Source organism: Suricata suricatta, chromosome 5 (assembly GCF_006229205.1).
Source record: "Suricata suricatta isolate VVHF042 chromosome 5, meerkat_22Aug2017_6uvM2_HiC, whole genome shotgun sequence".
NCBI lineage: Eukaryota > Metazoa > Chordata > Mammalia > Carnivora > Herpestidae > Suricata > Suricata suricatta.
In genome coordinates, this window is record NC_043704.1 from 130,395,029 (window position 1) to 130,466,667 (window position 71,639).

Genomic DNA, 71,639 nt, shown 5'->3' on the forward strand with positions numbered 1-71,639 from the left:
TGGGAAGCCTATGACCCAAGGAGGCCTTGTGCTTGGAGAACAGGTGCACTCAGCAGAACCTCTGATAGGGAAGTTTCTAGAGGTTAGTTGTGAACGGGGCCCTTTCAGGGGACTCTGGCCTAGATAAATGACAATGATGAGGACAGGTGTGTTCCCTCTCAATGCCTGGGCCCTGTGTAGCACCCACAACCTAGACCCTGCCCTCGGGAGAGGAAGGGGATGAAAAAACTTGAACTTCCTGAGATGGGTTTATGTGTAAAGGTGGGATGAGCATTTTTGTTTTTGCTCTAAACAAACCCACGAACCCACAAGGAGACTGTGTTCTTGCACATCTGAGTCTGGGACCTGAGATTTGTACACACAAAACTGAGCTCCCTCCCTTCCCCTTCATGCCCAGGAAGTACATGTCCCAGACCAGAGAGAAAGAGAAGCAACCAGAGTTTGGATTTCTTCATCATGTTAAGGGAGATGTATTCTTTATTTTTAAATTTTTTTAAATTTGAACTGAAATAGAGTGACATGTAATATTATATTAGTTGTACAGCATAGTGCATCAACAATTGTTTACATTGAGGGAGATGCATTCTTTTATTTATTTATTTACTTATTTAGAGAGACAGAGAGTGAGCAGGGGAGGGGCAAAGAGAGAGAGGGAGACACAGAATCCAAAGCAGGCTCCGGGCTCTGAGCTGTCAGCACAGAGCCAGACACAGGGCTCAAACCCATGAATCGTGAGATCATGACCTGAGCTGAAGTTGGATGCCCAACCAACTGAGCCACCCAGGTGCCCCTATTTATTATTTTAGTAATCACTACACCCAATCGGGGCGTGAACACATGACTCCAAGATCAAGAGTCACATGCTTTTCCCATTGAGCCAACCAGGCTGACAGGAATAAGGTGGAGACCAAAAGGACTTTACGTTGTGTTTGGGGATCCATGCCTTGCTTGGTTTTGTTTCTGAGCAGAACACACAGAGAAGAAAATTCCAACTGCATGAAGACAGAACCTAAGAGCCAGGGTTGTAGACCTCAGTCTACATTGTTTTGTTGATATCTGGGTGCTAAAGAGGGGATCCCACGGGTACAAGCAGCAAAGTAACACCAGAAGCTGGGATGGGCCTGCTGCTCCCTCTACTTGTGGTGACTGTCCATGGGGAGATGTACATGGGAATTTTATTTCCTTCTGGGCAGACTTCAAGTCTCATCTGTTGATTATGGGCTGTGTGGAACTCTTTTAGAGTTGATCCAGATCCCAGAGTCTCAGAGGACACACAGACCTCACTTGATTTGAATCAGAATAGCTATAGCATTGTCCCTATATTCTTGCAATTAATATTTATTAAGTGCCTACGCTATGCCAGATACAGGTGCAGTCCTGGAGAAACTGCAGTGAACAAACTGATAGAACAACTCTCCTGGTAGAGCTTACCTCTTACGGGGGTGGGATGGGGGCATAGACAACAAAGAGCCGAGTATCTTACTTACCAATTGTTGGAAAGATCTATAGAGACTCTCAAAGAAAGCAAGGCAAGAGGACAGAGAAGGCCACGGGTAAGATGGAGGGCCTTCCGCTATGAAAAGGTGGGGAAAAGACACAAAAGCAAGTAAATGAGCCTGTGGCTGGCTTTCCAGGGGGGAAAAAGCAGTCAAGCAAAGGATGGGCCAGGTAAAGGAGAAGGAGGGATGTGGCTGAAGAGTTTTAAACCAGTGTTGCTGGAAAAGGTAGGGGAGGTGTTCCACCCTGAGGCTGGAGACTGCGCATACCTTGTTCTCTGAAAGTCTCCTAGAATCATTCTTGTTAACCTCACAATGCCCCAGAAATTCTAAATTACATCTCCCAGAGTGCCTGTCTCTTGAACCCGGAAGCCATACAACTCCCACTCCAGTACACCCTGACATGGGCTTCGGAAAACATGGTTCAGGCCAGCAATTCCTGACTGCTGTCTACGGGAACACTATGCTAGGCTACTAAGAACAATCACATATACCCCACTATGTCACCTTGGCCTCTGAGAGGCTTCAAGGGAAACACACACACACACGTGCACGCACGCACGCACATGCACAAACACGCGCTCTAGAAGAAGCAACAGAATCAAAAGGAGAAACACTTTTTTCCATGAGATGTTTAAACTCACATTCTAAGATCAAAATCAAAACAGAAACAATGAGCAATTCTTTTCAGGAATTCCCCAGGGGCAGTATTACCCCACTCCACTCCTGAGTACTGGGAAGGCTGGGCCATAGTGCAGGCAACAGAAGAAATGCAGAGTTAGTCACCTTGGGTAGCTATTTTGACCAGAAGCCCAGGAATTCTGAGCATGCTGGAGTCTGTTCTCTCCCCCATCTATATTCCCCCCTCCGTGACCTTCAGACACCATACCTGTGCTGTTTCACTTCCCGGGCCGGGCCAGACCTCTCCCCTCACCTCCAGGCTATTTCATGCCCACTGCCTACCCTCCATCCCCCCTTGGCCATCTACAAGACATCTCAAACTTCACATGGCCCACACCGCCACTGCCATTCATCCCCTTCTACTCTATTCTTCCAACTACCAGACTTGAAAGCTTGAAAATCATCCTTGACTCCTTTGTTTCTCTTATACTGGGTATCAGTTCATCAGCAAGGGCTATAGGTTCTGCCTTAAAATATGCCCAGAACCTGGGGTACCTGGTGGCCCAGTCAGTTGAACATCTGACTCGATTTCAGTTCAGGTCATGATCTCTTCGTTTGTGTGATCAAGCCCCACATCAGGTGCAGAGCCTGCTTGGGATTCTCTCTCTCTCTCTCTCTCTCTCTCTCTCTCTCTCTCTCCCCCTCTCTCTCTCTCTCTCTCTCTCTCTCTCCCCCTTTCCCCCTTACTTTCTGTCCCTCCCCAACTCTCGCTCTCCCCCCACCTCAAAACAAACAAACAAACAAACAAACAAACAAACATTTTTAAAAATATGCCCAGAGGCTGACTACTCCTCACCACCTTCACTGGTGCCACTTTGGTCCATGCCCTCATCATTTCTTGCTGCAATAATGTTAGCCTGACTTGGTCTCCCTGATTCTGCCCTTTGCTCCCTCAATCTGATCCCAACACAGCAGCCAGAGCGACCCCGTTCAAATCTAAGTTCATTGTGTCTGTCCTCTGCTCACAACTATCCAAGGGCTCCCATCTTACTCAGAGGAAAGAGGAAAAGCCAAAATTCCTGCAATGCCCTCAGAGTTCCTGCAGGACCCCTCGCCTCTCAGCCCTGCCTCACCTCTTTCATCCTGTTTTCCACCACACTCTGCCCTCCTCATTCTGATCCTGCTGCACTGGTTCTCTCTGCTCCTCCAGAGGCCCGGTGCATGCTCCCTGCAGGCCCCTCACATTTGCTCTGGTCCCTGCCCCAAATGCTCATCCCCATGTGGCCGCCTGGCCCTCCTCACGCAGACGCTAACTCTTCTGCGAAGCCTCCCCTCGCCACTCAGTGTCCCTTGCCAGTCCCCAGCCCACGCTCCCCAGCTGCTGTCCCTGCCTCACTGTCCTTCTGCGCCCTTACCACCCCCCAACCCACTGCCTTTTTAAATTAATTCTCTGACTCTCCCACTAGCATGTGAACTCCACGAGGCACACATTTAGGTGCTTTATGCATTGCTGGACTCCCAGTCCCAGAACTGTTTTGGCACATAGTAGGTGCTCATTAACATTTGTTGATTGGATGAAGGAGGTTTTACAACGGAAGGAACATGGCCCTCCTCACCTGATGCCCCTGCTGAGTGGCCAGTGCAGTCAGACGCTCTTGTGACAGCAGAGGCTTACAGAAGGGTCTCCCCCCAGCTTCCCTCATTTTCAGAAGGACAAGGACCGTGGTCCTCAGAAAGGGAGGGAGAGTCCAGCCTAACTTTACAGATGGCCTGTGGGAGGCTGAGGGTGCAAATGGACGGCTAGCTGTTTGCATCTATGCCTGAGGCACGGCCTTTCTGAAATCAGGAGGGAGTACACTTTTCCATCCCCTGTGGGTGGGGAAAGAATCTTCCTATGAACTATGAACGAGATTCAAATCTGCACTGGGATGTTCCTGTTTGGATTCGGTCCTAACAGTGACGGCTCTTATTTTGCCCCGGGAGCTGTGCTCTGTGGGATTGTGCAAAGCCCCGAAATAGTGAGGGCATTAGGACCAGGAGCGAGGCGCACGCTTGGCTGGGCTTGGGTCTGGCAGAGGGCTCTCAGCTGAGCGGAGCTATGTGTGAAAGGAAATCAGGCGCTGCCTGCCGGCTTCGCATCTGTTGATCTGACCTGACTTGAAGCGTCCAAAGGAGGACCGCTGTCAGCGCTGCTGGACTGAGGACCCACCAGCTGCCCCCCAGACATCGCATAGCAACCTGACCATTCATGCAAGGGGGGAGACGAAACACGTGGGACTAGACACCTGAGCAGAATGGAATAATTGTTTTGCCCCCTAGGAGAAAAAGGGAGCAAAGGGGGCCAAACAATTCAATTTGAAGTCCCTGTGAATGGGCTTTCAGAAGGCAATACAGAAATCCACTCAGAGAGGTCCCGTGGCTTTCTGATGATAAGTGGAAGTCAGTCTTACACACGCTGTTGGCAAATGTCAGATGGGGAAAAAAGGAGCAGGTTAAGTGACCAGCAAAAAACTTCCAGGTGGAACTAGGAAGCCAGGTTCTCCTGCAAGCCCGAAGGAACCTGGAACAGGAGGAGGAAGTGAACTTGAATATGACCTGTTGCATTTGGCGAGTTCCAGCAACATGCTCCTAAGGAAGCGATGCAGGCATGGACCGTGCGGACTACAATTCCTGCTGCTCCTGCTGATGCTGGGATGCGTGCTGCTGATGGCGGCCATGCTGCACCCTCCCCCACAGGCCCCGCACTCCGCGGTCACAGTCCTGGCCCCCCGACACGGCCCAGGTGCTGGGTACCGCCTGGACTTCGGGGAATCCCAGGAATGGGTGCTGGAGGCTGAGGATGAGGGCCAAGAGTACAGCCCCCTGGAGGGCCTGCCCCCCTTTATTTCCCTACGGGAGGATCAGCTCCTGGTGGCTGTGGCCTCACCCAGGGCCAGAAGGAACAAGACCCAGGGCAGGAGAGGTGGCAGCTACCGGCTCATCAGACAGCCCAGCAGAAGGCAGGATGAGGAGGCCCCTGAGAGGGACTGGGGGGCCGAGGAGGAAGATGGGGAGGAATCTGAAGATGAGCTGACCCCACTCAGCCTGGAGGAGGCGCTCAGTGCCCGCATCCCCCTGCAGAGGGCGCTGCCCGAGGTACGGCATCCACTGTAAGTAAGGCCCTGGCTGCCCCTTCACCCAGGTACTGACGCGTCTCAGCAGACTCAGGGATGCCAGCTTCCTGCCACCGCTGTCCCTAGGGCAGCAGTTCCCAAGGTGTGGTCCCCGGACCAGCCGCAGCAGCATAACCTGGGGACTTGTTAGAAATGCAGAGTCTCAGACCGCATCCCAGACCCACTGAGTGAGAAACTCTGGGTGCACCCACTGACTTACCCAGGCTTGTGGGTGAGGAAGAGGGGAGCTCTTACTTGTTCTTCTCTTCCCCGTGCTGGTTTTTGTCCTTCTGTCTCAGGGCAAACAGCTTTACCCACGTAACACACCAGGAGCTTGGGGCGGACGCTCTCCAACCTACCTTCCAGGTCAAACACTCTGCCTCCAATACATTTTGATATTATGATTATTGTTAGGGTTTGCTTTCATTTCGGGTCAAAATAACAATTGCAGCTAACATTTATGTGACTCCTTCTGTGTGCCTGATTTTAAACTATTTTATATTTTTATTTTATTTTTGAGAGAGAGAGAGAGAGACAGAGCACAAGTGGGGGAAGGTCAGAGAGGGAGACACAGAATCCAAAGCAGGCTCCAGGCTCTCAGCTGTCAGCACAGAGCCCAATGTGGGGCTCAAACTTACGAGATCATGATCTAAGCCAAAGCTGGATGCTCAACTGACTGAGCCACTCAGGTGCCCCATGCCTAATTTTAATCTAAGAGCTGTTCATATATTAGTCCTTACAAGATGAGTGCTACTATTACCATCAGGCTTGTTTTATAGGCATGAAAACAAGGCACAGAGAGGCTGAGTAACTTGCCCACCATCACACAGCTAGCAGGTGCCAAAGCAGGGATTTGAATCCAGGAAGAAGCTCCAGCCTGCCTGAACTGCCGCTCCATTAGACTTAAGGGGACAGTCCCAGTGTGCAGGAGCCAGAATGCTGTGTTGCTGCAGCCTAACCTGGCGGGGGAGCCCTGCTCGGGAGGCAAGCTGGGAAGAGCATGTAGACTGTACCCAGGGAGATGCTGAGCTCCCCTTGTGCATCCCCTGCCCTCCCCCTGCTTCACCGTGGCTGGCTGTGGAGGAGAGCCCTTGCCGGCATCCAGGAGCAGTATAGCTGGTTAGTTCCAGGAACTCCCTTCCCTATACGCCTCTGCTCTTCCTGGAGCCAGAGAGTTTCCCATGAAGCAGACACACGTTCAGACCTTCCGGGTGAGTGGATCCATGTCGAGAGCAAGCCAACGTCCTCCTCTGCTCCCTGGTGGGCTTCCTGTCGGTCTGACCCCTTGGCACCCACCCTCAGGGTCGTGCAAATGCAGGTCAGCCCCCAAGAATGGCTTCTCAGATGGCGTGCGTGGGCACCTTTCTTCTCTTACCCACCCCAACCCTGCTGCTCCAACTTCAGGTCTTGGCTTAAACAGCTCTTTTCAGGAAATGTCCAGACCCAGCCAGGCCCACCCCGTTGCAATTTTGTGCTCTCAGCAGTTTTACTTCATAACACTCACTGCAACCAAAGCTCCAGGGTCACTGATGTATTAGTCTGATCAATGCCGGGGTCCTTGCCACACACACAGTAGGGAAATGATTGCTGAAGGAGTGAACAGACTGTTTGCAAATTCTTTGGATACATTTTTTTTCTTTGACCCAGGACGAAAATGAGGATCTTCATTTTGCTCATAAGAAACATTGCCTCAAAGGAGAGGGTCTCTGGCTACCTAAAGGTGTGGATATGTGTCTCTGGGTTATGCAAGTATGTTGTGAGTATGCATTTCTGTGGGTGCATTGTGTGTATCTGTGCATGAGTGTGTTGTATATGCACTGAGTCGTGTGTGTGGTACACGGATGGCATGTATATGTATTATGAGTAGTACATGTATGTAGTGAATTATGTGGTGCCTGGTGCCCAGTGCCTGTGTACGTTGCAGTGTGAGTTGTGCGGTGTGTAGTCACACATGCATGTGTGCTGTGGATGTGTTTGTGGTCCTAGCACATGTGCAAATTGAATGTGCAGAGGTGTGTGTGGTACATGTATGATTGTGTATGTTTTGAATGGGTGTGACATGCACATGCATTGTGCACACGTGTGTTGTGATTTGCTTTTGTATGTGTTTTTGTGGTACATGTGTGCATGTACATTGTGTTGTGACTGTGCTTTGTGTGTTTGATGTGCTTGTGTGAGTGTGTGAGTTGCACGTGTGGTATAAATGCTTTGTATGAGTTTTATACCTGTGTGTGTGCTGTGTGTGTGATCTGTGTGTTGTGAAGTGCATGAGTGTTGGTGTGTGTGTGTGGACTGCAAGTGTGGGTGAATTTTGAGGCATGTGCGTCGTGTGCCCGGAGGTAGTACGTAGGTGTGTTGTGTATGCTGTGCATGTGGTGTGATGTGTACGTGTGTGTGTTATGAGATGCTACTTATTTTGCACGTTCATGTGGCACATGTGTGCATGTGTGTTTGGTGTGTGTTGCATGTATGTTAGAAATGTGTTGGGTGAGTTGTGCATGCGTGTGTACAAGTGTGTTGTGTGTTTTATGCTTCTGGTGTGAAGTGCAGGGGTATGTGTTGTGCCCGTGTGCTGTGAGTATGGGCACATTTGTGTCCTGTGTGCGATGTGCACTGACATTGTGTGTGCACCACTTCAGGGATCGCTTCTTCAAGCCAGGGTTACCACCTCCGCTCAGTTTGTCTGGGTCTCCCCTGACTGGGAACCCCCCCACCCCAGTCCCCACAAACCTGGGAGTTGGTGTCCCCGCCCCGCCCCCGCCTTGCCCTGGTTCTCACGGACTGCCATCAGCACTGTCTTGAGGTGTGTGGCGCCCTCTGCTGGCCATCGGCGCCCCTGCAGCCTGTGCGGCCTCGCAAGGCCCCCAGCCTCCCTCCCTCCCCTTGGCAGTTCAAGTGCTGGTGTCTCCCTGTCAGGCCCCTCTCAGGATACACAAGGGATCCTCTGCAAACTAAGGTGACAACCCCCCCCCCCCGGGCTGTCCCTCCAGGGTAACAGGACTCTCCTCTTGTCACTGCTTTAAAACCAGGCCAAAATGCAGCTTATCAAAGAACGACCACATATTCAGCACCTACTCTCTGTACAGTCCTGCGCCGCTTTCTCACCAGGGCTGGGAGAACTCTGGAGATCCCAGTGCCTCTGCCTTCTGCTCGCGTGTACCAAGGACCACCCATTCCAGGGCTTTGCACAGGCCTGTCCCCACCTGGACTAGTCCTGCCAGCCCTCGTGCACCAAAATCTCCAGACCAGCCCTGGCCTTTGCTCATCACCCGCATCCAGGCCACAGGCTTTTTCTGAGTACCTTCAGGGTCACTGCTGGAGGTAATTTTGAAAAGGGGCATGCCAGGAAGTTAGCAATAATGCAGGATCAAAACAGAGAAAAAAATCAGTGTAAAAGGTCAAAAGGCAGGCTCTGGAAAGAAAGGTAAAATTATAGTGAATGTTTATCTGAGCACTTACTATGCGCTAGGGACCCTGCTAAGTAGTTTTCATTCACTTAATCTTCATAATGAACCCATAAGTTGGATACTATGAATATTTCCATTTTACAGATGTGAAAACTGAGGCACAGAAAGGTGAAGGGACTGGGGCCAGGTTATCTGACCAGGTGTATCTGACGCCAAAGTCATGGGTTTAGTTTTGTTTTGTTGTGTTATTCTCAAGTTAGATAACATACAGTGTGGCCTTGGCTTCAGAAGTAGAATCCACTGATTCATCACTTACATACAACATCCAGTGCTCATCCCAACAAGTGCCCTCCTCGATGCCCATCACCCATTTTCCCCACCCCCCGCCCCCATCAACCCTCAGTTTCTTCTCTGTATTAACTTTTTTTTAAATGTTTATTTATACTTGAGGGAGAGAGAGACAGAGTGTGAGTGGGAGAAGGGCAGAGAGAGAGGGAGACACAGAATCTGAAGCAGGCTCCATGCTCTGAGCTGTCAGCACAGAGCGTGACACAGTGTTCAGAGTCACTAGTCTTGAGATCATGACCCACGCCAAAGTCAGACCTTAACCAACTGAGCCACACAGGCGCTCCTGTTCTCTAAGAGTCTCTTATGATTTGCCTCCCCCTCTGTTTTTATCTTATGTTTCCTTCCCCTCCCCTAACCTGCTAAGTTTCTCAAATTCCACATGTGAGTGAAATCATATGATATCTGTCTTTCTCTGACTGCAAAGTCATGTTCTTAGCCACCATGCTGTACTTCCTGGGCAAGTCACTCAGGCTGGAAGTATTTCAAGTTTTTCCACCTATAAATTAGGGAGAGTTGACACTGGTCCTCAGGGAAACCTCAAGGAGGATGTCTGTCACAGCATCCTTGGTGGCACCGAAGAGTTAGAAACCACCTGGGCATGTCATGGGAGGGCGCTGGGGGACCTGGGTGCAGCCCAGAGACACTGCAGAAGATAGAAGCAACAGACTTCGTGCACAATACTGATGGAGGGAGACCTTCAAGTACTATGCTGAGCGAAACAAGACGCAGGAAAGAGGTCCACAGCACGACATCGCTGGGGAAACGGGAGCTCCGGGCAGTGCATTCTTTACAGGAACAGGTGAAGCTCCAGGGAGCTGCGGTGCTGCTGTGTGGAGGGCCGGGCCCTGGGGGCAGGAGCGGGAAGAGAAGTGAATGAATACAGAGAGGAAGTAAAGAGAAGGGCCCACATCCGAGCCCAGACTGAAGACTAGGACTGACTCAGCCCTTCAAAGCTGCCGTCACGGAAGGGGTCAGGGAGGAGCAGGCCTTGCCCCTTCAGCTTCCTGTGGCACGACAACTTTCCAGGCGCTTCCAAGCCCAGCTCTCCTTGATCATCCTGGCATCCAGCGTAGGGCGACGATCCCCTCCCTGGCTTCAAAGAGGCTCCCGATGGAGAAAAGGCTTTGTGATCCAGTCCAGGCCGTGGCTCTCAAACCTGAGTTCACATGGGACTCCCTAGAGGGCTTGCTAAAATGCAGATTCCTGGCCTCCTCTCCTACAGTGCTGACTCAGCAGGTCCCCGGAGATGTTCATGCTGCTGACCTGTGGACCCTCTTTATATCTACCAGGTTAGGCAGAGCCACGCTCCTCAAACTTTCAAGTGTAATCAAACCCCTCGCGCTGGCCAGCTTATGAAGATGCACAGGCTAATGTAGTAGGCTAGGGGTTCTGCTCAAGATGCTCACTGCTGTCAAGCTCCCGGGTGGCACCGGCATTGCTGGTCCACAGACCACATTTCTGAGCAGCAAGGGGCTTTATCACTGGTTCGCCAACTATGTACTTGGGAGATTCCCCCATGTTGCTTGTTAAAAATGTAGATTTTCAGACCCCTTTTCTAGAGACTCTCCATAGTTCTGATTTGAAATGCAGTGATCTGAATTTTTAAAAGCTGATGTTAGTTTGGGGAAGCAGTGATACAAACAGTGAGCAGAAAGGTAGTAGAGTTCTGGAAGATTCCACAGAGCGGGTAGTCATGGGATTAGAAAATAGAAGTGAGAGGCAGTGAGTAACACAGTCCCCTTCATGACCCGGAGTTTTGTACTTAAATATAAATGTCAGTGTATCGATAGCTGGCTGTGTGCTACCACTTGGGTCAGTTTACAACTTGTGTTCATATTTTGGCCCATGTTAGCCTGACTTATATACCCACAACTGTGACTAACTCAGACACCCAAAGCTCAGTAGACCTGGGGCTGAGTCCCAGGTCTTACTGTGTGACCTTGTGTAATCACTCAGCCTCTCTAAGCCTCAGTTTCCTCAACTGTGAAATGTAGATAAAATAACACCCTTGCATGGGGTTGTAGGTTAAATGAGATTAAATAATGATCTTCCCCCGGTATTCAAATCCAACCAGAAGTTGTCCTTATCATATTCTTGAGTATAAGGTCTAGGAGTGAATTGAAAGATGGAGAAAAGTTGGAGCAGACAGCTGTGGACATCATGTCATTGCCTTTTCTCTGATCAAAGAGTGATTTTCTACCCCATGGACTGCTAAATCAGCACAAACTTGGTGGCACATTGGAACGATCTGGTATGTGTTAAAAACTACGCATAGTGGGGTCCCACTGCCGGGGATTCTGATTTAGTTGGTCTGGGGAGGGGTCTGAGCCTCCCCAGGCAGTTCCTGAGAAGCTAAGCTGTGAGGCACCAGGTGGGCAATGGCATGTCACAGACAGCAGGGAGACATGGGAAGGGGCTCCTCTCCTTTGTTCCCCCCCACATCTTGCCCAGAGGCCTCTTTGGCCTCCTTGTTGCCAAGGAGAAGCTGGTGGTGCAGTCTTCCTTCTGGTCAGGTCAGCTGAGTTCTGGGCCTGCAGGGAGCCACTCCAGGATGTCTCCGCCCCCTATGTTGGCCATGACACCTGGGCTACAAAAGAGAGAGAAGACAGCCAGTAGGGCATCAATAAATCTGAGTGAGGAGGCACAGCTCTGTGCTGGGGGCTGCAGGGGAGAGCAGGGAGGAGCAAACACCTGGGCTGGAACCCAGCTTATCCACCCTCCACCCCCCAGGAAGGGAGGGAAGCCACCCCAGTGTGTGGTCAGGAGGAGTGCCGGTTCTGGGGCCCGGCCTGCCAAGTCACAGAGTAACTCAGGAGTACCAAGCTTTCAGCCCTCCAGCCCAGTGTGGCCATGGCTGGGAGCGCTGCACCCCTCCTCAGTGGCCTGTGGTATAGACAAGGCTGAGGATAACCCTTTGATTGAGATCTGATGTGCTCATGGGAGCCCTTGCAGTAGAGTCTTGCTTTGTGCTTCAGGTTAGGCTTGGGGATGAGATCAGGGGATTAGGTCAACCTGCGCCATATCTTTTTTAATCCTTAAGGAAACTGCTATTTCTACTGAAAGTATGGTCCTCAGACCTGCAGCATCAAAAATGCAGACTTTCCAGCCTTACTCAGACCTAGTAGATGAAAATCTCTATTTTTAACAAGATCCCTAGCTGATTTATATTCATGTTAGAGTTTGAAAAATGCTGATGAGGCCAAGGGTTCACAGCCCTGGCTGCGCGTTAGAATCCACTGCCGGGTTTTAGAAATCATCACATCCAGGCTCCACCCCAGACCAACGAATTAAGTACAACTCGCAGGGGCTCTCCTAAGTGATTTTAATGTGCAGCCAGGCTGAGAACTCCTGCCAAGGCCCTTTTAGGTGAAGAGGAGCAGAAACACTGGTGTTGCTACAGGTGGTGGAGTTACTGTGGTCTGCACAGACGTGAGGAACAGGGACAGTCCGGGGAGGACAGCGGGGGAGGGGGCACAAGAGGAGGACAGGAAAGAGACTCACAAGCGATGGCACTTGTATATAGGGCTCGGGCTTCCTGATGTCCTCCAGCAGCTGGTGTCCCTGGAGCCTGCTCAGATCGCCCTCATGGCCACTTACCTGCTAACATCTTGTCCCTGACAACCATGGTCCTTTACTAAATCCCGGGTCTGGAGGCCAGCAGCTTCGGGATCACCTGAGATGCAGAACCTCAGGTCCCACTCAGGCCTCCCGGATCCAAATCTGCATTTATGGAGATGCCCAGTGGTTAGGTGCAGGTTGACATGTGAGGGGCACTGGGCTACCTCGTGGCTTCTGCTGCCTCACCGTCGGCTTACTGCCTGTCCTCTGACCTGCGACCCACTGCTGATCTGCTCTGTACATCTGCATACCAACTCCTTGAGACAGAGGATCTGGAAGTTTCACCTGGCCGTTACTTGGGGGAGGCTATGCCTGTCCGGGGAGACTACTGCGCCCGGATACTTCATAGGTCCTGGTCAGTGTTCAGACCAGTGACTACCTGTCAGTGCCCATTCTTAGTCCAGGGCTGGGGAACCAGGGTCAGAGAAAAGCTAAGGATGCCTGGGGCCCCTAGAAGGAGGCTGTGAGGCTTCAGAGGACCCTATGAAGAAAGGGGACTGTGTGCCCCTTGGGTGACTTCTCTCTAACTCTGGGGAATGATAGGCTGGCAGCATCAGCCTTAACCCTGGGCTCCAGCCAGAACATACTTCCCTCTTATTCATAGGAACGTTGTCCGTCCCTCATAAGATCATCCCCAGACTGTGTCCCAGCCCTTGTATCTCCAGGCCTGGCCTGGAAATTGATGTTCCCAAGATGGGCCCCACTGATTACGGACAAAATGTACTGAACATTGGAATTTTCACAGAATGTAGGGAACTGAGTCTATGGGATTACCTTACTGTTTACATAGACAATCAGTCTATCTCCTCCTTGTGAGCAAACACAGTGTCTACCTTCATTCATTAAACAAGTAATTATTTAGCAACTATTAAAGGTGAGAAGGTGAGCAAGACCCAGCCCCAAATCCAAGGAACTTGGGGTGAGCTGAGGGGTACAGATAAGCGACCAGGTGCTTACATCGCTGGGCTCAGGGCAGCCATGTGGAGCCTCATCTGAGTGGGGGACCTCTGCTGGTAGAAGCTGGAGGTCAGTAATCCCAAGACAGAAAGTCTGGCAGAGACCTTCCTACCCTGGTCAGAAGAGGAAAGGGTGGGGGCGGTGTTCGTGCCACAGCCAGGCCATCTGGCGCCAAGCTGTGACTCGACCTCTTGGAATCATCCAGATGCATTTTCTGAGTTCACAGGGGACCTTGGAGCTGCATGCAGAGAGGGAGTGCATCTGTGTGTAAAGCCAGACCCGGACTCCCCTGATCTTGGAGTGTGGAGATATGAAACTAATATGTATTCAGCAGCTCTCTTGGGCCAGGATGATCCCTTTAATCCAAGCAGCTCCTCTGGGCTATAGAAAAGTATCAGCATCCCTGGGTTGGCTAATCGGGGATGTAAATAGCAGAGCCAGCATTCAAAGCTGAGTTGATTTGATTCCAAGGCCCTTGGTCTTTCCTTCCCCATGGCCATCACTCAGAAGGTGGACGCATGAGGTCAGGGTGAGCTTTTCATGTATACGAACTGAGATAATAAAATGTCTACCAGATAGATGGTTGAAGAACAAAGAATGTAACCCTATTAGCTGATAAGAAGAACATGCATTTCTTCATGAGTCCTCTTCACAACTACCTGTCACGTTTGGACACTGCTTTGCAATGTCCAAAAACTGTTTCTATGCACCGCCTCCCTGAGTCCCCCCAGCAGAGCCGGGGCACAGATAGAGCAGGAAGAATGTGCATCCCCACTCGACAGGAGATGTGGAGGGGTGAAGTGACTTGCCCAGGGCCACTTTCTTGGACCGTTTGCCTTTTGCTCACTTGTTTGTTTGCCTACCTATCTTAATCCCTCAAAGGATTTAAAAATACATCATAAAATAGAAAATCACTATTAATATATTGTTAATCAAGATAAGGGGATATATGCTCTGGAACACCTTTCCTTCATTTGCCGGTATACGCCAAGCTCCTTTTCACCTCTAGGCCTTAGCAGACGCGATGACATCTGTCAGGAACACTGTTCCCCACCTACACACCTTCCTTCAACTGCCTCCTACTTACCCTTCGAGTCTTGCCTTTCATATCACTGAAGGGCTCCTTGGAGCACTTGCTAGAGTTGTTAAATAATTCTTTGGTCATCTGCTTAATAGGATGTAATGACGTCGGGGACTATCTTACCTGGGTCCTTCTGAAACAGATCCGGAGACAAGGATCTGTTTTGCAGATGATGCCAGGGAGCACGGGTAGGGGACTGGGAATGCGGAGCAGCAAATAGGAGAGCACTGAAAGGCGTGTTTTCCAGGCAGTTGCCTGGGGGGTGACTGGAGCCAGAGCTAGGCCTGCTGGGGAATGTGGGAGACGCTGTGGGACACGCAGCTCCGTGTGTTAGACCTCTTGGGGCAGGGCGCTGGTGCTGATATGCCAATCTTTCTAGTCACTGGATGAGGGCACCTCTATGGCAGGGGACAGGGAGGTTAATTCTTCTCCAGCTCTTCAGGCCAGCTTGGGGACAGCATCTCCAACAGTCAGAGAAAGCCCTCAGACGATTGGAAGGCAGGCCATTCTGTGCTGTATTGATAGGGCCAAAGGAGATATGGGTGGGGCTTCACAGATTCTGCTTCAACAACCTTATCTGTTTTAGTCCTTATACCCATCAGGTTGTCAGTAAATACCTGTTAAATGATGGATGGACAGATGGAAGGTCAAGATCAAAGAGAAAATTAGAATGAAGATAGATAATCCATAAAACCATCTCAATGACTCAACATTCTATTTCCCTACTCTGAGCTTCCTGGCAGCCTAAGTGAAAATGGCAACACTTTAGGTATATCGTGATCCTTATTGCTCATGAAGAGAAAACATACCAAGTCCTCAGAGGAAGAAACGTGCCTTTTCCCAGCACTTCTGCCTGACCGGAGATTCCCTCCAAAGCTGCATAGAGGAGAGAGTCAGTGACAGAGGATACAACACCCTCAACAGGTTCCCTCTGTAATGCAAAGCAGGTCTCATAAAACTGATGAAAGCTGAGAGCAGGATGCCAAGCATGACTCCACAGAAGCACGTTTCTAAGTCAGCCAAGACAGTGCTCTCTGAGGACCTTAACGAATCAGTGTAGACAGCCCAGGACATGTGAAGGAATCAATGGATTATGTATTCTTCAAATGACCCTCCATCATTGTCACTTTGATCCAGACCCTGGGACCCAAGCCTCATGACTCTGAATCTAGAACGTTCTGTCAACACTTTAGTCAAAGACAGCAGTGTTTGTGGCAGTTAAGAGGATGAGGTCTGGAGTCAGGCTGGCCATCTGCTATCTGCTCTGTAATGTAGCCTCTCTGGATGCAGTTTCCTCATCTTTAAAATGGGAATATGTATCCATTATTCAGTGCTGCGTACACACCACCTCAAAATTTAGTGGCTTAACAAAAGCAGATAAACTGAGTTTCATGAAAATTAAAAATGTTTTGCTTCAAGAAAGTGAAAATGCAACCCAAAAATGGAAGAAAATATTTGCAAATCTAATAACGGATTCGTATCAGAATACATAAAGAACCCTCACAACTCAGCATAAAGACACCAATTTAAAAATAGGCAAAGATTTCGGTGAGCCTGGGTGGCTCAGTCATTTAAGCATGATCATGATCTCACGACTTGTGAGTCTGAGCCCCACGTCAGGCTCTGTGCTGACACTTGGGAGCCTGGAGCCTGCTTCAGAGAGTCTCAGTCTCTATGCCCCTCCCCCACTCATGCACTGTCAATGTCTCTCTCTCTCAAATATAAATAAATCTTATATTTAAAAAAAAGCAGGCAAAGATATGAATAGATATTACTCCAAAGAATACCGGAAAATGGCCAAAAAACATATGAAAGGATGTTCAAACCATTAGGTCGTAGGGAAACACAAATCAAAACTACAATAGATACAACTTCACCCCCCACTAGAATGGCTAAAATTAAAAAGACAGACAACCACAAGTGCTGACAAGGACGTGAAGAGGTTGAAGCCCTCACACATCGCTGGTGGGGTTGTAAAATGGTGCAGCTGCTTTGGAAAATAGTCTGGCAGCTCTCAAAATGTTCAACAGTTACCACATGACTCAGAAATGCCAGTCCTGGGTATACAACCAAGAGAACTGAAAACATATTTCATATGTTTCTAAAAACATGTTTGATGAGTTCATAAAACCTTGTGCCTGAATGTTCATAGCAGCATTATTCAAAACAACCAAAAATGGAAACAAATGTCCATCAACTGACAATGAGATGAATAAAATGTGGTATATTCAAACAATGAATGTTAATTGACAGTAAAAAAGAGGGAAGTACTAATACACGCTACAACATGATGAACCTTGAGAACATCATGCTAAGTGAAAGAAGCCAGTCACAAAAGGCCATGTACTGTGGGATTCCATTTATGCGTATAAAGCGTCCAGAGAAGGGACATCTGTAGAGACAGAAAGTAGATTAGTGTTTGCCTAGGACTGGCATTGTTGACAGAGGAGTGGGGAGTGACTGCTAATGGATAATGGATTTCTTTTGGGGGCGATGAAAATATTCTGGGGGGCTCCTGGGGGGCTCAGTCGGTTAAGCATTCAACCCCGGCTCAGGTCATGATCTCATGGTTTGTGAGTTTGAGCCCTGCATCTGGCTCTGCTGTCAACACAGAGCCCATTTCAGACCCTCTGTCCCCACCTCTTCCTCTGCCCCGCCCCTGCTCATGTTTTTCTCTCTTTTCTCTCTCTCAAAAATAATAAATATTTTCAAAAATCTGAAAAGAAAATATTCTGAAATTAGATAGTAATAGATGAACAGGTTTGTGAATATACTAGAAACCCCTGAATGACATACTATTATAAGGGTGGATATTATGATATATGAATTATATCTCAATGAAATTATTATTTCAAAGCATCATGCTTAAAACAATAACCATTTATCCATGGCTCTATAACTAGGCTGGACTGAGCTGGGCACTTCTGCCAGCCTCACCCGGGGTCCCTCCTGTGGTTGCTGCCATCTGGGGGCAAACTGGGGTTGAGTGATCCAAGATGGCCTCACTCATGTACCCGGCAGCTGATGCTGGTCCTCTGCCGGGGAACCTCAGCTCTTCTCCAAGGGCCTCTCACCCTCTATTAGAGTTGATGAGCCTCCTGGCATTGCAGTTTATGGCAGCAAGTAGAAGCAGTGGAGCCCCTGGGGACCTAATCGTGGGAGGCCTAGAACTCCCAGTACATTCTATCCATCAGAAAAAGTCACAAGACCAGCCAGGTTCAGGGGGTGTGGAAATAGGTTGCACCTTCCGATGAAAAAAGTGGCAAAGTCACGTTGCAAAGGAACATGCATATGAGGGTGGACAGAATTATGGTGACCATCTCTGCACACGTGAAAATACCCATTTCAAAGTGCACTTGGGAGGATTAGATGTGACAGTGCATGTATTTAGCACAGCACCTGGTACATAGAAAGACTCATGAAGTGGTGGCTATCATGAATATTAATAAGACACTACAACATCACATGATCCACCCTAATTTCCCCAGTCCCTTATGGTGAGAACAGATTGTAAACGGCAGAGCTTGAAGTGTCTTTAGACATTTTTCAGTGAGCAAACCCCTCCTTTATCAAATATGGAAACCGAGGCCGAGAAGCGACAGACCTGCTCCAAGTCCCTGCCTCACAGGGGATTCGGAAGTCTGAGCACAACATAGGTCTTCAGCGCACATGGTCTCTGACACCTCATCTCACACTCTTCCCTCCAGACCAGTATTCTGTCTGGGGCTGTAATCACAGTGCTGACTCTGAGCAGGAGGATCTTGGAGGAAAAGAAACACAGAAGGCACATTCCTGCCTGGGATGAAGGTCAGGGGTCCCAGGAGTTGGGGGTAACTCAGCTATCATGAAAGGACAGCCCACAAGTTGTATCTTGTCACAGACATGTTGTTTGGCCGCAGTTGTTGGTTGTTTTTAAGATTTTGTTTTTAAGTAACTCTATACCCAACATGGGGTTCAAACCCACAACCTTGAGATCAAGAGTCATATACTCTGCTGACTGAGCCAGCAAGGCCATAGATTTTTGTTTTGTGGTTTTTGTTTTTAATATTGGAAGAGTGACCAACATTTAAAAATTGAGAGGTTTGGGGTACCTGGGTGGCTCAGTTGGCTGAGTGTCTGACTCTTGATTTCAGCTCAGGTCAATCCCAGAGGGTTGAGCTCTGTGTTGGGCTCTGTGCTGAGCATGGAGTCTGTTTGGGATTCTCTCTCTCTCCCTCTGCCCCCTCCTCCTCTTGCTCTCTCTCTCTTCCTCTCAAAAGAAATTTTAAAAAATTTTTAACATTTATTTATTTTTGAGACAGAGAGAGACAGAGTATGAGTTGGGGAAGAGCAGGGAGAGAGGAAGACACAGAGCTGTTCGCACAGAGCTGGACGTGGGGCTCGAACTTACAGACTGCGAGATAATGACCTGAGCCGAAGCCGGACACTCAACTGACTGAGTCACACAGGCGCCCCTCAAAAAAAAGTTTTTTAAAAAATCAAGAGATTTCCCATAAATAATTCAGGTTCATGGCTCTTTCTGAAAATCACAAAGATCTAGCAATGCTGGACTGAATTTCCTCCTAGTAACATTGGCTGCTCCTGGGGGGGTGGGGAAGCATGTGGTCGCTAGCTCACTGCAGCGCCCCTGGGGCCATGTGCCGTCCTCTGGGTGTCTGCCAGTCTCTGTAGACATTTGAGGCTGCGCTTCCTCTGTGCCCAGCCTGGGAGCACTTGCAAGGAGGAGGTGGCCTAGATAAACCGTAAGGCCCCCTCTTACCAATCTGTGTTGGCTGGATTGTAGAGGGTTTATTTTGTTTGCTTGCTTGCTTTTTAGAGGCTTCCAGCAGCTTCTCTGAATCACTGCTCAAGCTCTTTCCCTAGTTCTGGTGTGCCACACCCCTTGCTCTCCACCCTCCAGAGCTCTGTAAGATTGGCGGGAGGTGGGAAGGAAGAATGGGCATCTAGTGAAGCAGATGGTAGGCTTTTAGCAACACCTGCCTCCCTCTTCCCCATTTCCCACCTCCCTCCTTCTGCCCTCTCTCTCCTTAGGGACCTAGTGCCCCCATGGTGACATCAGGGATCCGGGGTTCCCAGACACAGGTGATCAGGGTCCCGTGATCTGGACCATTTCGTACTGCTCCGTCAGGTCTCCCAAGCCTGTCATACTCATGTCAGTCAAGGAGTGAGTAGACATTTGCTGTCACAAGCCTTCTTCTCTTGAGGAGAGTTCATCCTGTATTTTAACAAAACAAAATGGAAGCCACCAAAGCCACTTGGATGAACAGGGGATGGGAGGCCTTTGTTCCCGACTGCCTGAGTGATTGTAGGCTGGTGTTCTACAGACAGTGGGCTCAGCGGGGGATCTGTATGATCTCCAGTCACACACATGGCGTCCTTTGCCTGGAGTCCTCTGTGGTAGACGTACTGCCATGCTGTGCAAGTCCAAGGGGTACATCACATGGCATTCTGTGTGTCCACTGGAGTTGGGCAATGCAGATGCCCATGATGGGAATGAGCAGTAAACGATGTGGCAGATGGGAGCATCCTACAAGCATCAGGGATCATTATTTGTAGACCCCCTGACCAGTCTCCTACTGGGATGGAAAACAACACCAGAAACTAGCCAGCACACAACACTAACCTGAGTAAGAGCAACAGCTTCCCTTTATTGAAAGCTTGCTTTGGACAAAGCACACAGCACGTCTCTTTGTTTATACAATCTTTACATTGCCTCTAAAGTAACTCTACGTGTTATCCTCACATTATAGACAAACAAACTGAGGTCTAGAGAGGTATCCTGGCACACGGGAGGCTTGCAACAAATAATAAAAACGAACACTTATTGAACTCTTACTATGAGGACTTTATATGTACTAACTCATTTGATCCTTCCCACAACCCCATTTTACAGATGAGAAAACTGAGGGTAAGCATATTACATGCTCAAAAAAAGACTTATTGGAATCTAAGACTTGTAAAAAAAATAAGAACTGATTATTATAGATACAACCAGGCCTTTGGATCTGGAAATTGTTGAAAGAAAGGGTGGTTTTCAGAGACCATATGTCATTTGTCCAAGCCATAGAAGGACCAATTCAAGGTTAGAACTCAATGCCAAAGCTTGAGCTCTGTCTACATGATCTACAGACTCTTCCCAGGATGCCCTAAACTGACATTGGACAGGTGAATGGGGTTGGAGTTTGGCTGCTCTGATAGGATGGTGTGTCACTCCTCCTGCACCGTGTGCTGCTATGTGGGCCCATGGGGCACAGAGAGGGCTCGTCCACCTGCCATCCCCACAAGACTCAGTGCTATGCATGGGCTGTGGCGCCCATGTGTGGCATGATGACCGTGGACCCCCCACAAGCCCGTGCCTAAAGCAGGTACTGCCTCCTTCCCCTAGTTTCTGGAGGTCACGCAGCCTGCACCGTCCACGGGCCCCTCCTCTGGCCACTCTACTCACCAGAAAGAAAACAGTCAACCCCTGGCTCCTCTGAAACACATCTAATGCGCAGAGACACAAGGCCTTGCCAAACTTCTGTTCCTAGTATTTAAAAAATTTTAACATTTATTTATTTTAAGAGACAGAGAGAGACAGAGCACGAGCCAGGGTGGGGCAGAGAGAGAGGGAGACACAGAATCCAAAGCAGGCTCCAGGCTCTGTGCTGGCAGCTCATAGTTCGCGGGGCTTGAACCCACGAACTATGAGATCATGACCTGAGCCAAAGTCGGACGCTCAACCAACTGAGCCACCCAGGCGCCCCTGTTCCTAATATTCAGAGCTGCACTCCAGAGCCATGCTGCGGGCGCTGGGCCTTCTCGCAAACCACAGGACTCACTCAGAGCCCCGCTCATCCTCCCCTGAAGCACCACAGTATTTCCAGTTATTTTCAGCGGCTGCCCGAAGAGGTGCCCCAGGGCTGTCGGTTAATGTCTAGGAGGCCGTGCGAGCTTCTCTCCGGAGAGCAGGTGACGGGGTCGTTTCTGAGCTGTTGCGGGGACACCCATCTCCACAGCTCCCAGACCCCCATTTGGCCTGGCAAAGTCCTAGTGGCCTAGTCAAGTTTATTCCAATCACACTCCTTGTCCTTTCATCTCTTCTCCATCTTCTCTTCTGTCTATTCACAAAACCTGGAAAATCCAGGAGCAAGATAGCTACCTGGAGGGAGAGGCATCTTAACAGAAATTCTCTTTGAAATCCCTACTCCTCTGGCTTTTCCTCTTGCCTTCCCCTCTCCTACCTGAAGCAGGCCCCAAAGAGCCAAGAACATGGAGTTCCAAGGCTGGAAGAGCCTCAGTGATCATCTCGTTAGGAAAGGTACGTCTCACAAGGGCGGCAAATTCTCACTTAGTGCTTCCTCCGTGCCAGCCTCCGTCCCTGGTGCTTGACGAAGGCCATTCCTCTCCACGGCCGCTCTCTGAAGCGGGTGTGTCGCTGCCGTCCTGAGGAAACCATCAAGCCACTTGCCCGGGGTCATTTGCACAGCCAGGCAGTGGGGGAGTCCCAGCATCCACAGTCCGAATCACCAGCCTAGACTGCTGCTCTGTGGAGAGTGTTCCCTGAAGCCACAGAAAAGAAGCTGGGGAGGGGTGACTCAGTCAGTTAAGCGTCTGACTTGGGCTCAGGTCATGATCTTAGAGTTCATGAGTTCGAGCCCCGTGTCGGGCTCTGTGCTGACAGCTCAGAGCCTGGAGCCTGCTTCATCTTCTGTGTGTCCCTCTCTCTCCACCCCTCCTCTGCTCATGTGCTTGCTCTCTCTCTCTCTCTCTCTCTCTCTCTCTCTCAAAAATAAACATTAAAAATTTTAAAAATAAACAAAAAGCTGCAACCCCAAGAATGCCATATGCAGGTCCCCCTGTTCCCAAGCCTCCCTCCTACCTGAGTTGGAAAACAGCCAGTCCCCTAAGCCATTGCCCTGGTAATGTTTTCAGACTCACTGGATTCACGAAGGAGGCATGATTTCTTTCCACAGCCACCAGAGGCCCCAGTCCTAGAGCTAGGGGTTTGCCTCCACTCTCCACCACAAAGAGAGAGGACACAAAGGAAATTTTGAATCTGCTTGCGAATAGGTCTAGAGCAATTCTGAGGGCAGAGTGGAAATTCTCAAAGTCAGTGGAGTCGGGGAGAGAAGTTCCACCAGGGTTTGGGGAGGGGGCAGTGATGAAGGGGTAAAACAACCTCAGCATAACCCTCAGCATGCTCTGGGGACTCCTTTATCTTCTGAAAACCTTATGGAAATGGGTTCCCCTTTGGAGCTGTTATGTGAACAGCCCTGAAAGCAGCGTATAAAAGTGTGTATAAAATTCATTATTTCATGTCATAGGCATGCCAGTAAGGACACTGTCACCCATTTAAGGACTTCTCTCTAAAATCCATAGGAATTTCCCTTAAAACCTAGTGCCAGATGTAACTGGTAACGTTCAGATAAGGTCTGTATTTGAGCTAATAGTATCTGAACCGAGTGAAACTCCTGATTTTGCTCGTGGTGGCTGGTTATACAACATACCGTCCCTGGGCCAAGCTGGGTGATGATAACACAGGAACGCTCTGTACTATTTTTGCAACTTCTTGCGAGTCTTAAACTCTTTCAAAATAAAAGTTATTTTTAAAAGTATTAGAAAGAACATCACTTTCCCTTAAAAAATCTGGTATGTAACCTCTCTGATAGTGACAACTTTGTTGCAGAATCTCCCATTTTCCTTTGGCTACTAGGAAGCTCAAATTTCAAATTCTTCCTGGAAACACCAAGGCCATTATGGCCTAAGTCTTGATGTTCTTTCTCCAAATATTGGCTTTCTACTCATATTTCCCAACTCCTGGTTTTCCATCCTTACTTTTATATTACCATTATTTTATTGTATGTATTCCTTTTGAGTGACTTCAAATCCTTTATGGAAAGAAATAGCACATACAGATAGAAACTAATAAAGTAATTGACAGCATGAGTTTATGAGATGTTCATTTGTCTTTATTTTAACCTAGGATTTCTGTTTTACTGTTAACCTTAAAGCACTTCCCTAATATCACTTCATTTAACCCCCTGCGATAGGATTTTTGCCCAGAGTCACACGCAGGTGTCCTGCACGTGGAGTCTCCGCTTTGGTTGGCACGGTGGCAGGCAGAGGGATGCTGAACCAATGGGGCGGCCTGGCATTTCCCACAGGCTGGGCCAGACTTTGTCGGTTGTCAGACCAAGAACTGCATGCAGTTTGACCATCACAATTGCCTCTGTGTGTTGGAAGTTTGAGGTCCTGGAGACCACCCCTATTCGAAAGCAAATCCTCCTCCAGGGAGGGACACTGAGAAGCTACCTAGGAAGAAAAGCACCTTTGTGAACAATTGTGAGCCACACGCTGCTCTGTGTGTCCCGTTGTTATAGTTCCTCCCACTGTGGTCTCACTGGGAACTCTCAGCAGGTGCAGTGCAAAGCAGATCCAAAGCATTCTGTTCATCTGCAAAGGAAGGCGGGAACCACAGAGCCTCCTGGAGGAGGTGGCTCCTCACACTCCCACAAACCAGCAGAGGGGACAGGGCGCAACAGTCTGAAGCTCTCTGCCACTGAGTGGTACTGGGTACTGAGTGGTACTGGGAGCTTTGATAAGTCTTGCCCATTCTCTGAGCTTCAGTTTCATCATCCACAAAATGGAGGTAAAAGCCCAAACCAAAGACTGGTTTTAGTGTAAACAAACAGTACATGTAAAAGGTCTGGCGTTTTGTTGGCCCTTGCAAATGTTCAGTCCTTGTCCTTCCTCAAGAATAAGAATAATACTTAACATTTCTTATGTGCCTGATGCTGGGCTAGATTGTATGGAAACAAAAATAAATAGTCGTCTGCCCTTCCATGAATGATCCTTTGTGTTCATAGGACACTCATGTGCCTCGTCCTGTTTAAGCCTTACAACATCTCTTCAAGGTTGGTGATGTCATTCATTCCCTTTTTACAGATTAGGAGAGCCATCTCCTGGGAATGGTGGAAACACCTCTCAAGTGCTATGAGAGAGACATGGATTAAACACTGTAAAGATGCTCTTGGGATATAAGCAGGGTGTGGGGGGTTCTCTTTACATGGAAATTTCAAGCAAACCCAGAGAGAGAGCTACTAAGTTGGGGGAGGGCCTGGGCCATCTGGTTAAAGCAGCCCCACCCAGGGCCTAGGGGGTGAGTTAGAGGCTGTGCGATGCTTAGTTTGTTCTTCTGGTTCCCTTCCCTGCAGGTGTCTGCAGCAGCACCCTGAGGACAGCCTGCCCACAGCCAGCGTCATCCTCTGTTTCCATGACGAGGCCTGGTCCACCCTCCTGAGGACTGTGCACAGTATCCTCGACACGGCGCCCAGGGCCTTCCTGAAAGAGATCATCCTGGTGGACGACCTCAGCCAGCAAGGTGGCTATGGGCTCCTCCCCGCTCTTCGGGTGGGCCTGGACCCTGGCTTCGCATGCAAAGACTGGGCTTTGGGACTTCTCTAGGCTAGGTTCCCAGAAGCATACCTCCAGATGAGGATTCAGGTGCAGGTAACTCACGAGTGAAGAGCCCCAGGGGCAACCAGTAAGGAAATGGGGGGAAAAGACATAGAAAGCAGAGCCGCCAAGCAAGGCCAAGAGGTCCGAATGAGAGGAAGTCTCTCCAGGCTGATCCCAGTGAGATCTCTCCCAGTTCCAACCTCCACCCAGTCCAATATGCTTCTTCCCAGGACCCTCTAGAATCACAGCAGGTGGCCCTTCATAAGTGCTCACTGCCTCCCAGACACTGGGTAAACCAGTTGACGTGGATCAGTCATTAAATCCCTCTCTTTAGCCTCATTCATTCATTTTCCAGATGAGGAAACTGAGGCCTAGAGACAGGAATTGACCAGGACTAAGTCAGTCAGGCCCAGAGCCTAGACTTGCGGTACCTGCTCACATGTTTACACTGACAGGAAATTCACGACTAGGGCTCAGCCCGCCACATGATTGTGTCACTGAAAGATGATGGAGGCAGAAGAAGGTTCTGCGGTTCTCAAACCTGAATGTACAGCAGAATCACCTGGCAGGCTAGTTAAAACACTGATTGCTAGGCTGTCTCCCAGGGAGCCCCCGAATCTGGTATTGGGCCCAAGAATCTGCATTTCTCACAGTATCTCAGGTGATGTGGATGCAGCTGGTCCATGGACTGCACTTTGAGAACCAATGCTCTTGTTTGGGGCTTCAGGCCTTTTTAATCCTGGCTCAACCAAATGGCCTATGGAGCCCCCTCCTGGCCTTGCGGGGGAGAGCAGACCCCTCCAAGGGAAGCTGAACCTTTGCTGAGGTCTGAAAAACACTTTTCTACGGGGAATGACAGAGGACTCGCTTGAGTGGCCACGTGCCTCTGTTAGTTCTTCTGAAGGTCGTCATGTTGGGAATTTGCCCAGCTTGGGCATGATAGCGGGTCAGACTAACCAGAGGCTCCAGGAGTGCGTGAGGTCACTAAGATACATTTGGGTGCATATTAGGCAGGACGGATGAGCAGTTCCTGGGCTGAGCTGGGTTGGCTTGTGAAAGGGTCCATGGACTCTCCGAACTCTTGCCTGCACCAGAGCCCTTCCAAGTGCAATTATGTGGTCCCCTCCTCACCATCAGCTGATGAACCATGTCATGTCAGTGTCTCTTGGTGCCTTCCCCTCTCTGTGTGCATAGAAGCAGAGGAGCTGAGCCCTGGGGAGGTGGGGGCCCTCCCACATCCTCAGCATCTTCTGCTTTCCACTCAGTCCTACTTGAAGTGTGGTTTTGGGCCTCATAATCCAATGAGGCTGCTCTACCTCCAGGCCTCACATCACATTCCAAGTGGGAAAGAGTGAAATGCATATAGGCAAAGGCTGGCGAAGTTTGGCCTGTTAGAAAAAAAAATCAACAAAACAATAGGTTTTCCAGAATCTTCTTATCCAGTATATTTCTGCCAGAGTTGGATCAAGGGAATCTGGGGGTAGGTGACTGCTTTTAGCTGCACTGAACAAAATCAAGCTTCTGCTAGTAGGGTGGAGGGGAGAATGAATGTTGGAGAAGACAACCAGCAGTTGTCAATACAATGGAGTCACCGCAGGGCTGGTTTTCACACATCCAAGTTCAGAAATTTTAATAGCTTTACTAATAGATGTTCTTGTCTAGGGAATGGACTTGGGACTAATAAGCTTACCAGAAAAATAATTATAAAGTAATAAATAGACAAAACATTTTACCACCAAGCAATCCAACAGCCAAGTGACTGGAAATCTTTATGTCCACGGCTCAGGACAGTTTCCTCTGCAGAAAAGTCTGCCTGGGGAGTCATGTGCTGTTTAAAAAGTGGGGCCTCCAAGTAAGGCTGCCTGAGCCTCCCCTAGCTCAATGGAGACCCAACTACCAAAGCAGCAGGGCTGTGTGCATCCCCGTCAAGACCACCTCTGGGCTGGGGAACTGGGGGAATTCTTGCTCTTGGCTTAGTTCTGTTCAACAGACACACATGGAATGCCTACCAAGGGCCAGCCCTGTGCTAGGGCTCAGAGCAGTGGAAACAGATGAGGTACCATCCCTGCCCTTGAGAAAGTCTTAGTTCAGTGATTAGGGGCACCCCATTTCCAAGACTTCATGGAGGACACTACTTCTGTCTGAATACATTATTCCTTCGGTCTCCACTGGCTTGTTCATCTTGGTGTACACACACACACACACACACACACACACACACACACACAGCTTTTCTTATCTTAAATGAAACACGTAAGAAGTCTCTCTCATTCTTTATCCCCTATAGAATCATTGTTCCCTCAAAGAAGGTCTAGATCCTTGGCTCAATTTTTCATGTCTCACTTTCTCTTTGACCCACTGTGTGCCTCATCCACCCCTATCATTACAATGAGACCACTTTGGCCAGCACCACCAACGACTCACCAGCAGCCACATTTAATGGACCCTCTATGTTGAACCACTGTGTTAGGTCAGATTTCTTAGAAGCGGAGCCTGAGATGAGATTCATGTGCTCGTGATTCGGGTTGAGTGCACACTCAGGGGAACTCTGTAGGAGAGTGGAGGAAGTAGGAGAGGCAGAGGAAGGAGCTGAACCAAGAGGAGGTTTCAGATGAACTCCAGCCATGGCCTGATCCTGCGGAGAGCTCTGCAGTGCAAACTGCACCTCCAAATCCGTCCTGCCTTGGGGCACAGGAGTGAGTTTTGGTAACCCTGCACTGGTTGGTCATTGATCCTGGGCACCTGGGGCCAAGGGTGGCGTTCTGCATTACTCTCTGGCACTCACAGGAGAGGCAGGACCATACCCAAGGGCATATCTCCAGAGAAGGATGCAGACTACAGTTAGCAGCAAACCTAGAGCCTTTGCATACATGCAAACCAAACCAAACCAGGAAAAGGGACCCTAGAGCATCTGCGTAGGGTGTCCAACAGTATCTGCATAACCTCACTGCTGCATTTAGAGAAAGTAAGCCATTCCTCTCCTCTCCTGGCTTTATGACACCATCTCTGGTGTTTTCTACTGGAGAGAATACCCACCCACCCGAAACTAACTAAGCAACTTACATCTTAGCGACAGCCCCAGCGGAATGTATCTGAGTCTCAGGACCTTGTGCTCACCCCAGCTCTCAAGAGAATTGCTCATAGTGATCCTAGTGACGGCCACCACAATTTCACTGGCTATGGCATCTGTGACCCCACTGACCTTGACTCTGTTGATTCCAGGACAACTCAAGTCTTCTCTCAGCGAATACGTGGCCAAGCTGGAGGGGGTGAAGTTACTCAGGAGCAACAAGAGGCTGGGTGCCATCAGGGCTCGGATGCTGGGGGCCACCAGGGCCACCGGGGATGTGTTGGTCTTCATGGATTCCCACTGTGAGTGCCACCCGGGCTGGCTGGAGCCCCTCCTCAGCAGAATAGCTGGTGACAGGTAACTTCACCCCTGAGGTCTGGGGAGCAAGAGGTGGGACTGGGAGAAATTATCTACAGCCTCAGCCACTCACAGAACATCTACCCACCACTGAAAAAGTCCCCGAGTCTCCTCTGCTATTAGAGAGCAACATGTGTCTTTGGGTTTTTTTCCCCTATGTTTGAGTTTGAGCCTTTTCAAAAGCACAGGGAGGTAATGTTGATAGGGAAGGTAGAGGTCCTCCAGTCCATCTGCCTTGTTTTCGAGACCAAAAACTGGGGCCTGGAGCAGCTTCTATTAAGTTGCAAATACTCCTGGATAGGGTAACATCCTGCCGCGATTATCACTCTCTTTGGTGAAAAGTGACAATTTTAACCAAAATTGTAACATAGCCTGTGAAAAAGTCTTTATATTTTGCTTTTAGGTACTTACCCCTAAAAAGAAAGCATTAGACTCTGTGATTGCTAAATTTCCATCAAGAACCAGCACTGATTTTCTGGATGAGGGAGGGGTCTCTAATGTTCTAAGCAAGGCCTTAGGAATGTGAGGTCAGAGACCATCACATTAGCCAAACATTTAACATTTCTTCTTTGACCACTTTTCCATTCTTCTTTCCCATCTTACTGTCATTTACTCCCCTACTTCCTGCGCTCCTTATACAGTTTCTAAACATGTCTTGTCAACCATTGTCTTCAACCTGAATATCCCACTAAGGAAAAGCAACACCTGGTGGCTCGCCCTTGGACCAGCCCTTGGGGTTTCCAGAGGCCTATCACACAGTAGGGGTTCAACAAATGATTGCTTCAGACAATGCCCACCAGATAGGGCCGATGCCAGAACCAAGCCTTATAACTTCCATTCTTGCACTCCTTCCCACGGTGAATGTTCAAGGTCTCCTTTGAAGTTGGGGACGACCACCTATAAGAAAAGACATTACTGGGCCACAAGGTAGAGGAATTAGCATATTCCATTAGATGGAGGAGGTTTCAAGCAACACAATGCAAATTGTTACTATCTCAGCAATTCTTTTTTAATAAAGAATAATCAGAGCTCAAGTGAAATCAAGAAGGATTAATTTTGCAGGACCATGACACAGATTACTGCCCATTCCTGGCTATTATCTCAAAAGGAAAGGAAACATGCATAATAAATCCAGCAGCAGCACCAAGACAAGTGAATACATGAACTCTACAATTCTGCCACCTTGGACTCTGCTCTTAAAATCACAATGACTGTGTATCTTCGGAGCAGGACCTAACGTTGGTCCTGCCTATTCCCCGTCTAATTCCTGTCCCTGTATCACAGACAGACGGCTTTCAGGGGGACCTGTAAGATCAGCTAGCCCTACCTCATGATTGCATTGCAGGAAAAAATGGAGTTTCCAGAGGGCAAGGAGACCCCTCAGGGTCACACAGACACTCGATAGCTGGGCTGTTTTCTACACCTTTTTATGCAGACATTTAGGGACGTGCTCATATATTATTAAGCCACATGTATGCATAACCTAACCCTAATAGGTTGTTTTCATATAATTCTTCACTGACTCGCCTCCCTGTGAGATGTCTCAGGCCAGGACTTCTGATCCCGTCTCACAGGGAGGGATGTTGGGGCTCCACGGGCTGAAATGATCTGCAAAGGCAACAGACCCTGCAGCTGAGCCAGGTGCTCTAACTCTGGGTCCACTGCTCTCTTTGCTGTCTCAGAATTATTTTAAGAATTGGAGAGTGGTGCCTGCATGGCTCAGTCAGGTAGTGTCTGACTCTGGCTTATGATCTCATGGTTTGTGAGTTTGAGCCCCACATGCAGCTCTGTGCTGACAGTGCGGAGTCTCCTTGGAATTCGGTCCCTCTCTTTCTCCCCTGCTTGCATGAGGGCTCTCTCTCTCTCTCTCAAAATAAATAAATAAGCTATTTTTAAAAGAAGAATTGGAGAAGCTGATCAGGGAGTAACATTTGGCCATACCCACCCCCACCCTGGTTGTGAGACATGTGTTAAAACATTGATTAGAACAAGCCCCTCATGTCTGCTTCTCAAATTGGTGCCATTTTCACAGATCTGAAGATTTCTCACTCTAGCCTGAGAGAGGAGGACTTGGCAATACCCCAGTGTCCTCAGCTATAAATGAAATGGGGCTCCCTGAGAAACCTTACACAGTTAAGAGGTGGGTCCATGAAATTTTAATTTCCTGGGCTTTTCCTTCTTCTTTTTATCAAACTTCTTTCTTCCCCTTGTCCTTTTCTCTCCTTCTCCCTCCTTCTCTCTCTCTCTCTCTCTCTCTCTCACACACACACACACACACACACACACACACACACACATACACACACACACACGCGCGGCCTCTTGTCTTGGACCCATTCTGGCTTGGCTTCCTCATCATGTCCCCTCTCTTCTGTGATTTGACCATCTTTTTATTACCCCACACCTCATTCACAGCTTCCTGCGCATCCTGTTTTCTCTGGGACCTAGTGTTCAGCTTGAAGGCCTTGGCAGGTGAGGGTCTGAAAGAAAAGCTGCCTCTCTTGGGTCTGATTTCCCATCTCTCTCCACTGCACCCAGCGATTCTCTGAAATCTGCAGCCTGGTCCCCTTTTAAGGATTGCTTCACTCCAGAGCAAGTTTGCTCAAGTGTGTCCTCTGGCCTCCTGCGGCCGCTCACCTCGGGTAAAGCAAAGCCACAGACACCAGTGGGCACAGTTCCTAATAGCTGCTGCTCTTCCAGAGAGCAAAGGGCCCCCAGCTGAGGTTCATGGCAAGAGGGATTCTGTCACCAAGCGAGGCCCCACTGTGCAGAGGGCAGGAAAAGGTCTTTAAGAACTTTCATTAAAAGGGTGGAGCGGAATGATGAGTAACAGTGCAACAAGCCACAAATCAACTATTTCAAAGAGTCATAACTTCCTCAACAACCTGGTCAGAGGGTTCAAGGCCTGATCCCTAGCCCGGGGTCTCTGTTTCTGCGCACAGAGCAGGTCTAGGAGAGCCATCTGGCAACCGTGTATGAATTGGTAGAAGGAATCCCTTCATCCCTCCTCCCATTTCTAAGAACAGGTTTAATAGTATATTCATTTTGTAGAACAAGACACTTTAATGCTAACTGCCAGAAATTTTAGCAAGAAGTATGTGAATTTCCAACGTCAGTTTTTGAGGCAGTCTCTACGTTTGGGCAGCACACAGCCCACATAGCTGTTCATAGCTGCCCCAGACAGAGGTACTCAAAGAGCAGTTTTTTTAGAGCAGTCTTAAACATGCTGATTGGTGGTTGGTTTCCATGTAAAGTAACAAAGGTGAAGATCAAGGGTAACTGTCAACTGCCGCGTGCTAACCGCCAGCTCTAGGACCCAAGCCACAGAGTGAGAGTCATGACCCTAGAAAAGTGAGGGTTCCCAATGGGAAGGGGGCAGTTCTTAGTGAAATGTTGAAAGACAGCACCCTTCGAGGGGCAATGCTGGCTCCAGAGGCCCTTTAAGCTGTTTTCCACTTAAATTTGGTCTGATCTTCTGTCTTACAGACACCTAGTTCTTTTTTAAAAAACTTTTTTACATTTATTTATTTTTAAGAGATAGAATGAGACAGCATGAATGAGGAGGGGCAGAGAGAGAAGGAGACACAGAATCCGAAGCAGGCTCCAGGCTCTGAGGAAACATTCCACATAAAGTCTGACGTGAGGCTCGAACCCTCAAACTATGAGATCATGTCCTGCACTGAAGTCAGACTCTTAACCAATTGAGCCATCCAAGTACCCCAGAGACACCTAGTTCTTAAGGTCACCTAGTGCTCAGCTGCGGCTGAGCCTGCTCAGTGGGGAGAAGCAAGAACCACTCTGCCCTGCAAGAGGTTAAATGATGGAAAACAGTCTGAGGAATCCCGTGTAAAAGTGTGTGTGTGTGTGTGTGTGTGTGCGTGCGCACCAGCACGCTCGCTGAGAAGCAACAGGGGACCCAGATGCCTCCAGCCCACAAAGGGAGCAGCCTCCTTTTGGTCTCACTCCCCAGGGAAATTCTCCAGCCCTCATCCTACTCCACGCCCCTCAGCAGGACAGACTCTGAAAGAGCCAGCACCAACCCTGGGTCACACTTGAGAAGCAGGACCTCTGGGAAGAGAGAATTCAGAACCTTGGGTTTCTTAATAGAAGATAATTTCGCCCAACACACGGAGAATGTGGGTGAACTTCCAAAGTGACTTTAGACGTCACAGACCCAGAGGGACATTGAAGCACGGGAATAATGGAGAAGGATGAGCTAAACTGGGGCTCAGAAATAAACGAGGTTTGGTTGGCAAGGTTGAAGCCCCAGTTACTCCTTGGTAACTGTCATTTGTTGACCTCACGTATTGCAGTCAACCAGTGTCTGCTGACAGCTCTCCTACCTCTGTTTGTCTTTTGAAACCCAACTGCCTGACCCCCTGGAGCTTAGAAAGGCTGACGAGAGAATCAACCTTGTACTCGCCTGCGAGTTAAAACCCGATTTGAAAGGGAGCATGATGGCGTAAGCAGACACTTCTGAGCTCCTTCCAAGTCAAACAGGGCTGCTTTGCTATGTTGCTTTAAGCGTTTTCCAAGAACACCAGACACATCTGTAGGTATGAAAACCAAAGCTAAATAGGGGTTTTTTAAATCACCATTTTTGAGTCACTAGACTGCAGTTCCTCCCCGATTCAGCCATGGCTAAGCAGCTGCCATTCTCTTCATCTCTATCTAAAAGGCACTTAGAGAGGTTCGTGATTAATCACATAAGTGTCTGGTCGAAATAGAAGGAAAGGGAGATTTCAGACAGGAAAAGGTGGCGGTGGATATTAGGGGTGATACAGTTATTAGCAGTGAGTTTTGTGTCAACTCTGAGATTCCAGAAAGACAGAGCAAAAAGAGAAACTTGATAAATTCTAGAGTTCCCATTTTCCGGTCAAAAGTGATGTCCACCTTTGGCAGGAAGGACACAGCTCAGAGATCTAGGACCAGCAAGTTGTACGATGCTCGGATGCAGTTTCCTTCCTTGTCCCGTACTGATTACTAAGATAGCACAAATGTGATGGGATTCTCAGGATACAGCCAGGATTCCCTGGCTCTTGACTCTGAAATTCCGCAAAATGCTTTGCCAGTAGCCAAATCCATGCCATCTGCTCAGTTCACTCTGGAGCAAGTGGGGACTTGGGAGGGGCGGTTGGGTATCCTCCTTTCTTCCTTGATCTTGCTTCTCAGTTTCTTAGGTCAATTCAGGATGCCAGAAATAGTGGAGACTCGGAGGGATTAAGTTTCCCTTACCTTCCAGAGACAACAATGTGAAAAGAACAGTAAAACCGTAAAGGATCCTTGCTTTAAATATAAACCCCATGACTTCTTATGCCAAGGTCAGTCACTTGAGGACAGGTAATTGAGTCCCAAGACCAGCCTGGCCCTGTCCATGTAGCCTGGGCTACCCTAGTCCTGGCTGTCTCCAAGATGGAAGGAACAGAGATGGACATCGATAGAAGTGTAAACAGAGCATGGCTGGGATCTCTCCTGCCAGGAATCTCTCTTCTCTTAGAGTGGCTCCTTCCGGCCACCCCCCAGGTCAGGACTGATCTATATCATGGCATAGATTTTAGAAGTAATCGTCATGGGGGCACCAGGGTGGCTTAGTCGGTTGAATGTCTGACTCTTGATTTTGGCTCAGGTCATGATCCCAATGTTATGAGACCAAGCCCCACATCAAGTTCCACGCTGAACGTGGAGCCTGCTTAATATTTTCTCTTTCTCCCTCTGCTCCTCTCCCCACTCATGCTCTCTCTATCTCTCTCAAATTAAAAAAAAAAAAAAAGTAACAGACATGAGAGAAAAATGTGAAAAAAACAGAAAAAAATGTGACTGAGATATTGGCTAGGTGGAGATCAGCTCCTGGTACGCAACCTGAGTGATTACTTGTTTAGTTAAAGTGTAAAGTCGTATGTAGGTGACGAATCACAGAATATACCCCCAAACCAAGAGCACACTGTATACACTGTATGTTAGCCAACTTGACAATAAATTATATTTTTAAAAAATTTCTGACCTTTACGAGTTTCCCACATCACCCTCCCTGAGGTCATAGCCCAGGCTGTGCAAGCAAAACAAAACAAACAACAATCACAAAAAAGGATAAAATGCAATCACCAACAGCCTCAGTAAATGAACAAGCAAATAAGCCTGGACGCAGGACTCCATTCGCTTGTGGACACCACGTGCTCACGTCCACATGCACTGACACCTGGGACCCTAAGGGGGCGTGGCAATCCGGATTCCTCCAGCCCAGCAGGTTACATAATATTGGGAAGAACAAGAAACAGTCCCTAGAGCAGGGGCCCATGAACCCTCTGAAATTATGCACAGTTCTTTGGATATGTGCATATGATTATTTTTCTGGAGAGAGGTTTATACTTTTCAGAAGGGAAAAGGCCCCCAAACAAGTCAATAGCCATAGTCCTAGAACGTTACTTCTGAGAAAGATTTTTGTGGGAAGTCGTTCCACCTCCCATTTTACAAATGAGGAAACTGAAGCCCAGAGAGGTACAGCGGCTGTCTCAAGATCACACAGCCCATTAATGGCAGAGCTGAGCCTACAAACCCCTTCTGCTGTCTTTCAGCGCTATCAACAGAAGTCTGTCAAGAAAGAAAGAGGCAGGCATGCTCTTTAGTGAAATGAGCCCCCAGTTTCTTATGCAAAAGCATATTTTCTAGAACAGTGCTGTCTAATAGAAATATAACATGTCGTGTATATAATTTAAACATTTCTAATCGTCATGTTATAAAACAAAAAGAAACATGAAGTTAATTTTAATAATACATTTAGCAAACCCAATATATCCAAAATGTTATTATTTTGACACGTAATCAGTGTAAAAATTACTGAGATTTTTACGTCTTTTTTTTCATACTAAGTGTTCTAAATCCAGGTGTATTTTACACCTCTACCACATCTCAACTCAGACAGACCACAGTGTAAGTGGGCAACAGCCACATGTGGCCGCTGGCTCCTGTACTGGGCGGCGCAAGCGCAGATCATCTTTCCAGCCCCCAGGAAGTGAATGGTCTGTATCCCTTATTTGATTCCACAATTCTTCCCAGGAGCCGGGTGGTGTCTCCGGTCATAGATGTGATTGACTGGAAGACTTTGCAGTACTACCCCTCCAAGGACCTGCAGCGTGGGGTGTTGGACTGGAAGCTGGATTTCCACTGGGAGCCTTTGCCGGAGCGAGAGAGGAAGGCCCTCCAGTCCCCCGTCAGCCCCATCAGGTGAGCTCCGTCACACAGCCTGCTTTCCCGCCGCTGTCCTCCGGATGGACTCGGGGCCAGACTGCTCAGGATCGAATCCTGGCCCCACCAGTCTCCTAGCAAGTTACTTACTCTGTGTTCCCTTATCATTGAACTGAGGGGAAAAGGGCTGTTGGGAAGACTAAAAGAATTACTGCATGAAAAGCTTGGAGAGAGTGCCGAGCACTCAACACTTGGTGTTACTAGTGTTACCTTCTTATGTAAATGGAGTCCAGCTTAAGTTCTTCCGGGAGGTTCAGTGGATCCCTCCGTGTGGGGCAGTCGGGGAGTCCGAGTTGGGATCCTGAGCTAACTCTACCTCCCCTGGTAACGCTGGACTTTCCCTGACCTCAGGTACTTTCTTGCTAAAAAGGAAGAATTCAGCTAGATGAATGCTAAGACATCGTAACTCTCAAAATATATCAAATTTTACAGTTGCTTGCTTGCTTTGGTTTTTGGATGTGTTTGGGTTTTGGACCATTATTCTACTCAAGAAGATGTTCTAGATACGTCTTCTGTTGTGGAACAGACCACCGAAAGTTCGCTATAAAACAGAAACAGTTTTTTAAAAAAAATTTTAATGTTTATTTATTTTTGAGAGAGAGAGAGAGAGAGGAGACACAGAATCAGAAGCAGGCTGTGTTGACAGCTCAGAGCCCGATGCTGGGCTCAAAAACATGGACCACAAGATCATGACCAGAGCCGAAGTCAGACTCTTAACCAAGTGAACCACCCAGGTGCCCCAAAACAACAACAGTTTTTAAGCTCACAGATTCTGTGTGTCATGAATTACGTAAGGAAGCACCAGGCTGTCTCTGTTCCTCGGTATCTGGAGCCTCAGCAGGACTAGGCACTTGACTGGAATGGCAGGAAATAGCTCCAGGGGCTATGGGGCTGGAATCCTCCTGCAGCTTCCGGATTGTCTGATGGTTGAGCCGAGACCCCAGTGGAAATTTAACCCGCCCTCTCCCTCTGAGGTCACTGCACGGGGGGCTGGCCACACCATGGCACTGTGTTCCAAGACTGAGACTCTCACTCAAGACATCCAGGTGAAACTAGCTGTATTCCTCTCCCCCTTTAAAAGAACAATTTATTGCAGTGAATTTCACATAACACAACTGAGCCATTTAAAAATGAATAGTCCAATAGCAAGCAGCACAGTCACAATGTTGGCACCTACCACCTGTATCTAGTTCCAAAACATGTGCATCGCTCTAAAGTAAAATCCCATGCCTATTATTAAGTGGTGTTTCCCACCGTCTTCTTTCCATCAGTGCCTGGCAACCATCCATCCACTGTCTGTCTCTATGGATTGATCTATTTTGATGTTTCATATAAATGGAATCATATGATATGATTTTGTGTCTGGCTTCTTTCAGTCAGTATAATGTTTTAGAGTATCTGTCCCCATTCTATAACCAAGTCTCAGAAATCCCCTAGGGTCACTTCCAACATAACCACAGGCCCACCCAGGTGCATGGGAAGGAAGAAGACACAGACCCTACCTCTCAGGGGGAAGCAATGTCAATGTCACATTGTAAGAGGGGCCTGTGGGACAAGGGATCATGTGGTGTTTACCCCTGAACAGTCAACCTCCCTCTGCCATGGTCAACTTCGATCATGTATTGCCCCACGCCAACCAGTCCTCGGTGGCATCTGAGTGTCTAGTATAGGGATATGGAATGAAGGCCTTGCAAGGGTCCGCCCAACGAAATATGACTTTAACAGAAGTTTGATAAGCCACAAACTTAGATATGTAAAAAAAATTGTCTTTACTTTTTAATAACGGGACTTAGGTAATTTCCATCTTAACCTCTCCACCTAAGAGCAGAAAACTTCCATGCAAGTTAGCCAAATTCAGTAACAACTTAGTGATATCATATTTAAGTCTATCACCTAGGCACGTACCCCTCTCCCTGTCCCCCTGAAGTTGATGTTGAGCTCCAGGCTACTGTGGGGGCAGCATTGGTGGGGAGGGAGGGCCCCCACCTCGGGCTCAAGCTGTCCCCCATCACTGTTCTCCAAGATGTACTCCACTGGCCTTCTGGTGGGGGGTTGGCACACTGGGTCCCCAGCGGCTTCCACCCTCCCTGCGGAATCTGCCCAAGTCTCAAATCAGAATGTTGGGAGAAAAAGCCTATTTCCCCTTGTCCAGGCCTCGTGTTACCTGCCTTGGGGTGTATTATGTTAACCAAGGCCTTCCCAGGGGTCTCTCCAGAGGCATTCAAACCAGAGGGTAGGAGAGCCTCAGATGAGGCCTGATGGCCTTCCCTTTAGGACCTGCACCTGAGGATGGGGTTAAAAGGACCCAGGCAACCATTGTTCTCTTCTCATACAATACTGGGAATTTTGAGGGGCACCCGGGTGGCTAAGTCCTTTGAGCATCCAATTTCAGCTCAGGTCATGATCTCATGGCTTGTGAGTTTGAGCCCCGCATTGGGCTTGCTGCTATCAGCACAGAACGTGCTTCAGATCTTCTCTCCCCCTCTCTCTGCACCTCCCCTGCTCATACACTCTCTGTCAAAAATAAATGAACCTTAAAAAGAAAGAATACTGGGATTTTTGACCTGGTTGCTTGACTCCAATCTTGCAATTAAAAGCGTTGAGGTCTGTCTGGGCCCAGAGTCCACCCCCTTGGCCACTGGACCTCCCACGTGGTAAGACCTCCTGATATACTTGAGGGTCTGAACTGCAGTCTGCTCCTGTCTTCTGTCTGCCTAGGAGCCCTGTGGTGCCCAGCGGTGTTGTGGCCATGGACAGACACTACTTCCAAAACACTGGAGCATATGACCCTCTCATGTCACTGCGGGGTGGCGAAAACCTCGAACTGTCTCTCAAGGTATGTCCCGGACCAAGGGAGGAGTCCAGTGGGTTCCGTGGAGCAGTGTGTGAGGTCCCAGCTTAGACACAGCCATTAGAAATGTCTTGGTCAGGGGTAAGGCCGCAGGCCATGTATACACTCATGACATGTCATGTGCCTCTTTCCCTTCCCGTGTCTCTCATGCCCTACTTTGATTGTGCCCCCAGCATCCCTCTTGACACCAGCTATCCAACCTGTGCATAAGAAAAGCATGGTATCAGCCCCCCATACTGTGGCAAAGGAGTTCGCATACATTCTTTGTCCAAGAACCCTTAGCATCTCACCATTATTCACAGCACCCATAGGCCAAAACAAATGCCAAGCAGTTCCATGCCTTGAGTACATTGGTCCTGCCTTGTCCATGGTTTTGGTGGCCCTTGGTCAACGTTGGTTCTGAAGAAGATGATCCTTCTTCTTAGGTGGTAGGTAGTAGCCTACACTAGGTCACAGCGCCTTGTCATTCCCCTCACTCTGTCTCATCACGTAGGCATTTTGTCATCTCCCATCACCACAAGAAGAGTGAGTCCAATCTAAGAAAATGTTTCGAGAGAGAGAGAAACCACATTCACATAACTTTCATTACAGTATATCATTATAGTGCTCTATGTTATTGTTCATTGTTAATTTTTACTGTGCTTAATTTATAAATTAAACTTGATCGTGGGTATGTATATATGTATAAGAAAAAAACATAGTATATATAGGGTCCAGAACAATCCATGATTTCAGTTATCTGCTGGCGGTCTTGAAACATATCCTCCGTGGATAAAGGGGGAACTATTATAGTCCCTCAAAATAAATATTTGTCCTAAAATTTTAGTGCCTAAACTTAGTGTTGGGCACCACACAACTTCTCAGACCTTGGAGTCAGATCAGACACCACCACCTTCACTTCTCGTTCCGTGTCGATTTGAATATGAGACTTGCTCTTTTACCACAGCAGCCACTGAAAACCCAACCCAATAAAGATGTACATTATCGAAAATGGCAGCCATCTGATGTTGAAACCATGAATTATCCCAAGCTTGTAGTTCACAGAACTACAATAGATAGTGACCCAATAGATGTCACTATGTTTCTCTCAAGCATTTAAAATACCCTGCATGGCCCTTTGAGATTGCTGGGGCACCCCAGGGGTACCTTGGCACACAGTTTGGGAACTCCATCTTTGGTGTGTTTCAGTTCACATGCCACCTTTTACTAGAAATGTTTTCACTTTCCTCTTTATCCCCAGGTATCAATAAAAGACTTCCTTTCAAATGAATTCCAGGCATTTGGGAATAGGTGAGAGTTAGTGGAGAATAATGAAAACCTTCCTAATGAAGAAGAAACTGACTACGTTTAGGGAAACCTTGCTTTGCTCTCCACATAAGACTTCACAAGCTTTTAGAAATTCTCTGACCACCAGGGACCCCTTCTTCCCTGAGGAAGCAGCTTTGGGGAACAAGGGTGCCAATCCACATAGCTGTATCTCTAAAGGTGATGAATGTCCAAGTGCTTTTGGGGAAGGGTCCATTGTGGTATTGCATGGAAGTGGCTCCCTTACTCCACTGGTTCTGTCCTGGGACAACTGCCCCCATTCTTCCCACACTGCCACGCCCCTTTTCAGAACTCCCAGATCTGGAAACTCTGCGGCACCCTGAGGACTGTTTTGCGCGTACGCGCAAGGGCACACAGAAGCAAGGACGTGAGGATAAGGGAATGAGGAAAAGAAGAGAGAGTCAAAGGATGGGGAAGGAAGGAGCAACATGAGCAGGGCCCATATTGCGGCTTTATTCGTCACAAGCAAGTAGGTTTATACAGACAGCCACAGGTGTAAACAGTCCCGGAAGATTGCCAAAGCTTGAAGCACAATCAGCATTCTAACTCAAGAAGCATGAAAGTCATTGGTACAATTAGCAATCTAATCCCAGAGAAACTGGGGGCAGCTGCAAGGGTTGTAAGGGCACGAGAACTTTTGCTCAGTCGCACTCTCCCTACTGGCTCCTTGCTGCTGCTTTCCACAGAGGACTATTATTCTCTTCACCATTTTGTGTTCACGATTTCCTGTGCATTTTCCCAGCCCTTGTCAGGATCCCCGACTCCATGTCCTCGGAGTTGTGTTCAGATATTTATTTTCTCTTCTTATGGCAGGCCTGGCTCTGCGGTGGCTCTGTTGAAATCCTTCCCTGCTCTCGGGTGGGGCACATCTACCAAAATCAGGAAGCCCAGTCCCCCCTTGATCAGGAGGCTGCTCTGCGGAACAAGGTTCGCATTGCCGAGACCTGGCTGGGCTCCTTCAAAGAAACCTTCTACAGGCACAGCCCAGAGGCCTTGTCCTTGAGCAAGGTAAGGAGAGATCCTGGCAGGGGCTTCTGGGCTGCCACGGGGCCACCAGCAGGAGGCTGGGCCCGGGAGTGTCTCTCCCTCCAGCCTGCAGGGGAAAATAAAAGCTTCTGGCTTGTGCTTCCCTTAAATTGTCCCTCTCAAGGGGGCTCTTCGACTTGGCAGAGCTGCCTGTCTGTCCCAAGCATCTCTACAGAGCATCTTGGCCTAGAGCCCCGATGTCTGTGGGATGACATCTATGGGCTGAGATCCTGTATCCCGGGGCCAGAGCACAGAGTAGACAGGGACTAAGCAGTGACAGGCCTCAGAAGGCCCTTTCATCCTGGGCAAAGCACTCAAACTGTGGAATTATCCGAGATGTGAAACAAACAGAAGTATAAAAATAAACATAAAAGATCCAAAACAAGCCACAAAAAAATTAAAATTTTAAACATTTCATTAAATGTCCACAAACGGGGCGCCTGGGTGGCTCAGTCGGTTAAGCATCCTGCTTCGGCTCAGGTCAGATCTCACAGTTCGTGGGTTTGAGCCCCGCGTCGGGCTCTGTGCTGACAGCTAGCTCAGAGCCTGAAGCCTGTTTCAGATTCTGTATCTCCCTCTCTCTCTGACCCTCCCCTGCTCCAGCTGTCTCTCTCTGTCTCTCAAAAATAAATAAAAAGCATTAAAAAAATTTAAAAAAAAATGTCCACAAATGATACATCTTCAACAGCCACGTGGCCCAGTTCTTGCGGAATTAGCACATAAACGCTATTCAGCATGAGATGTGGGTTCCTATTATGGTTTGCTAGGCTGGGAGTGGGGGCTCCGAAGATAAGATTTCCATGACCCACACAGGTCTTGGGACAACCCCGACAAGCCCCTCACCAGCCCGCCCACACTGCTGCGTGTGCTCCTTCTCTAATCCACAAATCTCCAGGTCCTTTGGTCACCTGATGACTTCCACAAGGACAATAGCACCTCCTACTGGTAAATTAGAAGATCTTTTTCTTCTGGCTTTTTTTGGGGGAACATTCCTATTAATTCATGTTTTGGAAATATTCTATGGCTGACATTGATGGTAAGATTTTAATAATATCACTGCCTCCTTGAAGGTGGAGACATTAACTTTATGCACTTACTTTACATTTAAGTAGCTCAAAGTTAATTTTGCTCTACATTTTCTATTCTTCCATCTCTTTTCCTACCCCACTCCTAAAACCCTCAAGTGCATTCTGAGATACAGAAATTCTAGGCACCCAGAAGACAAGGTCAGGGTTTCAACTGTTGGAGGAGTTCACATTCTCTTGTGTTTTCCTCTCAAGCTGGTTGCACAGAAGGGGAAGTCCATTGTCGGCACATCCCCCTTCATTGAGGTCAAACAAAAGGCTGGGTACATTCTCCAGTTTGTTTCATCACTGAGAAAGGTGAAGGTGATGGAAAATTCATGAAGGAATGTTCCTGTTTTGGAAACAAAGTCCAGCCCTACAGAATGGCTGGCAAGGTCTCAAATGAACACTAAGAAGGCCAAGAAACTATAAAAAAACTTACACTAATTTCCTTAGAGTGTTGGCCCCTAAAATGCCAGCCATTGTTTCCACTCGCCCACTTCCCTTCTGGTAACCCTAGGAATGTAACTCAGTAAACCTGGTTCTTAAGATTCTGTTAAACAACCCCACCTGGAAAAGGCCAGGTTAACAGGTGAAAGTCATCTAGTCACTGCCCCGTGGCATCTTAAGATTGTGGTTGGTTACTCTGGCCTATATAAACCCTGAGCTTTTGCCGGCGGGGCTTTCTGCTATCTCTCTTCTGAGGACCTCCAGTTCCTCGGGAGGGGCCGTTTGGCCGAACTGAATAAACCCACTGACCAATTCTGTTTGTGTTCGTGGATTCGGTGACTCGTGTTGGGAAAAAGGGTCCAACAAGAGGAAGGAGTAATAGATCTCTTTGGTTTAATGGTAGGTAAGTATGCTGAATAAACAAAACATCTCTACCTTAGAGAAGCTGCTCCCAAACTTCCTGTGGATAAAGTTCACCAGGAGAAATGGTCAAAATGCAGATTCCAGGGTTGCTGGCTCAATCTACTGAATCATAGTCTCTGGTATAGGGCCTAGGAACCTGCATTTTGACAAGTTCCATGGGCATTTGTGAGCCGGGTGCACAGGGGATCACAGTTTGGGAAGCATACCGAGAGCATTTCAGTATGGCAGGTTCAGACTTTACTCCTCCAACATTTCTATCTGAGGAGTTAAAGATGGAAAAAGCAGAATCACTCCATTCAGCCTGTTAGCCCAGTGTCTTGTTGTCCAACTAAAGGCCATCAAGCTGGAACTCTGACATGGACTTCTTGTTCCAGCCCCCTCTCCTTTCCTCTCCTCACCCCAGGAAATATGATCTCTCTCTCTCTCTCTTTTTTGCTTTTGTTTTTATGTTTGGTCTTTCCTATCTCTCCTTAGCACCTCTGTCTTCCCTCAAATACCCAGGATTTAATACTAAATGGTAGGTTTCCTTGTATCTTATCAATATAGTCAAATATATAAATTTATACTAAAGTGTTAAGGACTTATCTGATATCCATCCCAGGACAATTGTATTATAAGGGAGAATCTCAAGGAAAGGGAATAGTGTAGCCCAAAGGACTGATTCATTAATGGAGGAAATTTGGCACTTTGAGGGGAAGAAAAGTAAACTTGCCTTGTTCCCATCCTGCCCCACAGTTTCCTAGCTTATTTCATCTCAGTTGCCTTTGGGTCAATTCCTCCCTCCATATGGCTCATTATGGCGCTGCACCACGCCAGCCTAGGTGCAAAGCCCCACCATTTTGCTGGCTTCCACAGGAAAGTTCTTAAGGCACAGGTATAATGGTCTTTGAAGACTGAAGATGTGAAGGACTCTGGGGAGGGAGTGACCTCACAACCACACTGCTGGTTCTACAGCTTTCTGTAGGGAGGACCCATCTACTCTGTCCCTTCTAAACCTCTTCCCCCAACCCACGACCCTCCCCACTGGGTATGGCCCTAGGGGACCGTGGCCTAGGTTCCCTCACGCTGTCCCAATCCTTCAGCTTCTCCCCAGCCACCTCTGTCCCTCCCCCACGTGTGAATCATGGTGAGCGGCAGGCTTTCCCCATCTCAGCGTCATGTCTATCTCCTCCATCAGGCTGAGAAGCCGGACTGCACAGAACGCCTGCAGCTGCAGAGGAGGCTGGGATGCCGGATGTTCCACTGGTTCCTGGCCAACGTCTACCCTGCGCTGTACCCATCTGAGTGCAGGCCCAGGTTCTCTGGAAAGGCAAGGCACGCCCCCGGGAAGATGAGGAAGGGGAGTGGTGGGCAGCCTCCTAAGACAGAACCTGCGCATTCAGATATTTGTCCGTGACCTTGGCCACACAGTCAGGGGGACCTCAGAAGCTTCCATGCTTACCCTGAGGGAGGCGACTGGGCTGCCCTCAAACCTGCTTCAGGTCCCTTCATCATGACAGGTGTGGCCTGTCTCCTGTTCATCGGGATTGGAGGCTTTAGCTTGACCTTGCTTATTTCCATGGAACGTTGGGCCACACTCAAGAAGAGGAGGAGAGGACTAGCACCTGGCAGGGGTCTCTTTACAAAAGTGGAGGGGGGGTTCACTTCTGTATGGATGTCCACTTGCAGCTCCACAACACCGGACTTGGCTTCTGCGTCGACTGCCAGGCAGAAGGGGACCTCCTGGGCTGTGCCATGATGCTAGCTCCCTGCAGTGACAGCCGGCAGCAACAGGTGGGTGGTCAGCGTTCTCAGGGGCTCAGCCAGGGAAGGCCGAAGAACGGTTTTCCTGGGATGCGCCTCACTTCCCTTTGGCGTACCTCCTTTCGGTGGCCCCGTGTCACCCACCACCCATCCTGGCTCTGCCCACACTGCCCCCAGGCACAATCATAGACATGGGCCATCATCAGAGAATACAAGCCTCTGAGCCTGAAGCAAATGGAGACTATCCAGCCAATGCTTTCATCTAACAGATGAGGAAACTGAGGCTCAGAGGGTGACTGGCCCCACAGTTGCAAACTCGGATATCCCCAGGGTCAGCCGGGGATGAACAGAGTGAGCTGGGTGGGTGGAGGCTGCCTGACGAACACGTGCCCATCGGAAAGGACAACTGTGCCCATCCCCCAGCCTCAACACGTTTTCTTTTGTATCAAAGTGGGTCCAATATTATGAGATTAGCCCTGAAATTTAAAAGACATTGGGAATCCAGAGTTTATGGAAAATCTCCCTATTTAAATTAAAAATCTATAATCGGAGGTCAAAGAAATTGACACACATTTCTCTCAGGGCACCACTTGAAACATCTGGACCAGCTAGAGCCAGATATGGGGTCATGGGTCACCCAGGTGGGCACTCTAGGCCCAGAAGCACTGAGGAGGAAAGGGGACCCCAGAGTGCGTTCCCCACTCACACCACGGGTCCCTCAAACCTACGACTATGGTTACAGTTTTGTCTCAGTCCTCTGATTCCAAGTCCTCCCACACCATGTGTTGTGTGGCTTTAATGGGATTAAATGGGATTTAATGGAGCTCTATGGGAGCCAGAGTTCACAGAGAGGGATCTTTACAGCACAACGGGGGCCTAGTATATGTGTGTGTCGGTATGTGTGTGTCTCTGTGCATGTGTCTGTGTGGGTGTCTGCATATGCGTGTGTGTGTGTGTGTGTGTGTGTGTGTGTGTGTGTGAGAAGCAGAGAAAGAGGGCTGGATTTGGAGCAAGAAGGAGGTAAATTGAGTCAGGAGAAGGCTCTAGATGCAGCAGGGTCATTCCAGGATCCATGAAGCCCCCATGATTATCAGGAAGATCTCTGTATCTTAGGATATAGCTTCTCTTCAAATTTCCCACCACAGAATAACTTTACAAGGTGGTGGGGAGCCTCAGTGATGCTGGCTGAGGGTCGGTGGGTGCACTTCTTTTCACAACTTGGATGAACCTAGAAAGCCTAGCAAGCCCCGCAAGTCTCTTTTCATCCCTGATGGAGGCCTTTGCATTAAGGTATCATATCCCAAAGACTCTGTTAAAAACAAACAATGAAGTGGGAGTCGCTGGAGATATTGATCAGATGTCAGGTGAGGCCCTGAGAGCCTGGGGGCAAGGGAGGGTCTGTAATCCAGCTCCCCACTGGAGGACTGGAGAGGCCAGGCTTGGCGAAGCAGGCTCTGGGGTGGGAGGGGGGGGCGGCCGCGGGGTGGGGAGGGGGAAGCCTGCACCTGGAGGGCCTGTGGGGAAGCAGGTGCTCAGGACCCGTGTGGCCTCTTTCCGCTTGCCCTTTACCAGCGTTCCAGAACACAGCAAAAGGCATTCACACCTGGCCCAGGGAGGAGGGCGGGGACCTAAGTGCTAAGTGAGGAAGCAGTGTAATGCTCTCCACTTTCTAGCTGTGCGCTGGCAGAGGCTTCTGAAACCCTCCAGGCCTTGGCTTCCTTCTCTGCAGCTGGGAACAATGCAGTGTCCATGCAAACAGAATGTTAGCTTTTGTGGATTTTTCTGATTCTTGGTGGGGAGGAGGGGACTAGCGAGGACCTCTGTAGCTAGCAACACTGTGAATGGGATAAGCCGAAAGTCCTTCTCCTAAAAGCACCTGGACGTGCCATATAAAAAAATTAGCAAGAAACGCATAAATAAGTGAATTTGTAACAAAGGGAAGTCTCCAGGGGCCAAAAATCCAGAGGTAACTGAAAATAGAGCTGCAGGGCGTAGGGCAAGCTATCCTGCCTCAGGGTCCGCAAGCCTTCAGTTACGTGCCAAAGCAGGCAGGGAGAGCCTGCTTTCAACCCGTGACAGAGGAGAAGTTGGAAATGAGATGCCATAGAAAGCCAGCTTTGACCTTCAGAGAGTTACCTGCCTGTGAAAAGTTTGACTAGAAAAATCCACCCACTGCCACAGGGAGATGACAAGGAAGCTTGTCTCTCTCTGCAGGGTTTTGTGTAGGATAAAATTATTCTTAAAAAAATTTAACCACAAGCCTGGATCTAATATGGGTTTAGGATTCAAATTTATATGAATCATGTGATGTGAGAATCCTCACCCAAAACTGGCAACCTAATTTTGGGGCCCAGTGCAAAGTGAAAATGGGGGTCCCAGAATTCAACAATTATTAAGCATTTTAAGACTGTGTGACATCTTGGGGCACTTGGGTTGAGCATACGACCCGGGATCAGGTCATGATCTCACGGTTTGTGGGTTGGAGCCCCACGTTGAGCTCTGCGCTGACAGCTCAGGGCCTGGAGCCTGCTTCAGATTCTGTGTCTCTCTCCCTCTCTGTTGCTTGCTTGCTCGCTCGCTCTCTCTCAACATTAAAAACAAACAAACAAAAAAAAAGACTTTCAATATAGGGCACCTGGGTGGCTCAATTGGTTAAGCATCTAACTTTGGCTCAGGTCATAATCCCACAGTTCGTGGGTTCAAGCCCCGCATCAGGTAAGCCCTGCCTTTCTCTCACTTGTGTCTCCACTCTCTCTCCCCAAAAAAAATTCAAGATAGTAACAGTAAACAGCAAACCAAGTATACTAAGGACACTCACCCCTTCTAAGCATGAGGCCCCATGTGAATGCACAGATCACCGAAGTGAACCCCATCTCCTAACCACAAAATCAATGTAAAATTCACTCAGACTGCACTTGGCAGGAGAAAACAGAAAACGGTTTTGTCCGAGCATCCTCTGCAGCCAGTGCACACCGGCTTCCTACAGGTAAAGCCCCTCTGCAAAGATATGCACCATCCAATCACGTAAAACACTGGAGGAAAAAGTAACCATGAGTGAGAGTCAGCAGATGCAAAAGACCATTAGTTACAGGTCAGGTCAGATCTCTCCAGAAAGATCCCTTAGGCCTCAGAAGTGTTCCTCATTGACCCTCCCAGTAGTGCACTCATGCAGCACTTATCATAGCATCTCACTATGATGCAGTGAAAAAACACTGGAGACACGGACATAAAGTGCTGCAGCGTAGAAACACGACTCCAACAGCAGCCGGCACATGCAGATTTCAGAGGCTGGGTCTAGCCGGGCATCGTATGTGTGGGTTCGGCTCTGAGCTATGGTGTTGGCTGGCCCCAGTAGAATCCAAAGATTGCCTCTTGTCCTCAGCCCTATCGTGAGAGCCCCTTCCTTTATCTCCAGCCTTGGAGAAGGTCTCCTAGCTGTGCTAACAGGCATTCCCTCTGTCCCAGCACCTGAAGCACTCCGGCAGGAAGGAGATCCGCTTTGGCAGCCCACAGCACCTGTGTCTTGACGTCAGGCAAGAGCAGGTGACTCTTCAGAACTGCACTGAGGAAGGGCCTGCTATCCATCAACAGCACTGGGACTTCCAAGAGGTAAGTCATCTGTTCAGGAAGGGCTCAGCAGTGCTCCTAGCTGGGACTGTGGCCCAAGGCCTTCCATATAGGTCAGGTCATACCATACAGGCCAGTGCCTCTATTGTTGAACTTAGTGACTTGGAGGAAGTAAAGCCAACATTGTAGCAAAGTTGGACTGCCAGCATCTTAAAGTGTCCTCATTTGCCATGTCTCTGTAAAGCTCTGACCATGATCATGGCAGAGAGAGGAGACAGCCCCTTTTTGAAGTTTATTAGCTCAGGTCACCAGGAAGACCATGGAGCCTGTGACAGAAGCAGTCAACAACCTCAGTGGTGTGGTTTAGGAGCAATAAGAAAGGCCCTTCCTTCTCTACTCAGTGACAAGTGAACCTAAGACTTGGGACCCATACATGCTCAAAGATGCCTTGGATCATTCTAACCAAGTCCTGTGGATAAGATACATCTTAGAAAGGGCATGTTAAAATAATAAGTAAAAGATTAGTGCGTAAGATATACCCAGTATGTTTTAGGCATTAAGAACTAAGACTTTAAAAAAGTATCATGGGGCACCTGGGTGGCTCAGTTCATTACGTGTCCGATTTCTGCTCAGGTCATGATCTCATGGCTCGTGAGTTCAAGCCCACATCAGTGGGCTTGTCAGTGCAGAGCCTGCTTTGGGTCCTCTGCCTCCTTTTCTCTCTCCCCCTACCCAACTCGTGCTCTCATTCTCTCTCAAGAATAAATAAACATTAAAAAAGTATTATCATTCAGTCATAAAAAGATATGAAGTACCGTTCATAGTAGTACTATTTATAAGCCAAGTGGTAGAAACAACTCAAGCATTCAATGATGAGTGAATGGATAAACAAAATGTGGTATATATGTATATATATGTATGTGTATATATGTATATATGCATGTGTATATATATATAGCATGGAACACTATTCAGCCTTAAAAGGAAAGGAAATTCCATCACATGCTACAACATGGATGACCCTTGAAGATATCATACAAAGTGAAAGATACCAATCACAAAAGGCTATTATATGATTACCTTTCTAGGAAATGTCCAAAATAAACAAATTCATAAATATAGAAACCAAATTAGTGATTTCCAGTGACTGGAAATGAGGGGCAGAAAGTGATTGCTAATGATAGTGGGTTTCTTTCTATAGGGATGGTTGCATATACTCTGTGAATATACTAAAAACCATCAAGTTGTATACTTTAAAAGGGTAAATATTATGGTATGTGAATTATATCTCAAAAATAAATAAACAAATGGACATTATCAGCTTTGTTGGTTAAAATGTTTAACTTTTCATAAAGAAATCAATTTTTGTTGACGAAGGGATGGCTGGATTCAATAGTAAGTCTGGTGGATTTTGAGCAGGCACAGCTACAGTGTTCCAAACATGGCTGTTTGGGGCCCTTAATGAATCCTTGAACTTTTACTCTCTACTGCAACCTTGTGGCAGCACTACTAAATTGCAGGGGTCACAATGGGCAGAGTCAAACTAAATCATTTTGAAAGCAGAAATGTACAAGCACAATAACAATGAATGTCACCAATATGGTATAAAGACTGAAAACACTCTATACACTGGCATGTTACTAAACAACTCTCTAAGAAATGGCACAATTATACAATCTCAGTAAAGATAATTGAATTACTGATCTCAAGGTTTCAAATGGTATTTATATTTAGGACTACCTAAATTATATTTTACACTAAACAACATAATACAGTTCCTTACCAGCCAAGTTCACACCACCTCTGTAATGTTTTAATGATTGCCACAAATCATGGAAATACCCTTCTTTGTGGACTGATTACAGGGAACAAACTGGCTTGTTTTTTCCTTTTTTTTTTTTCTCACTCTTTTCAGAATGGAATGATTGTCCACGTTCTTTCTGGGAAGTGCATGGAAGCTGTGGTGCAGGCAAACAGTAAAGAGTTGTACTTGCGCCAGTGTGATGGAAAAGCCAGCCAACTGTGGCGATTTGACAATGTCTACCCTGTGGATGAACGATGAATGCCTGAGTCATAGTTCACCCCCAAGGGAACTAAAAGAACATGTATATTTCATGAAGCTGACCCTTTTGTGTCTCTGCTCCTGGTGATAGTAGAGAAGAAAGCTCCATGAATGAGTATAGAAACTCTTTCCTTCTCGCCCCTTAGGGCATTGACTGTTAGCTGTTTAAGAAAAAGAAAAAAAAAATGGATTCATTGTCTCATTGTCTTCATCACTAGATGGACCAAAAGATTTTTGTTTTGTTTTGTTTTTCCACTGAGCACTTGAGGATTGCTTTTATCTCTAACAAAGGAAAGAGGAATGGACCACCTTGGGCAACACCTCCAGGATACATACATCCAACTGATAAATTTTTTGCAAATGGTCTTACCTTGGACTGTCTGTGTAGCCAACCATGAAAATTAGAGTGTAAAAAGGGTGTAAAGGTCTGACATCCCCAAAACTTTGGCTTAAGCTCATTCGGACAAATTCCATGTTCACTTTTGAGCCATAGCTCAGAAGAAGGAAGGGAAGCCACTGAGCAAAGAATAGAGTTGAAGAGAAGATGGAAGAGCTTTGACCCAATTCTCCAGCTTAGGCTGGCAGCTGGAAAGAGTCAGCACACCGGGAACAGGATGTTTTCATGTAAATGAGAATTTCCTCCTTCTTTTCTACCTCCATTTACCCTGCCCTAGGCCTTCTCTAGCTTGGTTAACCCCAACCATAATCTCATGTAACGTATTTCTCATTAGTCATTAGCGTCGAGTCAGCTCAGACTAAGCATTCCCAACAAGGTGTATACAGTGGAGAAGCTTTCCTGATGCCCTGTTACAGGGTTTCCATTGACTGGATCAGAAATAGCAACCTCTGCAAAGAGGCAAACCTCCCCAGTAGGGGAATGCCAGCACTTGAGCCAAAATTCACATGAGAAGAAGGAACCAGAGTTGGGTGTTAATGTTCATTAGGGCTGACATGGCCATCTCTGAGCCGTGGACCCCCAAATGTGCCTGCAGGTTGGATGTTCACAACTGTGGGAAGAATGAGCCTCCACTAGAGCAGAGCCAGTGCTAGCAAGAGCTGAAAGGCTCTCTTTGCAGTGACCTGGCCTATCTAGTTTGGCCATAAGGAGCTGTGGAGTGGGGTTGGTTCTGCTGTTAAGACACCATTTATGCTTATTTCTCCTCCAGATGGAGTTTACTCTTCCCATGGTCAGCTTAGAAACCTCCCTTCCAAAATACTGATCTCCTCTGGGCTGTTTCAGAACTCAGTGTGTTTCAAATAAGAAAAACTAAATAGGAAGTAAGGGTTTCTAAACAAGGTCTATCGTAATTAACATATTCTTTTTCCACCAGCTTAAGTCAACAGCCTGCTGCACTTCCCCTTCCTTAGAATACACTCCAGGGGCGCCTGGGTGGCTCAGTCGGTTAAGCAGCCGACTTCAGCTCAGGTCATGATCTCACAGTCCGCGTGTTCTAGCCCCACATCATGCTCTGTGCTGACAGCTCAGAGCCTGGAGCCTGCTTCAGATTCTGTGTCTCCCTCTCTCTGCCCTTCCTCTACTCACTCTCTGTCTGTGTCTCTCTCTCTCTCTCTCTAAATAAAATAAAGACATTAAAAAATTTAAAAAAAAGAAAGAATACACTCAGACCCGTGCTGTCTACAGTAGCCATTAGCTGCATGTGACTGTTTAAATGTAAATTCATAGAATTAAAAGAAAATTAAAACTCAGTTCCTCAGTTGTATTGGTCACTTTTCTAGTGCTCAATAACTTCCTGTGCCTAGTGGCTACTGTATTCGAGAGCATAGATATAGAACATTCTATCACTACAAATAGTTTTATTTGGATAGTGCTGATCTGGATAGATTCATTATCCCACTGAGAGAAGAGATTTTGGTCACTGTCTTCTTCCTTCAGACATGGATGTATTTAAAGCAAATTCCCCTACCATCCTGAGACTGAGATGGCACTAAAAATTCTCAGATGTCAACCTTGTAAATGGTATTAATAGTTGCAAAATAAAAATTAAACAAGACCTCTATTTTTTTAAATGAACTTAATTATTAGCATTGTGTTTGAAGTTGCTGGAATAAATTAATATAATTAAATAAAAGTCTGAATTCAATTGTGTAAGTTGTGTGTGACAGTAATTAACAAAAGGACCCAGATGGCTTATTGCTTAATTGGTTGAACAAAGAGAGAATGTGGGGTTCCTTGCTTCCTTAACCATCCCCATGATTTATTGCTTTATTATAGAAATGGTTGTCAACTCGGTCCCTGGCTGGTACTTACAGATCCTTAATTTAAACAAAACAGATGTCTCCATTTAGTTCTAATAGAAATTCAACCTTTTCACAGCGTAACCAAGTGTTCAAATTCTGTTCTCTGTGGATTCTGCTTTGATTATATCCAGAATGATCATTTTAAAAGTAGAGGAAACAGAAAGGTGGAAGATTTGATTCCCAAGAGTTTGATCTTCACTTTTATGATTGGACTTTATTGTTCAGGAGTAGAGGCAAGAGATAGATGGACTATCTTGATAGTGTGCAAGTTTCTGGTTCCAGTTTGTTCTCCAGATCTTGCTAGATTTTTGTCCTCAATGTCCATGAGACATCTCTTCATATTTTGGTTTAATCCAGAACTCCTCAAATGTCACTGTGCTCACAGATCAGCTGGGGATTGTGTTAAGATGCAGATTCTGATTTGGTAGGTGTGGGGTGAGGCTAGAGATTCTATATTCCTAATGAGCTCCCAGGAGATGCTGATGGTGATCTGTGGACCACTCTCTGAGTAGCAAACATTTGAACATTTCTAGTAGTCTTCTGTTGTTACTTGGAACTAGGAGAGTCTTCACTGGACCAGTACTTGAACTATTCTTTGCTTCTTACAGATCTCTTTTTTAATCCACATGGCAGGATGGTTTGATCCCATATGAGGTAGGACAACACACCTTGTTCAATGTAATTCCTTTTCCTTTCTCCCCTTGACATTTTTCCTCCTTCTCATTCTGTCTACTAGTTCTGCTCTTTTGACCAGGAGAGTGCTTTGCTTTTTTTGTTGTTCTTGCTGTTTGGCCCGTACTTACGCTGTGATTTCCTTGCTTGCCATATCTTGTTCTCAGCTTCTCTCTGTTTCTCCTCCCTGACCACAGCTGTTTTTCCAGCATCCAAGCTCTTGTGGAAGCTTTTCTCTGACGCTCCCTTTCCTCCATCTGGCCCTCTATGCCCCTCCATTACCAAGTACAACTAACTAATCTTGATGGAATGAACACCATCGGTTTCTCCAAAGTATTTTTGGAGCACTGATCACATCAATTGTTCCATTTTTCAGCTCTTCTCAGCCTCCACTTCTCTCCTGGAAGAATCTAGAGTAGGAGGAAGTAGAAATGCCATTTCACCTGGATGTGGGATGATTGATGCCACTGGATACGGCCCTTGACCTGAGGAGGCAGCTGGGGTCTGGCAGGCAGGTGGCCCTATCTAGACGATCTACAGAGAGGCAGCTACAGGGAACCCTTGGGAGATGGGCCAGGACCTGTGACCTCTGGGAAATAGCCACATCTAATAGACATAAGATTAGATGATCAGAAAACAAATTCTGCCAAAGCCCAAAATTTGATTCTCTCAATCCTAAAGTTGCACAATAAAGAAAAACACAACTAAGGAGATGCCAAATTCACCCTTCAACATCAGAGTCTCTGGTAGTGACACAGAGTATTCTGGTCCCTCCCACCTCCCTCTGGCCTCACAGCTTCAGGGAGCTCCTGAAGAACTTCCAACTGTCAGCATCTGCATTTCTTTGGCTGAGGGTTTTTCCCTAAAAGGTGAAGAAGGCTGCTTTAGGATGTGGGGCAGGCCAGAAAGTCATCCCCAGAGAGCAGTCTTCCATCAATGTCTGCTGAGAGTATAGATGCCTCAGTTCCCTCATCCTCTCCAGTGGGATAACTCTGAGGTGTAAATTCCATACCACTTCCCTGAGGTTACTGTGGCATTACACTTGGATCACCCACGGTGGTAGCCAGCTTGATAATACATCTTTAATTGGCCGCATCCCCTTCCCCACCAGCTACTGGGGCTGCCCAAACTCCCCTTCCAGGTAAACTACTCACACTCAAATCCTAATTTCAGGGTCTCCTAATGGAAAAACCCACCTTAAGATACGGCCTTGCCCTCCGAAAGCTTCCATCTGCAACAGTGACTCTGCTTATCGATTCCACTCTTTTTAAAAAATTAATTTATTTTGAAAGAGAGAGAGAGTGTGCACGCACACAAGTGGGGAGGGGCCCAGAGAGGGAGAGAGAATCCCAAGCAGGCTCTGCACTGCCAGCACAGGGCCTGACATGGGACTCCATCTCGAGAACTGTGAGATCATGACCTAACCTAAGACCAAGAATCGATGCTTAACAAGCTGAGCCACCCAGGCGCCCTTCATCAATTCTGCTCTGTCTCAGTAGTCCCAGCCATGTACCAGAGGCACCACTCCTGAGCTTATTCCACTGAGCTGCAAGACCAGGGTATGGACCTCTAGGCAGCTGGGTCTCAGGAGGGAGAGACTCAGGAAAGGGCAACATCCTCAGTCCTTTTCCCAAACATATAAATAATATTAGACATCCTTCCTCCCTAGGGAATAATGACTGAGGGGGTAGAGAGAGGCCACAAGTATTCCACTAACTCGTGTTCCTCCTTATAGAAGCCTAGGTTCCTCTTGAATCTCTCACACACACAAAATGCTCCCTTGCATATTCTAGTTATGTCCCAATAACTGGAACATACCAGTGTTAGAGGTTGTGCGGGCATACTAGTAAGATAGGAGCGGAGAGCGTGATTGTTCTCCATGATAAAATGAGGAGGATTCAGATATGAGGTGGATGTTGAGGAAAAGATGGGCCAAACGATATGGTAAAGTTCTGAAGAGCAAGATCTCCCAGGAGGGACTTCCGGTGGGGGCAGGAGGCGTTGCCAGAGGGATTTTCAGAGTTAGGAGATTAGTCCTCAATGAAAAAGTGTTTCCTCATTTTCACTTGAAACTTTTAGCCAAGACTTACATACTGACTTGTGTGCTGTGTTGGAGGATGGGAAGGAACAGGGCTGAGCAACCTGTCTGGGACAGAGAGGAGAGAGAGCAGCCTCTGCAGGTTGGGTGGATACCAGTGAGGCTGGACATGCAGTGGTAGCAGGGTAACATCGGATAGAAAAGAACTAACACCAGTTCTGGCCGCCACACCCTATCAATAAGGATAAATGCAATGAGTCAAGATAATATGTTAAAATTATATTAGATTGTGGACTAGAGTGGAGGTCAGCAAACATTGCCTCTACAGGCATGTTTTTGGCTTTGCCAAAATTTTGGGCCCTACGGTCTGTCACAACTACTCACATCTGCCACCGTAGTGCAAAAGCAGCCACGGACAATAAACACGTGAGGATGGCTGTGTCCCAATCAAACTTTACTTACAAACACGGACTTGGCTTGGGGCTCACAGGTGGCTCAGTTGGTTAAGCGTCTGACTTCAGCTCAGGTCATGATCTCATGGTTCATGAGTTCGAATACCATGTTGGGCTCTGTGTGACAGGTCAGAACCTAGAACCTGCTTCGGATTCTGTGTCTCCCTCTCTCTCTGCCCCTCCTCCACTCATACTCCATTCCTCTCTTTCTTTCAAAAACAAATAAACATTAAAAAAACAAAAACCAGAGTTGGTGCATAACCATACTCTGCCACCCCCCTGGAATAGGGTTTTGTTTTTTTTTTTTTTAGCATGTTGCCAACGTTATTTTATTTTATTTTAAAAAAAATTTTTACATGTATTTATTTTTGAGAGACAGAGAGAGGCAGAGCACAAGGAGGGGAGGGGCAGAGAGAGAATGAGACACAGAATCCGAAGCAGGCTCCAGGCTGCTCTGAGCTGTTAGCATAGAACCCAATGCAGGGCTTGAACTCAAAAACCGTGAGATTATGACCTAAGCCAAACTCGGATGCTTAACCGACTGAGCCATCCAGGCGCCCCTGGAATAGAATTTTTCATACAGCTGCAGAAGGAGATAAATTACACATTTCAAAACACCAGAAAATATTACCAAAGAAATTGTGAGTATGCTTGAAAAATGTAAAAATAAAGTATTTCTGTACTGTAAATAACAAAAGAGCAAATAAAAACAAAAGGAGGAAAATATACAGCATACGTTCTTACTGTAAGCAGACCTTGATCCTTTTTAGAAATAGGAATAAATAAATTGATTTTCTTAACCGGAATATAAAACAGTGACACTCAGCCCATTCTGGACACCTACAGATTCCAGGGGCTTTCATCGTCCCCAGAGGATAGGCAGAGCAAGCTTTCTTAATGAACCCACAGGCGGCAAGAACAGCAATGTGGGAGGCTGCTAAGAAGCAGAGTAACTTTCCATGTTTTAGCTGAGCCAGTGGGATAAAATTGTGCTAACAGATGAGATTTGTCACTGTGGTTTTCGTCATTGTGATGAAGACACTCACAAAGGGCAATGCGCACAGTCCCCCCCTTCCCTGACACCATTCTCTTGCAGTTGGGATTAGGAGAAAATCAGACACAAGTGTGCAATAGCAATAACCCTTGGGTATTTATATAAACTCACATCCCAGACTTCAAAACACAGACGGCAAAAACCAAGTGGAGTAAAGCGATTTCCAAAGGCTTATGCACCAGGCCAGGAAACCTCGCTCCTGTGCTCCTGGGCCAGCACACGCCCATAATGCAGGTTTAAAGGCCAGACCCAGCGGCGCCTCCTGCCTGTTGTGACCTATGTTTGGGGCTGCCAGCCCACCATGCCCCTTCAAGTGTCAGTGTTGGCATGTCCAAGGCTGGCTCCATGTAAAACAAAGAGCCTGGGGTGTCTCTTCCTCCCCACTCTTAAGGACAGGGCCAGAGCTGTCCAACCCCATCTCTACCTTGCAACTAGTGTTCTACTCTTCACACTGCTGAGCCCACCTGTCATTGTCCAGTGAGCCTTCACCGCGCACCAGGGACACACAGCTCCATAGAGCTGGCTACCCAGCTGGAAGCCACAGTTGAGGCCTATTGACTTCTATTTTGAAGAGATCCTGTTTCTTCCCCCATGTTGGTCAGATGCTTACAGTGACGGAATGAAGAGAAGCCCCTCTTCGTACTCTTCATTGGGAATGTCATTATCTTCTTCAGTCAACTCTTGGAGAATACCCCCTTTTTTTTTGAGAGAGAGAGAGAGAGAGAGTGGACACAGAAGCACAAGAGGAGAAGGGGGGCAGAGGAAGAGAGAGAGAGAGAGAGAGAGAGAGAGAGAGAGAGAGAGAGAGAGAGAGAGAGAGAGAATTTAAGCAGGCTCCACACTCAGCACAGAGCCCAATATGGGGCTCAATTCCACAACCCTGGGATCATGTCCTGTGCTGAAATCAAGAGTTGGCCACTCCACCGACTGAACCACCCAGGCTCTCCTGAGACCCTCCTTGACCACTGTCCATGGGAGGGCCTGGCACAGAGCTCTAGGTGGTGGGCTGGTCTGCACAGAGCCACCATTGTCTCCCTGAGGTTCCAGCTCTTTCTCCAGCAATGACATCCCTTCACATATTTGTTTCGGCAATGGCAGCTGGTCAGGTCTCTTGGCCCCCTGTCCAAAGTGGGGGTCTTTAGTTGCCCTAGACCCAGCTCAGTTTACTCATTTTTGGGCAAGAGAAAGGCATTAAGGGTACCTGCTATCTGGATCTTACCCTTTACTATCACAATTGGTCAGATATTCTACAAAGCAAAAGTGTTTTGATCTCTTTTATTACACATCATCGGGGAAAAAAAATTGTGGCCCCAAAGTACCATTCAATAAAGCTCTTTTCCTTTATTTCTGTCTCTGAGAGGCAGGTTTCTATTTGCTTTTTAAAAAAAACATAAAAAGCAAGTAAGCATGGCTTATAAAAATGAGAGGGGAATCTTCCCATGGGATTTATAATGATTTTCTTCCTTTATTGCGTATCATAAGGGAATAGATGATACAGGAAGATGCTTGGGAATTTTGCTGAAAACAAGTTACAGCCTGTTAACCCCATCTGCTTCCCATGAGCAGGAAAGCTATTATGTGATCATGTCACGGTGGCCCTGGATTTTCTCAAGGCTTTTCCATAAGATGGGGGCTTAAGACAAAATCCTTCAACCCTTTGGTTCTAATCTTCTTTCTCATAGGCCAGTCAATAACCACAGAAGGTAAGAGCATCTGGCCAATACCCATGAGTGCTGAGTTGGAAAAGTTTAAATCTTTCTGTGCTCTTAAAGTAATGCAATGCAATGAAAAATCCAGAAATTTCAATGGCTGGGCTTTAGATTTGCAAAGCACAAAATTAAGTGTCTGGGTGATGTGTTTACTGTTATAAACCCAGATTGTAATGCTCTTTCCAGAGTGAATTCTAGACTCTTAGGGTCACTTTCCAAATTAAAAAAATATGTATACATACATTTTGAATATCTACTATGTGCCAAAAATGTTCTCAGGTCATTATCCGATGTGTTTTCTGAACTGTTAGCTCTGATGAATTTGATGAATCACCCATGAATCAGAAAATTGCAAAATATCATTTACACTGTATATTATGTCAGCACAGGCTCAGACAGAGTTGGATATGTACACTTCAGTTTCTGGGAAGGCAGAGAGATTTCAAAAACAATTCCAGGAAAGGAAGTGAATGTGCCTTTTGATACATTAGCCAAGTGAGACACAAAAGAGACCTAAATTTGTAAATAACAGTTATTTTTCCAAAATTGCTGCAGGGACATCCTAATATTCAGTGACCCTTAAAATATAATACACCTATGTTCAGATAATTTCCAGGTATTTCTCCAGCCTTGACTCATCCTAGGACCTCAGATCCACTCATTAAGCAACTTCAATTGACACTAAACCCAAGAGATGAAGCTTAAGTTCTCTCCTGCTGGAAATCCTTCCACGGCTCCCCATCACCTTCAAAACAATGCTCTGCCTCCTCAACACAACCTGCCTACAAGGTCTTTCCTAGCCTGGCCTTGACCTTCTGGACTTACCATCTCTTAATAGGGAGTCCCCAGGACAACATTTTCTCTTCGCTGCCCCCCACTGTTCCCTCTGCCCAGAGTGCCCCTCTGTCCTTTCACCAGCCTGTTCTTGTCCATCGTGCAGGACACTTCATGCACCATCGCTCCATGCTCCCAGGCTGGGCTAAGTGCCCGTCACTGGGGTGCTCTATACATAGCTCTGTCTGAACATGGACCACTCGGTATTACAAGTCCACATTCCTCCACTAGACTACTCAAACTTTACATATCTTTTTACCCCAGGTTCTTCATACACTTTCTGACTTTTGTTAGACACATAATACGTGCCTATTGAACTTGAACTGAAGTGGTAACAGCATCTTGTGTGTGTGTGTGTGTGTGTCTGTGTATGTGTGTATACCCATAGTCAGGTAGAGTGATAGCAAGAGAAGAAAGGTTATAGAACCTAAATTCAGACACCCAAGAGCTCTTATGTGAGGTCAAGCTTAAGAGAATTTTGACCCGATCACTTTTAGTCTTCTAGAGTCTATGGACTATGAGACAAAGATCCTCAATAAGCTAAAAAAAATTTTTTTTTTTTAAATGCACAAGCCTATTTCATTGAGATCAAAAGGAACCTTTTGGAAGAAGCAGAAACATCTTTTTTTTTTTTTTTTCAAATAGTGCACACAGGGACACAAATCAGAAAAGCCAAGTGTGCTAACTGGAAATGGACTGAGCACAACTCATTGTCCTACCTACGGAGACTAAGGAGAAAAACCTCAAAGGGGCTGGAAGTGGCAGACATGATAGACAGCAGTGCAGAGGGCAGAAGTGAGCACCCACCTCCCCACAGAAGGCTTGGCATTCTACCTGGTGCCTGTGGGTCTCTGAGCAAGCCAGGGAGCTGGGGTCCTCCTATGGAGCCGTAGATTTTCCCAGCCCCTGACGGCCGTCTGGAGTGGGCACTGGCCCAGCATCCTTCCCAAGGCACATATCAGCAGCTTACCAACCCCCTAATCATCTCTCAAGTCTGCCGGGGCGCCATCCGGGCATATCCAATGTCCCAGACAACGGAGTGGGCGCTTGTATGGAAGTTTCACTTTGGCTCCTCAGGAGAGCTGCGAACTGTGTGGGTATACCCCCCCTTAACTTCACAACCCAGACTTTCACACTCGCAAATCTTTTCTTTGAATTTAAAATTTCCCCCTGAGGCAGTAAATGCTACAGACCTGGTGGGGCCTGAGCACCCATACTTCTAAACGATCTCTAGATGATTCTGACATGAAGCTAAGTTCAGGTGTTTCTGGTGTCCTTGATATGTACACGTACACACAAGGTAACTGCGGAGGCTAGCCAGAACAAAACCACCTTTATAGTCTTCACAACATGAAGAAAGCTGGATCATTTGGGATATTTTGGTTTACAAGCAAAAGAAAACCTGACCCAAACTGATTTAAGAAAAAAGGGGAAATCATAAACTCATGCAATTGACAAGTCTGGGATGGTTTGCCTTCAGGTCTGGCTTGATCTAGGACTCAGATCACAGGGATCCATCCCTTGCTCTGGCTTCCTCCAGTTTAGCTCTGTTACCTGGCTGCCCAAGATGGCCACCTGATGGATTTAGACCTCTCTTCCAGCCCCAGTAATTCCATACCACACATCCTCCCTTAACATTGCTCTAGTGCTTTATTGCCACATAACAGATTATCCCCAAGCATAATGGTTTAAAACAACTATTTATTACAGCTCACAATTTAGGTTAGATGTTTGGGAATAGCTCAGCTGGGCAGTTCCTCTGCTTCATGTGACTCTAACAGGTGTCACTTGATGGCATTCAACTGGTGGCTCATCTACTCTAGAATTGTGCTCACATGCTGGGCCTTTCAGCAGGGGCGTCTGGAAGGCTGGGCTCAGTTGGGTCCTCCTCTCTCCAGTGGTCTCAGGGCCCCTTGCACGGTCTCTGCAGCAGGACTGTCAGGTGGCTTGTGCAGTGGCTCAGCACACCCAGAGACCAACACAGAAGCTTGGCAGTCCTCTTAAAGGCCAGACCTGGAATGGATACAGCACCCCTTCCACTGTTCTCCATTGCTCAAAGCAATCACACATCATCTCAGATTCAAGAAGAGGGGAAACAGAATCCTACCTAACAAAGGGAGAAGTAAAAAAATGTTACAGTTGTCTTTAAACCTCTACCCCTACTGGCCCAGTGGCAAAGACTGAGTCTATGTTCCAGAACCCCTAGCAAAAGGCCTGAGATTAATCTGTGGTCAAACTGGCTTGGGTGAATGCACCTGCCCCTGAAAGAATTTCTATGACAAGGAGCTTGGGAAATTTTTATTGGAGCTGGGAATAGAAATAATCCTAACTGATATTATGGCTAAGAAGTCCTATAGAGGGGAATGTGGGTGGGTGGGTCCTGAGCAGGGATTGTAGCAGACCTGAACAAGGTCTTGAATGCAGGTGCTTTAGTTGGGAGGTAACCCCAGGGAGCAAGAGTGAGGGAGTAGTGGGAAGGAGACCAGAGGGAGGGAAAGCAAATGTAAGAGTGTTGTGACCAATGAGGCTTGATTCTTCTTATTCTGAGATGCCCACAGAGCAAGATCCAGTCCTGTGCCCCTAAAGGACTGCAGGCTGGGACATTGTCCCACCAGTTCCCTTCCTTTACTTGTTAAAGGCTGCTCCTGGGGGCATCTCCCATGCACTTGCAGGAGCAGAGCAGGCCCCCAAGGCTTCAGAGAAGACCCCAAGGCAGAAAAGTGAGGAGACGTGAGCTTGCCCTTCTCATGGTGCAAGATGAGTCTAGCCTGTATGGAAACGTGGTCCCAGTGCTGATGCTGAAGTACAAGAGGGCCAGGGACGGGATTCTAGGTACCAAAAACATCCGTCATAGGAGCCAACCAGCAAATGTCCTCCGAAGGGTCAGAGCCTAAGTCACTTTGCCAAATGGCTCCAGGGAGCCCACCAATCCATCTGCAGCTGATGTGATGGGCATCCAAGGAGCCCCTCCTGTGCGGCAGATCAGCGCAGGGCATCTTCCCTTTAGGCCTGTCAGTGGCACCAGCCAACACCAGCAGAACATACCTGTGGCCAGTTGAAGGTGGGCTCATGGGCACTCATAGCAACAAGGGAGACCACACCCCATAAGGAACTGTGTAGGAGGTTGTTGAAAGAGGCTTTGAGATCAGCTCTTCAATTAGGTGATTTGAGGAAGTTCCAGGATGTATGGTCTTGCTCTAGCCTGGATACTGTCAGAAAATGGGGCAATTTTATGGCTGGGCATCTTAGTAATTTTGTATAGAAGGCGATGGGAGGAACAGAGTGGGGCTAAAGCGGCAGTTGATCAGAGATCATTCATGCTTTCCAGGCAGAAGAGGCTATGAGGTCATCTTCATAGTTTGCCCCGTGTTTTTGCTTTTGTCTTTGCTCGCACATGATGACAGTGTGGCTTTGTTCTGTCTCACTCCATCGTGGTCACAAGTAACCTTGTCCAATGCTGGTGTTCTGGGAAATGCTGGGTTCAGTAGGGAGGAAACTCTGCAGCCCGGGTATAGGTGTCAGACCGAGGGGCTGGTGCCTTTTCCTTTCTTGGATCTCCTACGATACAGTCTGTGTCACCCTCATGAGAGTGACAGGTGCCCCCGTTAGCTCAGTGCATGGCTCTAAGCAAAATCAGCTCATGAAGAGCATGGCATAGAATAGGCACAGATCAGGAGGGTTCTTCTGTCTCTTCAAAAGCTCTAAGGGTGGCCGGAGACATATGAGTAGATTTTCTCTATCTCCTCCGTGATGTTCATGGTGGAACTTTAGAAACTGGCAGGGCCCACCAATCCATTCCCTGCCATTTGTTTGCAGGTGACAAAGCATGATGGTGACAGATCAGATAACCTTCCCAGCCACACAGGACTTAAATGAAATGGAGCCAGGCTTTCAGGGAGGAAAGTGTCAGGCATTTCGCATGTTGCAGTCTGCCGTTGGCAGAAACCATCACACGAGAAATGTTAAATGGGACTCGGAGCCTGTAGAGCAGTTTCTGGAGCAAGGTTTGTGCATGACCACTATTTTGACCAATGCCAAAAGTGGACCGGGCTGGAGTACAGCCAGGAATTTTAATGCCATTGGGCAAATCCAAAGTTTAAAGAAGTCAGCATAGCTGGGAAACATGGTAGGGAAAATTACCTGTTCCAAAGGAGGATCAGACTCCTTGATCCCCAAATCAGCCTCACCATTGCCACTCAAACTGTGCAAAGTCAAAGAAGGACCTCATCAGAATTTCTGGAAGCTCAACATGTTTTTGCCATGCTTAAAACTGGGGTTCTGCACAGAGGCTAGCATAAGTCAGAGACAACCTCATCTGGCCAGCAGCACGTCACCCAGCTTGGGGTCATGCACCTTGTGACTACGAAGTTCAGCACAGCGCTGTTGGGGACACCTGTGGTGCCAGCTTCACGTGCCCTCAGACCACCCCTGCTTTCAGCCCTGGATCCTGGACAACTCTCTGCAGCTCGGATTCCCTAGCCCTGTGCTAATGGTCTTCTGCCCCGGGGTCTTCTCTGAAAACAGAGCTGTTCACAGAGCCAGGGAGCAAGCCCCTTGACTTGCTGGGAAAGTTAACACTCCCAAGGCAATGTTTAGTCATTGCAGGGACAGGAAAGCTCCTGTCTACTTTTTCAACAGACAATTCTAGGAGGCATTCTGTATACTTCTCAGAAGAGCCTACCAGAACTGATCTGCAACTTTGAGAACGTGCCCTTATATTATCTTTTCCTTCTTTCCCATCTCACGTCCTCATTTCCACAGTCCGACCTCCCAGGTTGATCTCCCATGTCAACCTTGTCCCAGGCTCTGCTTTCAGAAGAGTCCACAGGAAACCACGCACGAACTCAGTCTTCCTTTATTACATGGATTTTCCAGGCTAACACAGCTGATGCCAAGTACATTTGTTCTCCAACTCAGGGCTGCAGAATCAGAACAGGGCCCAGACATCCAGATGCTTCTGAGAATCCTGCCTCAGGGCCCGAGGCCCCACTATAGGCCTGGGCCTGCATCTTAATGTAATCAAGAAATTCTTTTCCACTTCTTTTGATGGGTTAGCCTTTCTAGCAGGAATCTTTTGATGACACGTGACAGAAATGCACTTAAATGAGCTTAGTCCTACGGAGGCAGGGAGATCAGTAGGCGAATATTGAAGTGTCTCCTGTAATTGAAGGAAGGGCTGGACAACACAGGGGAGCATGACCCTGGCTTTTTTTTTTTTTAAGTTTATTTATTTATTTTGAGAGAGAGAAAGAGAAAGAGAGCACACCCACATGGGGGAGAATGGTTGGGGGAGCGCAGGAGAGGGGCAGAATCCCAAGCAGGCTCTATACTGTCAGTGCGGGGCTCAACTCACCAACTGTGAGATCATGACCTGAGCTGACATCAAGAGTGGGATGCTTAACTGACTGAGCCCCCCGGGCTTCCCTGAGCCTGGCTTTTTTACCTGGAAAAGGTGGCCCCAAACAGCTCAGAAGGTTTCTGTAAGCTCCAGAAAGAAGTTGTTCCCTGATTAATTCAAGGGCCTAAAACGTATCTTCAATATGGTATATGGTTAGTAGGTATTTATTGAATGGATGAGTGAATGAATGGGGAGAAGGTGAAAAAGAGAGCAGGTAGGTGAAGGAAGGAGGTTTGGGGAAGAAATTACCTAGTCCCCAGCTTTGGACAGTCCCTGCTCTTTCCGAGGGTCCTGACTGGTGATATTGTCCTATCATAACTCCGCTCAGAAAACTGCTGTGGCTCCCTATTGCCTGTGACAAAAAACTGACCTGCTTAATATTCCATGCAATCCACCCACGGCGGAGCCCAGCCACCTCTCTGTCTCACACACCCTCCACCCAGGACACACTGGGCCACAAACCCCATCCTGAGGGAGCTGTCCTGAGCTAGCATCACTGGCTGGTGATTTTCATCATTTCAAGTTTACAGAGCAAGAAACTGGTTTGCCCAGGATCACAAAACTAACAAAGGATTCAAATCCAGAAGCCTCACATCTCCATGCCCTCGCTGTCCTCTGCGTTGGGCCGAGGTAGCCCTGACAAGTGAACTTGCGCCATCTGGTGGCAGGATTCGAATAGGCACCAGGTCCGTGGACTTCAAGCTATTAAAGCTGCGAGCTACCTGTCCCTAAAAAGGTTTGTGAAACCTGGAGAAGCAAACGGGCTCATCTGTGTTCCACCCTCACCCCCACCTCATGGCCAAAAAAAAAAAAAAAGGTCAGCAAAAGCCAATGCCCCTTTAATACAAAAAAGAACAAATAGTGCCAGGACATTTCAGGAAAGTTATAAACCACTGGGTTGCTGGGCATGCACCAGTGGGATGAAGTGATTCAAAGAGAGGAAACTCCTATTTCCTTTTAAGCATCACTACACTTTTGAGTAGCTTAGAAGTCATTCACCTACTGAAGATTCCAGCTACCATTTTATTTTTTCTTTTCTTTTTTTCCTTTTTTGGGGGTACTCTTAATCTTCATTGTCTATTTCACCCATTCCGCCACCCACCTCCCCTCTAGTAACCATCAGTTTGTTCTCTATAGTTAAGAGTCTGTTTCTTGGTTTGTCTCTTTTTATCTTTGTTCGTTTGTTTCATAATTCCACAAGTGGAATTCCACAGTATTTGTCTTTCTCTGCCCTATTTCACTTACCATTATACCCTTTAGATCTATCTAGGTTGTTGCAAATAGCAAGATTTCATTCTCTTCTTTAAAAAAAAGTTTATTTATTTATTTTGAGAGCAAGAACGTGAGCAGAGAGGGGCACAGAGTGAGGGAGAGACAGAATCCCAAGCAGGCTTCATGCTGTCAACACAGAGCCCAACGCAGGGCTCAAACCCATGAAACACGAGATCATGATGTGGGTCAAAATCAAGAGTTGGACACTTGACCACCACCCAGGTGCTCCATAGATTTCATTTATTTTTACATCCAGTTACCATTTTAAACAACCATTTTTAAATGTCCATTCTGTGAAAGAGGACATGAACACAAGCATCAGCCCAGGGTTGTTGTAAGTATCTAATCTTTAATTTGGAAACCTTTATTATGGGACTTATCACATTTCACTGGAATTGCAGACACTGCCTCTTTCACCCTCCAGCTGCCCTTTCCTCAGTCCTGTGGAAACTGTTAAAAGATAATTGTCAACAAAAAGGTAAAATCATGACCCTCAAACAGATGTAAAAAATGAATGTGTTAGGGGCGCCTGGGTGGCTCAGGTCATGATCTCATGGTTTGTAGGCCCGAGCCCCGCCTCAGGCTCTGTGCTGACAGCTCAGGGCCTGGAGCCTGCTTCAGATTCTGTGTGTCCTCCTCTCTCTGCCCCTTCCATGCTCATGCTCTGTCTCTTTCTGTCTCTCAATAATAAATAAATGTTCAAAAAATTTTTTTAAATGAATACATTAAAGATTTTATTTAAGTAATGATGGAATTATTTTATTTAACTAATGAGAGACTAGGAGATGTTATAGCCAGTTCAAAAAAGAATCCAAGGAATAGGCACATCTATAGACGAGGAATACTTAAATTAATATGTAAATGAGGGCAAAATCTGTCTTTCTGTATGGGGCGGGGCAGACAATTGAACCTTTACTGGGCAGTACAGGATGTGCAGGCCTGCAGGCAAGAATAGTCTGGTTTCTGTTGGTTGCCTAAGAGAACAGAGTTGCAAAACATCTCAAAGACTGAGAGAGGCTAGACTCAGGAGACCTGTAGGCGTGTCCTCTAGACAAAGCAGTTTTCTACTGAAATAAAAAGTTTCCTCTACACCAAGAATGTAGAAGCTCCTTACCATCTCCCTGGCCCCTCCAAATTGTCAAGGCTTCCCTTGACCTGAATCTGCTGTTTGCGCCTCCCCCTCCCTCCAATCCTGAACAAGTGCTGTTTGAATACTGAAGATGTACCCTGTGCCCACAAGGCCCAGCTTGAGGCGTGACCCTGGGAACCGTGTGGCCTGTGCCTGTCGTAGTGGGGGCTCATCTGTGAGCAGCGGGGCTTATCTGGGTGATTATAACTCTCCAACTACCTGCCCACCCACTGCTCCATTCCCTAACCCTTCAAAGTCCTATTGATGGGGAGAACAAAGACAAAAGAAATGTAGAAAAAATTAAATGTCCTTATTTTGCAGCCCATTGATAAATACCTGAGACAGGCCAAGTGTAGCAGTTTCTCATTGACTATCTTCAGGTCAATGTTTTGCTAGAGGCAAAAAACAACCTCCCTTTGATAATTGCCAGACCTCCAGGATCCTGTAAGTCTTCTTTAACATATGCAAATCCTTTTAGAAACCTCCTTTATATCTGCCCAGACCCTCACCTTAAAGAAAAATAGTCAATCATTCCTCACATTCATATTGCAGCTCTTTCTGCCCACGGGTCCTGTCTCCATGCTTTAATAAGAACAGCTTTTTGTACCAAAAATGTCTCAAGTACCCTTTCTTGACTGTTTATTCCTGGCCCACGTCACATCACTATCTTCCCTGTTTTCACGGCAATTTCCCACCCCCTTACCCAATGAGGGATCCATTCCAACCCCCCAGTGGATGCCTGAACCTGTAAATAGTATGAACCCAACATATTTTGTTTTTTCTTATACACACACACTTACTGATGAGGTTTTGGAATGGAGCGGGTCTAGAGCTGACAGCCAAGAAAGAATTCTTGGGACGCTTTTGGTGAAAAAAGGTGATTTTATTACAGCACCAGAAGACAGGACCCACGAGTAGACAGAACTGCACTGGATTTGTGATGAGTGACTGGTTATACGCTATGGAGTTGAGGGAAGTAAAGGCAAAAAGGAGGTTTCCAGAAGGACTTTCATATGCTAAACAGGACTCATAAGAGGGGCACCTGGGTGGCTTAGTCATTTAGGTGCTGACTCTGGGTTTCAGCCCAGATCATGATCTCACAGTCTGTGAATTCAAGCCCCACGTCTGGCTCTGTGCTGACAGCTCAGAGTCTGAGTCTGCTTCAGATTCTGTGTCTCCCTCTCTCTCCTCTCTCTGCTCCTCCCCCGATTGTGCTCTATCTCTCTCAAAAAATATTTTAATTTTACCTACCATTTTCTTCTTGCCTTTATTTCCCACATCACTATGGAGGGGAGGGTGATGTTAGGACTCCAGGAAATAAATGGAGTCTATAGGTTTCTGGAGATTAGGCTATTGATAAGATTGCTTTTTTCTTGTGATTTACTAAAACATTTGTAAACTGATGGACACTCAGGTCCTGCAGGACCGAGATCTCTATCACAGTTTTCCCCCTTCCTTAGTTCCTGGACAGCCACGAGTGGCCGACGGATGTCCTCCATATCCCACCGGAAGGGGGAGGGGCTTGTGGGGTATCAGCTTGCCTTGTGCTTCCTCATCACTGATGATCAAGTTTCATTTATAAATTATGCACAGTAAGACATTAACAACAATAATAAAATAGGACAATTGCAACAGTACACTGTAAAAAGATTATGTGAATGTGGTCTCTAGTTCGAAATATCTTACTGTATTGTACTCGCCCTCCCTTTTGTGATAATGTGAGATAACAAAACGATTACATGATGAGATAGAGTGAGGGGAAAGTTCTCCAAAAGTGTACACATGTGCAAAGCAGTCGTCAATATCCCGTACTGTAACAAAGTTAGGAATACTTGAAAGAATTTTGAAGAATATGTATATAATGGTTTTGCCCAAATTCTGCTTTGAAATTTCCAGCTGACTTCTTTTTGGACCCTAGAGAGGGAAAGGTTAGGACCTGAGGTCCCTGTGCTGGGGGCGGGGGACACACACATATTTTGGAACAATGCTGGGAGCCTCTGACCACAGCAAACCCCCTCAGGCATAAGGTCCCTCTTAAGAATGTAAGACCATGTACTCCCACTCAGGTTTACCTAAAAAATTGACAATCAAAATACCAACTAAAATAAATAAACCATAAAACTAATGTTACACGAGGGACACTATGACCAGTCTGACCCCTCACACAATGGAGTGGAGTCAATCAGGAGTGGACAAGCCGTCGCCTAGAGTTGTCCAGCCAGTAAGCGTAGGACCTGAGAAAGAATGAGGGGGAAGGGAAGAGGGCTGACCAAAAGCAAATGAAACAAAGTCCCTCGCCTGTAGTTGGGGGTATTTGCCTTCGAAAGCCCTCTCTCTGTAAAGAGAGCTTTCCTACTGTTCTTCCTTTCTGAGCTTATACTCCAATAAACATCTGCCTGCTGCTCGGTCTGTGTCCACCTCTTCACTCTTCGAAGCAGTGAGTCAACGAATACCGGTATTGAGGTAAAAAGAAATCCTGTGACATTTCTTTGGGGGCTCGTCTTGGGATATCAGCATCTTCTAGCGGTAAGTAAAAAGCAGCCGGCACCTCCATCTTATCTTCCTATCTTAGATAAAACTCTCAAACCACGTAATGAGCGCTAACGGACACCCGTCAGCCAGGTAAGAGCAAATAATGTGGTTGGTTCTCCTCCCATCTGACCCCCCAATGTAGTTGGGAATGTTGGGGTGATGGAGTTCCCAATTTCCTTTCGAGAAGAACCCCAGATGCACGGGACTCAGGGGAGGCTGAACAGCAATGGAAGGGTCCTGACCTAGGTTACTCTTTGGTGGACACCTGAATGCTGTGGGCAGAACCTGATCCCCAATGGCCCGTTTGGGTATCTGGTGGAATTCTCCTCTTTCTGTCTCTAATTTGTGTTTTACCTTCAATTACAGGATGGATGCTGGATTTACTATCTGTTTGATGGTTATATGTAGGAGAGAACATACAGTACCCCTTCTTATATTTAGTGGTATTTGGAAAGAAAGATGGAAAGAATTGTGATTTTACCCAAAAGATCAGGACACTATGCTTTTTTGAGTTGTTTTGCTCAAGGCCTGGTTAAAATTGTCTCTCCTTTGATCCAAAGGCTGAGAAAACGATGGTGTTCCACATGTGTGTTTTTTCTGTTTAGCAGAGGAATGGACGCCTGTACCATGTGAGGGATGGATGATGTATGAAGGGTTTTTACTGGGATACAGGGGAGCAATTTTGCTACACTTAGCCTAGCGTATGCTGATTTGTAACAACCTAGATACTTTAAAATGGACATCCATATGGCTGGAAGATATTTATGTGGGCATTGCTGAACAAGGTAGGCAGGGGACTAGACCTTGACTTTGGCCCTTTCATCACCCTCCTCAACAGCCAATGATCGATATATAAATTACTACTGGGCCAAAATAAAATTAGTGGGTCTTTCTACAACCAGAGCAATCTTGCTTGGTCAGAGTCCACCCCCACAAAGTCCTATAGGGAGGAAATGGAGGGGTAAGAGAAATTAGGGAAGACAAGGTCAGCTCTCAGAGGTAGGGTCAAGTCTGGGTAAGAATGACTACTCCCGGCACCTCACGAGACTGACTGGGCTTTTGGCTGCCAGTCGCACAGCCAGTCAGAACTCGGGGCCAGAGCATGAGGCTTCTCCTGGCCAACAATCAGGGTCAAGAGATAAGGTTCTCCTGGTCAGCTATAGGAAATTGAGATAAGGGATACCTTTTCCTCCTTTTTCCTATAGATGGGAAGGCCAATACTTCTTTGGGATGCATTCTAAAAAACTGGGGTGATGTCCTTGCTACAGTGCTACTGGCTCCAGGCCAGATAAACAACTGCCTCCCCCTGATGGGAACTGATATTGATTCATGGGTAAGGATGATACAGGGAGAAATAGGCAGAGCCTTCACCGCAATACGTGTCCAAATATACTTCTCTTCCATGCCGGAAGCAGTATTCTCCAAAACCAGAGCCTAACACAGAGCTAGTAAAAATTAAAGAAATGGGACTTTTAAAAGAATGTCACAGCCCCTGTAATACTCTGATATTGGAGGCACAGAACCCTAATGAGGAACAGAAGCTGGTGCAAGATCTACACGTCAGTAGTGAAGCAGTGGTCCCCATCCACCCTGTATCTCCAAACCCCTACCTTGCTGGCCCAGATTCCACCAGATACGAAATGGTTTACAGTCTCAGATTTAAAAGACGCTTTCTTCTGTTTTCCAGTACACCCAGAGTCCCAATTCTTGTTTACCTTCCGGGATCCTGTCCATCCGGCCTCACAAGTAACTTGGACAGTGTTGCCTCAGGGCTTTCGAGATAATCCACATCTGTCTGGACAGGCTTTAACACACGTGATCTTTTGGAATTCGCAGCTGATAATTGCACTTTGCTGCAATGTGTGGATGATCTCTTGCTGTGTGCCCCATCTGAACCAAGTTTACAGGCTGGTACCAAGGCCCTCTTACATTTTCTAGCAGAAAGAGGATATAAAGTCTCCCAACAAAAGGCCCAATCATCTGAAATGT

The 71,639-nt window shown here is 47.4% G+C and overlaps 1 protein-coding gene across 1 annotated transcript; it reads left to right on the plus strand.

The window, feature by feature from the left end:
- The first annotated feature begins 4,254 nt into the window (after window positions 1-4,254).
- GALNT15 (polypeptide N-acetylgalactosaminyltransferase 15) lies at window positions 4,255-51,751 on the plus strand. Its single transcript, XM_029940834.1, has 10 exons — window positions 4,255-5,266; window positions 24,877-25,043; window positions 28,343-28,547; window positions 35,601-35,768; window positions 38,508-38,625; window positions 40,780-40,974; window positions 44,107-44,238; window positions 44,598-44,702; window positions 48,138-48,281; window positions 50,155-51,751. Exons 1-10 carry the CDS (start codon window positions 4,740-4,742, stop codon window positions 50,299-50,301), a joined length of 1,908 nt encoding a protein of 635 aa, XP_029796694.1. The 5' UTR covers window positions 4,255-4,739; the 3' UTR covers window positions 50,302-51,751.
- The last annotated feature ends 19,888 nt before the right edge of the window (window positions 51,752-71,639 follow it).

Bases quoted from the DNA above. Each gene is read 5' to 3' on its own strand.
- GALNT15 (XM_029940834.1), top strand. From the start codon at position 4,740: ATGCTCCTAAGGAAGCGATGCAGGCATGGACCGTGCGGACTACAATTC. The intron at 28,548-35,600 runs GTAACTTCACCC...AATTCTTCCCAG, and splicing joins AGCAGAATAGCTGGTGACAG to GAGCCGGGTGGTGTCTCCGG. The intron at 44,703-48,137 runs GTGGGTGGTCAG...CCTCTGTCCCAG, and splicing joins GTGACAGCCGGCAGCAACAG to CACCTGAAGCACTCCGGCAG.